Source organism: Medicago sativa, chromosome 5 (assembly GCF_051527215.1).
Source record: "Medicago sativa cultivar Bolivia chromosome 5, Bolivia_mono, whole genome shotgun sequence".
NCBI classification, from domain to species: domain Eukaryota; kingdom Viridiplantae; phylum Streptophyta; class Magnoliopsida; order Fabales; family Fabaceae; genus Medicago; species Medicago sativa.
This window is the reverse complement of record NC_140753.1, coordinates 4,295,090-4,367,178: the sequence shown is the minus strand read 5'-3', so window position 1 is coordinate 4,367,178 and position 72,089 is coordinate 4,295,090. Positions and strand designations below refer to the sequence as shown.

Here is a 72,089-nt window from a genome sequence, read left to right as displayed (position 1 = left end):
GGGACGAAGATACTTAAATATTAACATTTGCACTGTTTTTGGACATAAAAATACGCTCTCACATTTTCAAAAACATGAATGCCATGCAACATTTTGATTATGAATGCAAGACAAACAAACTGGAGCCTACAAAGCATGTTATATCACTGGGGATCTAGGTAGACATTGACAGGGTAGACAGACCAGGGGGCAAAGAGAGGTACAAGCTGTTCTTTGGATCGAACTCGCCACTTGACCAAGTAATACAAACAAAATGTGGGTACAAGCTGTTCTTTGGATCGAACTAGCCACCTGACCAAGTAATACAAACAAGGGATGGGTACAAGCTGTTCTTTGGATCAAACTTGCTACTTGACCGGAGATAGAAGTACAAGACAGGTACAAGCTGTTCTTTGGATCGAACTTGCTGCTTGATTGAAAACACAAACAGATAGACAGGTACAAACTGTTCTTTGGATCGAACTTGCCGTTTGACCTGGAGACATAGACAAAAGGCAGATACAAGCTGTTCTTTGGATCGAACTTGCTACTTGATCAATATCACAACATGCAGGTAGGTGCAAACTGTTCTTTGGATCGAACTTGATGTTTGACCGAAAGCATAGGCATATAAGCAGGTACAAGCTGTTCTTTGGATCGAACTAGCCACTTGACCAATAACAAGACATATAGCAAGATACAAATTGGAAGTTTTGATTTAACAAGATACAAGTTGAGGGTAAGTTGATATTGACTTGAAGAGATAGACATGACCATTATTGTTGGCCCAAGAGCAATTTGAGAGTGAATTAACATTGACAGAGACATTGAACTAAATTGAAAGTTGACATTGGAATAGACATTGAAAGTTGAGAATAGTCAGAGACACAAACATAGACATAGACATGGAATTAAATTGAGAGTTTAACAGAGACATAGACATAGGCATAGACATAGCCATAGACGCAGACATTCAGACATTGAATTGAGAATTGAAATTGAATTGTTTTAGAAGTTGAGATGGAATTAAGTTGAATTGAGATTGGAAAATGCAACATGTATGTATGGTGTAACAACATTATCAAATGCGTTAGCACATAGAATGCATGATTATGCATGTATGAATGCTTGGAAATGCATGATTGGTTTGTAGTTTGGCAGAGAAGTTTCACAGAGACAGACAAGACATTGGAATATTGGGCACGTAGTGGCTCGTGCTATAACATATACACATGGAAATCCTCATTGGAGAGACCGTCGTTGAGAGACGTGTCGAAACCATGGCTGAGGGAAAGATCTCACATTATATACAAAGCTTGTAGAGGAGGGAACCTTGGAAAATTCCTTGATACAGGTCGCCGTTGCTAGGCGTGTCAGTGCTGGGTAAACTTTGGATGTTCGCATCTGTGGTCAATGCTTTTCATATCATTTTTATTCTTTTATTTGTCATTCTTTCATTTTTCAATCCCATTTTTGCCTGAACCGCCCTTTCAGGTTTTCGATTCACCGGGAATAAATTCTTTTCATTGCCCCATTTTTGCCTGGATTGCCTTCATAGGTTGTCAATCAGCGGGGTGCTCATTTTTGCCTAAGCCGCCCTTCCGGGTTTTCGACTTAGCGAGCTTTTCATTTGCATCTTTCATTTTTCATTTTCATCATTTATTCTGTTTTTTCATTCTTGTCATTGACCACAGATCATCCTGGGGAGTAACCTGTTCGTAACATGTATTGAAATAGACATTGATATACATTTATTCATGCATGATTCACTCGAATGTACCCTCTTGCTCAGGTTTGCTTTCAAAATAGACAGAAAAAGGTTTTTCAATTTTCAAAGATGTTTGTTTCAGACATTGATATTATCAAATGGAAAGAAAATATTTTGTATATAATGTAACACCCCGTTTTCCCAACTTGAAAATATTAATACACCAAATAACATATATATTTCCACATAAAATAACAAATATATTTCTGCACCAACTAACATATATATTTCTACACAAAATAACAAATATATTTCTACACCAAATAACATATATATTATGGTAGTAAATACCAACATATAACATAACAAAATATCACTCAACAAAATATATTAACTAAATTATAAAAAGACATCTAATCTCAATAAATCATATATCCCTCATATAAATCATATAAATACATAAATATATTCTAAAACTAAGTAAAATAATTAAATAAAAAGGAGGGCGTTACATATAACATTGAAAGTAGAAAGAAAATAGAATTTCAAACAAAAACACAGGCTCAAATTGATGTAGAAGAGTGAAAGTCAGCCAAGGGCATAACTCCACGGATTTACAAAGCTTGGAAAATGGTAATTTTATTGATTGGTGATACATTGAGCACGATGACCACTACATTTCATAGAAATTTTGAATTCACAAGTACAAAAGCTTCTGATGAAGACGATCATTGACAGCTGCAGATGCCCCAAGGGATGATGGTGTTTTGCCAGATATAGTTACTTGTCTTTCATTATCAATCTCATTTTTGCATGAATCGCCCTTTCGGGTTTTCGGCCCATCGAGACCCTCGTTTTTGCCTGAGTTGCGTACAATCTCAGCGAGCTTTTTCATATTCATTTTTTGTCCCTAACTTTTGCCTGGATCGCCCTTTCGGGTTTTCGATCCACCGGGAAGCGCATTTTTGCCTAGGTCGCCCTTTCGGATTTTCGACCTACCACGATGTTATTTCCTTTTTAGACAAAGTATTTCTTGACTATATCGGCATTAACAGGATTTGGGAGTTCAACACCGTCCATGTGTGTAAGAATCAAAGCACCACCAGAGAAGGCCTTCTTGACAACATAATGACCTTCGTAGTTAGGTGTCCACTTACCCCTTGGGTCGGGCTGCTGGCTTATCCTTCTTTTCAATACAAGTTCGCCTTCCTTGAATTCTCGAGGTCGGACTTTCTTGTCAAAAGCATTCTTCATTCGCACTTGATACAATTGTCCATGAGCCATAGCATCCATGCGTTTCTCTTCAATCAAATTCAACTGATCGTACCGACTCTGACACCATTCAGCCTCAGTTAATTTCGCTTCCATGATCACTCGAAGAGATGGAATCTCCACTTCCAGAGGGATAACTGCTTCCATACCATACACCAGAGAGAAAGGAGTTGCCCCGGTTGAACTGCGCACTATAGTGCGGTAACCGTGCAAGGCAAAAGGTAGCATCTCATGCCAGTCTTTGTAGGTAGTGACCATCTTCTGAACAATCTTCTTGATATTCTTATTGGCGGCCTCAACTGCACCATTCATCTGAGGTCTGTAAGGAGAAGAGTTGTGATGTTCAATCTTGAATTCTTCACATAAAGCTTGCATCATGTTATTGTTCAGATTAGAGCCATTGTCAGTGATAATCTTGCTGGGAACACCATATCGGCAGATGATGTTATTCTTGATAAACTTGACAACCACCTGCTTGGTCACATTTGCATAGGAAGCAGCCTTGACACACTTGGTGAAGTAGTCAATTGCCACCAGAATGAAACGATGCCCATTGGAAGCTTTCGGTTCAATTCTTACGATCATGTCGATGCCCCATATAGAGAAAGGCCATGGGGAAGAGATAGCATTGAGAGAATGTGGAGGCACATGAATTTTATCAGCATAGATTTGGTATTTGTGGCATTTCTTGGCATGTCTGTAGCAGTCACGTTCCATAGTCATCCAATAATAGCCGGCTCTTAATAGTTTTCTTGACATGGTATGGCCCGTGGCATGGGTCCCAAAAGTACCGTCATGTACATCATGCATCAATTTCTCAGCTTCTTGTTCATCAACACATCTCAACAAGACCATGTCATAGTTCCTCTTGTATAGGATTTCTCCGTCCAGAAAGAATTTACTAGCCCATCTCCTTAGGGTCTTTTTATCCCTATTGGAGGCACCAGGTGGATATTCACAATTCTGCAAGAATTGTTTGATGTTGTAATACCAAGGCTTTTCATCATTTTCATCAGCCTGACTATGCACTTTTTCAATAGTAAACACATGAGCGGGTCTGTCAAGACACTGCACCTTGATTACGGGCACGTCATTCCAGTTATTCACATGAAACATGGAAGACAAAGTAGCAAGAGCATCAGCCATTTGGTTTTCATCCGAGGGATCTGGTGCAGCTCAACCTTTGTAAAGTACGTCAACAGTCGTCTCGCATAGTCACGGTAAGGGATCAACTTTTCATGATGAGTTTCCCATTCACCCTTTATCTGATTAATAACAAGTGCAGAATCCCCATAGATGTCAAGGTGCTTAATTCTTAGGTCAATTGCTTCTTCAATGCCCAAGATGCATGCTTCATATTCAGCCATGTTATTTGTGCATTCAAAAGTTATTCGAGCAGTAAAAGGAATGTGGTGCCCCTGCGGAGTCACAATGATGGCCCCAATCCCTTTACCATAAGCATTGACAGCACCATCAAAGACTAATCCCCACTTGCTATTGGGATTTGGCCCTTCATGGATCAGTGGATCCTCACAGTCCTTTGCTTTTAGATACATGATCTCTTCATCAGGGAACTCAAACTCAATCGGCTGGTAATCATCAAGAGGTTGACAAGCAAGATGCTCAGCAAGGACACTTCCTTTGATTGCTTTTTGAGCTTTATACACAATATCGTATTCGGACAACAACATTTGCCAACGTGTAATCTTCCCAGTAACAGCAGGCTTTTCAAAGATGTACTTGATTGGATCCATTCGGGATATCAACCAAGTTGTATGATTCACCATATAATGACGCAGGCATTTGGCAGCCCAAGCTAAAGCACAACAAGTCTTTTCAAGCATTGTATACCGAGTTTCACAGTCGGTGAATTTCTTGCTCAGATAGTAGATGGCATGTTCTTTCTTGCCAGTCTCGTCTTGTTGACCGAGGACACAACCCATGGATTCATCTAATACTGACAGAAACATAATCAAAGGCCTTCCTTCCACTGGTGGGACAAGGATAGGTGGTTCCAACAAGTATTCTTTAATGCTATCGAAAGCTTCCTGGCATTCATCATTCCATACAACAGGCTGATTCTTTCTGAGCAATTTGAAAATTGGTCCACAAGTAGCAGTCATGTGTGTTATAAATCTTGAAATGTAATTCAGGCGTCCGAGGGAACCTCTGACCTGCTTTTCAGTTTGAGGAGCTGGCATCTCTCGGATGGCTCGGACTTTGTCGGGATCAACTTCAATGCCTCTTTGGCTGACAATGAAGCCTAGCAGCTTTCCAGATCTTACACCAAATGTACATTTGTTGGGATTCAGCCGTAGTTTGTACTTTCTCAATCTTTCGAACATCTTTTTCAAGTACACGACATGCTGCTCTTCATCACTTGATTTCACAATCATGTCATCAACATATACTTCAATTTCTTTGTGAATCATATCATGAAACAGAGTGGTCATACCCCTTTGATAGGTAGCACCAGCATTTATCAAGCCGAAAGGCATCACTTTATAACAGAATGTTCCCCATGGAGTGATGAAGGATGTCTTTTCTCTATCTTCAGGTGACATCCGTATCTGGTTATAGCCGGAGAAACCATCCATGAATGAGAACACTTTAGACTGAGCGGTACTATCAACAAGCACATCAATATGAGGCAATGGGAAGTTGTCTTTTGGACTGGCTTTATTCAAGTCTCTGTAATCAACACACATTCAAACTTTCCCATCTTTCTTTGGCACTGGGACGATGTTGGCAATCCACTCAGGATATTCAGCCGTCATGAGGAAACCCACATCAATTTGCTTTTGCACCTCAGCCTTGATCTTAAGAGCCATGTCTGGACGAGACCTCCTCAATTTCTGCTTGACAGGAGGACATTCAGGTCTTGTCGGTATCCGATGTTCCACAATCTTGGGATCTAGACCCGTCATATCTTCATAGGACCATGCAAAGACATCTGGATAATCATGGAGAAGACGAATAATCTTCTTTTTTACTTCTGGTTCAAGTGCAGCGCCAATCTTGATCTCTCGCTTGTTCTCTTTAGTACCCAGGTTGATAAGCTCAATCTCTTCCTGGTGAGGCTGAATGGCTCTTCTATTTTGCTCAAGCAGTCGAGTGATCTCATACGGTATCTCTTCATTATCTTCCTCATCTTCAGCTTCATATACAGGGAATTCAAAATTTGGAGGAAACGTAGGGTTACTGTGCTCAACGGGTTTATTATGGTTCAATCTGCATAATATGATTGGGATGATTTTAGAAAAGGTTTTTTCATGCAGATGTTTGAAATTAATAAGAAAATAAAGACGTTTTGGTTTTTTCTGGCATTACCATTATTTCCAAGAAAAAGGCACTAAAAAGTAAAAAACAAAGAGTCACGGAAAAAACGACAATTCTTATTAATAACGGCAATGCCGAAACAAACATGCCCGTACAAAGACGTCACTTTCGCCTTGGGCAGAGAGAAAGGATTGTTATTTTGAAAACAAAAAACATGAGCAACAAGACACATTACACGGAAGCATGCATGACTAAAGGAATGTCAACGGCCTCCCAATTTCTCACAATGCCTCCTGGTACAACAAACGCAGGCACATAACTACTTTCAGCAGCATATATAGCATTGATAAACCCAGCACTGTAGAAGGTTCCTGTTGAAATGCCCGAGGTTGGGGAGAACCCAAGGCCCTCTTTGCGCTTATTCTCCAAAATCTGTATCACTTTGCCCCAGCCAGCAGATTGCCCTTCTTGAACATCCCTCTGGGCGTCTTTCAATGAGGACATAGTAGCACTAGCTCTTCGAGGCTCCGCACCTTCAATAGTCAATCCCTGAAATGACGTCCCTTCAGCGGACCCTGCTTCAACACAAGAGAAAGATGACACTTGGCTAACCAGATACGCTTCTTCACCATGCACAGTGACAAGCTTACCATTCCTCACAAACTTGAGCTTTTGATGCAGAGTGGAAGTTACTGCCCCAGCGTCGTGAATCCACGGCCTTCCAAGGAGGCAACTATAAGAAGCATTGATGTCCATGACATGGAAAGTGATCTGGAACGTCTCAGGACCAATGGTGATTGGCAGATCTACCTCACCAAGGACATCCTTACGAGATCCGTCAAAAGCCTTAACCAAGTAACTGCTTCCCCTTAGGGAAATTCCATGATGGCTCAACTGTCTCAGTGTAGACTCAGGCATCACATTCAAGGATGATCCAGTGTCCACCAACACATTGGATATCATATCAGACTTACAGTGCACCGAGATATGTAAAGCTAAGTTGTGGTGTTTTCCTGCTTCGGGGAGTTCATCATCACCAAACCACAAGTTATTACAAGCAATAATGTTACCCACGATTCCATCGAATTGATCCACGGAAACTTCATGATCAACATAAGCTTGTTCCAGTACTTTCATCAACACTTTCCTGTGAGCTTCCGAGCTCAGGAGCAAAGACAAGATGGATATTTTTGATGGAGTTTGCAGTGGCTGGTCCACAATCTTATAATCGCTCCTTTTGATGAGCCTCAGGATCTCGTCCAGATTGGACTCTTCAATGGATTGGCCCGATGGGCTGGCATTTTTGTCAACAGGAGGAGCAACTGGCAGAGTTATTGTGGTAGCAGGTGTAACAACCTTCTTCTGGAACAAGGGTGGACGGACCCTTCCACTTCTCAGAGTTGTAGTTTCTTCGGCAATGTTACTAATCGTAGCTGGGGATACCAAAGGCACTTCCACCCCATTCTCAATCATAGTTGCACCATACTTGTAAGGGATGGCTTTAGTAGAGGCATAAGATATTGGGCCTGGTAGTCTGATCACCAATGGTTCGACCTTCCTAGTATGAGGCACATTCTTGACAGGGGAATCATGAAACACTGGCACAATCATACAAACGTCGCTGACAATCAAGTGTTTGTTATCCATTAAGCTCTGTATTTCACCCTGCACAGTACAACAGCCCATAGGATTCTGAAGACATTCTGAACAAGAAGCATGATCATGACTAAACAAAGAAGCTTTGCAGAGTTTGACGTGTAGCGGGACCAAAGGAGTGACGACATTACGGACATCTAAGGCGGGGGCTACCCAAGACATTTCCACCTCATCAAAAGCATTGACTCTTTCAAAAGCCTCAATCATGTTAACAACCCCATGATCTGGAAGTGGGTTATCAAGGACGTGCGGGACATTGTTTTCAAAAGTCAACCATCCCCTGTCCATTAGATCCTTTACAACATACTTCAGAGCATAGCATCCTTCAACATCATGGCCTTGAGCGCCCTGATGGAATTCACATTTGAGATCTTGTCGGAACCTAGGAGGCAATGGAGTAGGCAGAGGTTTGCCTGGTCTGGTGACGCAATGTCCTTTAGCAAGCAAAGTTGGGAGTAGATCAGCATACCGCATTGGTATCGGTGGAAAATAGGTTCTGGGCCGAGGGCCCTATTGCTGTGGCTGTTGCTGTTGAGCAGGAGGCTGTTGTTGTACCTGCTGGGAAATGGCATTAATGGGTGCTGGTGGTTGACCCGGTGGCAGAGGATATTGCTGGTAGAATGGTGCGAAGAAAGGATGTTGAGAGTACTGCATGTATTGATAAGGTAAAGGCAACTGAGCAGCATTAGGAGCAACAGCAGCTGTAGACTGGTTACCGGATACCATCCCTACTTCAGATTCCTTCTTCTTTTGATGGCCGTTACCGTACTTCTTCGGTGCACTAGCTGAGGATTCACCCTTTTCGAGAACAATGATGTAACACCCATACCAGACGTATCTAGAAAGTCTAGCATGTGCGTTAGTTTAGTACCGGATACATTAAAAATTTACTACATAAAAACTTCGAATGAATATCGTATACAACAAATGCGTTCGTACAATAAGATATTATAACTCGACTTTTCTAAAATATAATAAAGACATCCTTGAATATCCATATCCTGCTGCAGCTGGTACGAACGAACACTTGCTGAAACATCCATCCGGCTACTAGCTTGCTAATCCATCTTGATATCTGAAATAAATAAGGATTGGGATGAGACATAATGTCTCAGTGAGTTCCACCTAACCCTAAGCTATAGGCAACCACGGGGGAAACATACGGTCACCACGTGTCTACAATACAACCTGCCGGTTGATTATACGTGTGTGGGTACTTGCTTTCTTAGACGGCGGTGCTTGCTAGGGCCATCTTAATATTCTTAACTTGTTATAGGCTTCTCTTCTTATACGTGCCATGGCGGTTAAGGGGATCTAAAACCGCATTGCCAAGATACGATCTCCGCATCAAGGCCTTCACTTGCTAAAATCATGACACGACTCTAACCGGACGATTAGGGGAAACCTAAGATCGTCGATGATATAACTCTCTTAACTTGCTTACTTACTTACTTGGATAAGTTGTAATAATAAACTTTCTTAATCTTGCCACAAAAGTGACTCTTTCTAGCTTGCTAGCTTTTGACTTTCTACTTCTATATTCTTTCTAGTTCTTGACAGTCTATGCCAAGGCTCTATGACATAACACGCATAAATGTATGATGAATATGCATAGTTAGCTTCATTGATTATGTTAGCGTGTAACAAACAACTTATCTGAGTTCATTTTACGGAGAGCCCCGGGTGGAGTAACCCCGGAAGCTAATCCCTTACTACCGGTGAAGTGCTTAGCAAGAGCGCACCGGACTCCCTTAGTGAACGTGCGGGTCCCTTACGGCTTACCCCATTCCCCTTGGAGAACCTTTTGTACCCAACCTTGGAAGGAATACAAAAGACACGACATCTTAACTTAGTGAAATGCGGCTCCCTTGCGGCTTAACCATTCCCCTTGGGGAACCCCTTGAATCCAACCTTGGAAGGATTACAAAAGACATAAAACTCTTTCTTCTTATAAGTCTTAGTCTTATGCATGAAAATTAAGTTGAACATGCTAACTCTTTTACCTCGGATCCCTAGACGATCCCACTACAGGTAACTATATGCTTGCTTAACTTACTTTGTGAATGGATATAAAATCGATTCACATCTTGCCATACTCGTATGGCACTTGCTTCTATGCGAAGATAATACTCTCATTACCTCGCGTCTATCAAGCATATTAATAATGAAAAGCATTCTATTCTTTCTAACTATTCTATTTCTCGATACTATACCGAGGCTCTAGTTCTTCCCTTTCCTTAAGATTTATCTTGCTACCCGATTCAAACATCGTACTCTCGTTTACCATGCCTTAACATACTTGTCAATTACTTGTTTCATTTATAAGAAAGTCTCCTTTTAAAACTTGAACAATTAGGATCTTGGTTTGAGGGGTTTATTTCTCTTAAAAAGACTGCACAAGAAAAACCGCTCGTGAAACGCCGAAACGACCTGAGGCGAACGAAACAATGGGTTCCCCCACTGTGTAGCTCGCCTAGGCGAGTAAAATCACTGGGGAGGCGAGCTCTTACTCGCCATGGTGAGTTGGGGGCGAGCAGGACCCCCTGTTCGGCCCTTTAGCTCGCCTCGCGAGCCATTTGCTCGCCGTGGCGAGCTGTGACAGTCCTGCAACTTTAAAATTGATATTTTGGACTCAAAAACTTCAAACCAAGCATCTCCAAGTGCTATGTGACCCTTAGGATCATTAGAAACCTATAAAGACAGTCCCAGAACAAGTATGCACAAGTATAGCAAGCATGGTAAGAAAAGGGGCAACTATCTTATACTTTAAAACCCTAAATTACTTATTATCTTTGCAAGATAAATACTCAATCCCAAAGGGTGGGAAACTAACTAAGGAACTCACCTAATCAACTCTTGAAGTATCACCAAGTTCCTAGCTCAAGCATGCCAAAAACCCTAGCTCTTGGTCTCTTTTGCTTTCTTCTCATTTTCTTGTATTCCATGACATCTTGCTCCTTGCTTAGTCATGAAGAAACCACACTTGAATCAACAATGAAACCATAGCATAACAAACCCTAGCCTCATGAAATTCTTTCTTTAAGGAGGAGTGGTAAAATCATCTCAAACCAACTTCATATTGCTTCCTTGTTCTTGTTTAAACCATAACATATACAAGCCCAAGCTTCCAACATCATCTTCACTCAAACCATCCAAACCCTAGTTTCTTGAATCCATTCTTGAGAGGAGAGAAAGTGAAATCAAACAAAACCCAAACTTCTTTAAGCTTAATAGATCATAAAGGAACAAAGTCTAGAAGCTTACCATGGAGGGAAGAAGATTTTGCAAGATTTGGTGGAGAGGAGAGGAAGGGCGATGGAAGAAGAAGAAAAGGAGAGAAAGAAGACTTGGTCAACTATTGGAAAGAGAAAGGGAAAAGTTTATGAAGATATTTTGTCCCAAAATCATTTAAATACTCCCTTGACGTGCAATTACCAAAATACCCTTGACTTAAGCGTGTTATATACGCCTCTGATACTTTTCCCGTGTTATGCTGACATGTCATAAAATATTTGCTATTAATCCACTTTCCATAAATTATTTCCTCTGGCACGATTAACGGGTAATATACCGATACCGACAGCGGGATATTACATTCTACCCCCCTTAAAAAAAAATTTAATTTTAAAAAAAGAGTAAATTACACTCTCATTTCCTTAAAAAAGATTGAATTACACTTTTCTCTCCTCTTATGATAAAATATATGTTTTCCTCCCATCTTATTCAAAGCATATTAAAAAACATTTCACTCATCTCCTATGAGAAAAGCTTGAATTACATTCTCATCCTCTTAATGTTAAAATTTACACTTTACTCCCTTAGTTTTTTTATTCTAATAATCTAACAAAAAAAAATAATCTAACACACTTCAAAGAAAAATAGTATTGCAGGTTCATTTTAATATAATCAAAATTTAAATACATATTTTTCGCTATTTTTTATTCTCAATTTCATTAACATTGAGAAGAAATGCATTAGTTTTACGTAACAATAATTATATGTTATGCAGAAGAAATGCATATGCATCTCTCACAATATAATTAAGAAGAGCAATGCTATTTATCAAGAAAGATTTTATCAAGAAATTGTCTCGAAATTAATGTTAGCCAATAAAATCTTAATCTGGCCGGAAATCATGGGGTGGTGGGTGTTATATATTTTTTTTTTATGAAACTTTAATAAATAAGATTAAAATCTAAGGGTGATTATTCTGCCATGTCATTCTTGAATTCATCAAGAAAATCCATTCTTGATATCTAGCATTTTCCAATTAAGAAAGTACAGATTTTATGATGTGCCCTTTTATCGCTCCTATAGTGCCTTAATTGCCCGCCTAATTTATTGAATATATTGCACATATTAGGCTAATTAACCAACCATCAATGTAACCAAAAAAAAAAGGCACAATATCTGTCAAGCGCTGTACTTTTATTGTTGCTACTAAATGTATGTCTGTGCAACGTGGGTTTAAATATAGGAAAATGTTAACTTGTGTTATAAGAGCACAAGCTAAAAAAGCAAAAATAAAAATAAAAATTTAGAAATTGTGTATTTTTAATTTGAAAGCTTTAAGTTTTATCTTTTTAACTTGTATATTTATTGATTAATTTTTTTATCTTTTTAATTTGTGCCTTAAGGACATAAATTAACCTTAAATATAAATGGGTGTTAGGCATATTTATGATCCCTACATCTCAAAGTATTTTCATACTTCTTAGGATTCCGGAGATCGTATAAACAAAAATTCACTTTTAAACAAAAGAAATGATGTATTGTCGATGTTATATATAAACAAAAGAAAAACCACTTTTAAAATTCATGGAATAAATTATGTATGTCATTTATATTAAAGACTACATACATTATTTATTTAATAAATTTTAAATTTTAAAAAAAAAATTGTTTATAATAGTAACCGGAGATTGTATATATTTTTTATTATTTATACTATATATAAAGAAAATATATGATTTTGAACAAGTTTTTTCACTTCCAATTATACACTTAAACAAATTTACCTATAATAATGTTATAATGTTAATATCATTAAAAAAATAAGTATAAATTGTTACAATATTAAAGTGCAAAATATCTATATCTATAATTTTAATCAAAATTATATCATTTTAATCAAAATTTCATAAAAACTATTGTTTCTAATTTATATGCATAAGTACAATAAAAGGAGTGGATTGCTCGTCAGGACGCTAGTTATAATTATTACTCCTTCCGTTTCATAATGACTGTCACTTTAGGCAAAAAAAATTTGTTTCAAAATGAATGTCACTTTACATTTTCAATACAACTTTAATTTTTTCTCTCCCAATTTTACCCTCAATAAATACTCAAACTTTTCTCTCGCACAATTTTCAATGCAACTTTTCTCTCAAAAAAAAAATTCAATGCAACTTTAAGTTTGTCTTTTTCTTGGGCATTTTAGTAAAAGTGTTGTGTGCAATTGGCTAAAACGACACTCATTTTGAAACAGCGGGAGTATTATTATAATAGTAAAAACAAATCCATATATTAAAAGAAGTGTATCGCTTTCTTGAGGAAATCCTCGGGTAAAATTAAAGCTTCTAAAATATGATATTGTCATCGAATAAACTTGTATTTATATAGTTTAAGAATTAAATTGAAGAGTGAATGATTTTTTTTTTTTGACAAGATGAAGAGAAAGTGACTATAGTTAAAGATCAAATTGATGGTTTATTATTCTACTATTTTTTTAATATATAATGCTTTATCTTTTAGAAGGGCCGAAGGGAACAAAGCCTCCAAATTTTAGGCCGCTGCATTTATTACAGGAATTCTGCTCTTTACCCAAATGATTTTGCTCATGTCCAAAGTAAAAGACCTTAATGCCCATACGCATGTTAAGTTACGCTAGTGCAAATATTAACGTATGTTAACTCACGTTACGCAGGTTAACATGTGTTAGTGTTATTTGTAGAAAAACATTGCGCATGTTAACATGCGTTTGTGTTATTTGTAAAAAAAATTACGCATGTTAACATGCGTTAGTGTAATGTGGTGCGTGAGTTAACTCACGTTGCCATTAGCACTAGCGTGAGTTAACTCACGTTCATAGCAGAAACAGAAACTGCATTAAATGCATGCAGTAACAGAACAGATTTGTGATAAGTCTAGAAAGACCCGTAGTCACGCCACATTCATAACTTAACCAAATTATGTCAGTTTAAGAAGTTTATCGGATAATACGACATAATTGATCTAAATTACTTAAAAACATCGTTTTTGTCACAATCACGTAATCACATATAAACGATCCAAACAGTCCAAATTTCATAAATTCGCCGGTAATGACCCGCAATAATTTAAACACTTAATGACACGTAAACGATCCAAAATAATTCATTTCATATATTTATATAATACTAGTTACATATTGGCCATAAATATCAAAATTACACAATAGGCCACCAAAAAATATGTCGGGGTGTAATACCACCGAAAAATAGGACGAACACCCACCGATCCAAAAGTGTCATAACCTATCTAACTAGACTAGTGATAGTGCATAATCTTCATCTTCATCCATGACTTCGTTCTCTTGCTTTGGCTTTTCCGGAGTGTCCAAAGTAATAGGATTGTGCTCATTTGTTGGTTTCTTTGGCGGCTTCGGCTCCTTAGACATGAGCTCATCGAAGGCGGCATTTCTATCCAAAAACTGAAAAAGCCATTCCTCTGCTTCACCAATCTTGTGAGTCATCCACTCCTTAGGAGGAGGTGGTAGCGGACAATTTTCTTTCAACTTTACATGAAGAAAGTGGTCGGGAATCAAGCAAAGGCACATTATGTTGGAATGTGGATTAAGTGGTGGAGCACTCCGGATTGGAAAATATGTCTCACATGAACCACCCAATTCGGGCAAAGTCAATAGAACAACCGCTCTATTGTAGCAACTAGCAATAATGTGACCCATATCCGGAGTGGTCAACCACTTCTCTGGAGGCGCAATACCACTTCTACTTGTTGGAGGGTGTAATCCATCCAAGATAAGTTTGTAACGGCTCTCGGTAGCATATATTGGCAAGTAGTCACTCTTGTGAGTTTTCAACTCATTAATAAGTGCATGACGAACCAAAACATGATCATCCTCATGAAATCCCATGTGCCTAGCTACGACCCGGAAACCACAATTATCATCCCCTCTAACATTCACAATGTCTTCAACGTAAGGTCTCATGAGATTTGGAATTTGTGACATGTATGGTATTTGCAAATAAGGTTGTTTTTTTTGAAGTAGGAGTTGAAGTTTGTGAGCGGGAGCAAGTGCCAAGACGAGAACCTTTAGTCTTATGAGACTTACTCTTGCCATGTGTGCATTGACTATCGGGATTTTGAGCATCAATAGTCTCCCACCTAGAGGGAATTCGACCGGTGGATCTCGTTTTCGGTGTAGACTTCACCCTTTTAGGTGCCCCCCCTTGGTGGCCACTTTTCTCGGAGGTGGCTTTAACATTGTTTCCTCCGGAAATCCTAGTTCACGCAACTTGTATTTGATGAAGAGTTTCATCTTGTAAGGGGACCTCTTGATACATTCTTGAATGGCGTCCCATTCCTCCGTAACGGAAAAATTGGCATCAACCTCTTCTCCAATTACACTTAACCATCGCCAATGAGGGTGTATTTCATCCAAAAGAATAGGCAATTTTTTCTTTCTCTTCTCGGCAAGAATACAAGCACAAGGCAACCCGAACGTTGCCATTTGCACACAACCACAATCTTCTTTAGCAAAGCCGAATCTCCTAGAGCGTTCATATTCTTCATCGATGAAACCCAAAGCGGCCTTAGAGACATACCCCTCCAACTCGGAGAATAACTTGTTTTTTTTTTTGTATTTGTGCACCATGACGGTTTTGCTCCTCCCAAAACTCCCATGTATCTCACCGAATTGGTTTTTCAACATTTTGTCTATTTCATCCCAACATGTTGCCAAATCTCCCACACTACTCCTCAAGTATCTTTTCAATTGTGCATGAGCCGATTCAATAATGTTGGTGCTCCTACACCCTAGATGCAAGTATGTATTCGTCCATGCCCTCACAAAATGCTTCTTCAGGGGCAAAACGGTTTCCTTAAGATATTTAACATACAATGGAAACGGTCCGCATACCTCATCTTTGAATGTCAACCATGCAATTGCAAATGAATCCTCCGTATGAGAGTTAACCACATCTCTCCAAGCACTCACTATTTTCTTAACAAGCTCACATTGCTTGTCATCATCCGCTTCCTTTGCTTCTTTGGCAATAACTTTTCCTTTTCCTTTCGAAGGGTTGGCATTGACTTTACAATCCGTGATGCACCTAGATCTTACATTCTTCTCAATATGAAAATAGCAAAGTACATGGTCCGTTTTAGGGAGAACTTCGGCAACGGCTTTCATCAAAGCTGGGTCCCTATCCGTGACAATCACCTTAGGCATGTTGTGTTTTGATGTCAAAAGACCAACCAACATCTCAAGTGTCCATATGAAGTTATTCTCTCTTTCAAAGGAAAGAAAGGCAAACGCAACCGAATAGGTCAATTTGGTAGAGGTGACACCAACAATCTCAAATAATGGCATTCGGTATGTATTGCTTTTGTAGGTCGAGTCCATGACCAAAACGGTGGGAAAAGTGTTGAGCATATCAATTGAATCCGGATGAGCAAAGAATAAATCTTCAAGAGTGGTTTCCTCGCTATTTGCTCCTGTGAAATAGACATACCGATGCTTCTCCAACTTTGTAATCAAGTATTGCAACTCGGTCTTGTCCTCTCTTTGCCCCTTGCGCCATCTAGTTAGTGCATTATACACTTGCTTGATGACTGTCAAACTTTCTTTGTTTTTTTCCTTCAAATCCGTGAGAATATTCCTAGGCTTTGCCAAGCTCATTGTCATGTCGATAACTCTTTGCTTCTCATCCCCTTTTAGTCGACCCACAAGAAGGTGGCCGGATAACTTTGGCGCCAAGTCATGGTTGTGAACTCCACAAAGCATTGCAATCCACCATTCTTGTGTTTTTTTTTCAAAGAAGCATTTCAACCTAAACGGACAATTGCAATTCCTTGAACACGTGCCTTCAAGCTTCGGTTTCTTCCTCGTCTTAGGTGGCTTGTATTCACCACTCCTCTCACATTGCATCGTCATGTATGGCGCTATTGTACTAGATTTATCTATAGAAATAGTAAATCCCGCCCTAGCCGCTTGTCGACGAACCCAACCAAGCAATTCTTCTCGATCTTTCCATCTCTCGTTTGTTGTAAAAAAATGAACCGGTGTTTTCTTCAATAACACGAACACCGGTAGGTACCGGTTTAGGCTTCTCTTCAAAGTTACCGGTAGGTACCGGGTTTGCTTGATTGTGAAGTATGTGAGCTTCAACTTGAAAAGGAATTTTCACTTTAAACTTCACATCATTGGTTGGTTTGACTACGCCGGAAGCTTCACCGGAAGCTTTGTTTTTGCCCGGTTTGGGCTCAATGCCATCCTCCGCCACATGTTCAACCATGCCACTCAATGTCTACTCAATAAAAAAATAAAGAAAAAATAAATAAATGACTTGTGCGGCAAGCAAAACAAGTAAAAAAAAGTGGCGCAAAATTTCAAAAGTTGGGCAACGGACTGGGCAACACACTAGCGTGAGTTAACTCGCGCTAGTGGTATCTTCCTACGCAAGTTAACTTACGCAAAACTCACACCTAGCGTGAGTTAACTCACGCTCAGCCCTAGCACCTACTGAACAAAATGACGTGACAGGTAAAAAAACCAGGAAAATAGGATGAGTTTTGGTGATACATTACCTGTTCTTTGATGCTTGATGAGCGTAGAAACTTACTTCCTGACGATTTGCAATGATTTGGAGTAAAGATTATGACCCAAAAATTCACACTTTTTGGGTTTTTGGAGGTGGAGGGAAAGAAAAAATGGTGTTTTGTGCTTGCCTGCTGAGTTTTGAACGAAACATAGTACTTAGTGTGAGTTAACTCACACTACGCAAGTTAAGTTGCGTAGAGGCAGTTTGGTATTTTATTTTGGGAATGAGCGAAAAGATTTGGGTAAAGAGCAGAATTCTTATTACAGCTCTAATAGTAGTATATGTATACACTTCTATCCATGTCCAAGTAAAGATGTACTCCTATAACAAGCAATACCATATTCTATACAGCTAGAACAAGCACATCTTGTTAGCTTTTTCTTCGTTAGGAAGTTTGTATTTTGGGATTGCAAGATCATAATCTATAGCCATTATTTTTGTTCATTTTTATCTGCACCATGCCAATTATTGTGGGACATCATTATAATCAAGGGCAGGATTAAAATGGGGATGAAAATTTATGGATAATTATTAGACAATTTCTCAATTTGCACCTCTAAAATGCTGGAGAGTTTCTTTCAAAAAAAATGCGGGAGAGTTTATTGGAAGCACATTTTCAATAGTGTATTTCGTCTGAAAATACACTGCAAGAAATATATCTTTGTAGTGAATTTTGATATATTTAAGCTTTAAGTGGTGCGGATTGAGAAACTGTCTTACTTTTATTAATAAAATTGTAATGAAAAATTGTTCGTAAAATTTTTCGGTCCAATCACACATTCATCCATCCTAAAAGTTGAGTACCATCAACTACAGATGAAAAAAGAAAATTTTTTATTTCAATCAACTTACTTCTCACGCGCCCTACGTTAATGTCTTTTTACTCCTTTTCAACTTCTATATTTTGAAGTATTGTAATGATATTTGGATTATATAATTCAAAAATACAAAAGAACTTCTATTTTGTCACTAAATATGTCTATAAGCAAGTGTCATGACAGTTCGACAAATGGAAGTTGAATCCAAACTCCCTTTAGACCAATATTTAACACAATGGTATTCCTAATAATGTTGATATATTTCGGATTAACAAAATTGAATTGGTATATTATGGTTTCGGCATACAAAATCTAAAATGCATCAGCACAAAGGTAACACATATACTTTACATTTTGCCTATTTGCCACATATCTATTAACAACACACTTCAAAATATACATTACCAACACACATAACTAATACAACACATCATAATATTATACCTTCCAAACTAATCAAATATCCAAATCATAGCAAAATCGAAAATGAAATATCAAAAAGAAATGCATGACCGAATATCCAAAACATACGAAATGATATATCATGTTGAGTAGAACGACCCACCTCATGTATTCCAGTGCCTCGTCCATCCCATCCTCCTCTTGCACCTCATGCATCCTCTTTTCGGGGCTCATACACTAGCTCTGCTAGCTCAGGCTCAGGGACATGGTCAAGCTTTGACATTTGAGACGGTACAGATTTGTCACGTCTGGCCTTACTCACCCACCCAGAAAAGAAAAAAAATAAACCGCCAAATATTTGAGCAAATGTGAAGTAACCTTTTGTTTAGTAGTGGGAGAGATTTCAAACTCGGTGGATTCTAGCACTTGACTTTAAAGATGGCACAATGTAGCAAAGTTTGGATTTTGGAAGGTTGGACAAGGCCACCTTATATGTTAGCATATTTTGGATTATATAATTTGTGCGGTGTTTTTTGTTTCGGATATGTAATCTGAAAAGGGATAAAATGGAAAATGTGGATGGCGCGCGAGAAGCATCGAGGGTGGGAAAGAAAATCACATAAAAAGAATTATATAGATTTTTTTTTTGAGGGAATAAAAAAGAATTATATAGATGTAAAGTGCTTCTATAATAATTTGTAATGGTATTTTAATAAATTAAATTCTACCCTCTCAGTCTCAAAATAATAGACATTTAAGGTTTGTGCACTCTGTCAAAAAAAAAAATTTAAGGTTTGTGCACAATTTTTAACGAAATGATTAATTGCGATGATTTCAATGATAAAATTAATACTCCCTCCGGTCACATTTATAAGCAAAAATTAACTATTTAGGTACATTGGATAATTAATGTATCTAGCTATAAATGTGACCAGATACATTAGTAATTCAATGAACCTAAAAAGTTGAGTTTTGCTTATAAATGTGACCGGAGGGAGTATCATTTACTAAAATACTCTTATCAATTATGTTAGTGGAGTTGTTAAAGTTGAATGAAATTCAATAAATAGGGGTATAATAATAGAAAATAATAATAAATGTTGCATTGATATTATAAAGTGACAATTATTTTGAGATAGAGAAAAAATGTTAAAGAGACGATTATTTTGAGACGGAGTGAGTATCATATTTGGCTGCCTAGATTTTTTTTTTCTTATGCAGTCACTCATTCATAGGAACATTCTCACCTAGATTTATATGTCCCAAAAAAAATTTTGAAACGACTTATAATTTAAGACGGAGGAAGTATTACCCAATGTTCAATATCATACACCAATAAGCATACAATCGTATTATGTTGTATTATTTTCATTTGTACTATCTCGATCTCTAATTAATAATTAATACTAATTATTGTGGTCTATAGTTGATGTAGCCTGCATCTGCATGCTATCTCGACCTCTAATTAACATTGTTGTGGAGAGATGGAGGCGGTTACTTGTAAGGCACTAACGCTCAATTCAGCCCAGCAAAGCAAATATTGTGCAAGTCATTTGATACATAAGGTAGTGTGCAACTCCTTGTTATTTATTTTTTTCTCCAAGTAGTTTGTGGTTAAAAATTTATTTTTAAAGTGAATAAATAGGTGTTTAGAGTTCAAAGTTCAAACCTCAACTCATGCATGTATATAGAGGATGTATCCTTTTAATAATATAATTAAATTATTAATTAGAAAAATCAAATCTCATTAAAATAGAAACAATATTAGACACTCTTAAAAGAGTTTATTTTAAATATTACTTTACAAATAGTTTCTTTAAAGGATTATTTTACAAATAGTTAATCATAATATGTGTCAAAATTGATAAAATAGTAAAAGCAAACAGACACTCATAAACATACAAAAAAGTGAGAGGTAAACCAGTGGCAATATGGCACACTACAAATTAAGAGTCAAAATCCTCTCCATTTATTAGTGTCTCTATTAGTGTCTCTATAGTTAATAGTGATGGGACTCACTTAGTGGTAGGACACACATGTTAAGATCCTCTCCACACTACATACTTTTTTTGTATCTATATCTCACCAAATGGCACTATCCATTTACTTTTAGCAAATTGAGAGTATTAGATAGTTGATAGTTGACTGACTAAATGTGTGCACTGTAAGAATATCATTTGTTAACTTTTTTCCGGTGAAAAAGACTTTTGATGCATTTACTCCCTCCGTCTCACAATATTAGTCGTTTAAAATTTATACACGAATATTAAGAAAATGATTAATTGTGTTGATTTCAATGTTAAAATTAGTAGCATTTACTAAAATATCCTCATTAATTGTAGTTAGTGAAATAGTTAAGTTGGATGAAATTCAATAAATAAGGGTATTGTTGTAAAGTGACAATTATTTTGAAAAAAAAGAAAAAATGCTAAAGAGACAAGAATTGTGAGAAGGAGGGAGAGTATTAGTTATTCAAAAAGTACTGCTAAAAGCATTCAACAAATTTCATTAAAATATAAAATAACCTTTGATTAATGTGAAACTACAAAAATATGATTTATATGCTACCAAATTTCAATCAAATAAAAAAATTTTAAAAACTCATTGGACAACTTTGGTGTCAAAAACTTCAGCAGGGTTTAAGAATAACCAACACATAGTTTCAAATAAATGTAACCAAAATAGGTTGCTAAAACTGGGTAGGATACACGATTATTACATTTAAGTTTAACTACGATATATTCATAAATACATTTGGTCTGGGGGGTAAATCTTTGCAGTTTGCAAGCTTCCCGTTGCTACTTCCACTAGTTCTTTCTTTGCCTCACATAATCAGAGGCAAAAAAATATTAGTGAAAGTAGCAAAAAGAAGCTCTTAAGATTTAGCACCCATTCCATCTTTATGATAAAAAAGGAAAGTTAATTGTTACAACAAAACAAAAAAAAAGTACAGTCATTTCCTTCAACTTGTATACTCCCTCCAATGCCTCACATCCTTTGTTTCAAAAGGTACTGCTGCACAATTTTCATCTTGATTCGCTGCACTGGCACTATCAGAGGAGCTAAATTCATCTAGCTACATTTCAGTTGGCTACTACTAATTCTAACTAGATAATACACAACAGAATAAGGGTCCAGGTTATGCACCTCCAAGCAGGAGTAATGCCAATTACAAACTCCAAACACACAAATGACAACAGTGTCTCTCTACCGTTGATTTGGGACAACCTTTAAAAATCAAAGGTAGAAAAACAACGTCGTTTTTTGTAACTCTAGAGCTGTGGCACTACTAATCAATTACCCTTCCACCTGTATGTTACAATGATTTATTCCGAGAAAAGATGACCTCATAATAGTTTGTGACTTCATCGTATCAGATGCTAGTCACTTCCACATCATTATTTCCCGGCCAATTTTTAGCTTCCATGTCATCATTTCCTGACCATTTCTTAGCTTCCTTGTCATAACTTTGCGACCATTTTTTAGCTTCCTTGTCATAACTTCCCGACCATTTTTTAGCTTCCATATCACCATTTCCCGACCATCTATTCCTTTGGATCTTTGACTTTTTCGGATCAATAATATCAAGAGCACCAAGAATGCATTTGCGGTATGAAAAATCTTCAACAGACCCGTCCTTTCGTATTATAAAAAAGCAACGGCTGTCTGTAAACTCAGGATGCCATCCAACCTGTGGGTAAACATGAAAAAATGCATGGGCAACCACAAGCATGAAGGGAACTTTATAACACGGAGCATTTAACTGGTAAAGACATTGGTGGAAAACAACCAAAATGCAAACAAGCACCTCTTTCCTAGAGCTATTTGGATAAACTGAAAAACAAGACTGCTAAAAAAGTACTTGCAAAATATACTAATCCTATGTTTGAGTGAGAAGAGGAAGGGAGGATGATCCATCACCTTGTTTGGGAAGGATAAACCCCCAATTTGGGTGGGGGGATGGGGGAGGGGCATATTACCGGGGTTTTCAGAAGACCACAAGCCTGTTCTTCCCTTCCACTGCCAGAGTTTTTTAAATAATTTTGAACTGCGTCTCAATTTCTTCAGAAGTTCCCATTTAACTTTTCCATAAATATCGTTATGTTTATAAGGATTTTTTTCATAGGAAACATACACTAATACCCATTTTAACTTAGAAGCTCCAATAAACTAGAAGCTAATCCCAATTGGGCCATAATCCTAATACAGAGGCCAGTTGCATTTGAAAGTTAAAAATATTCTTTACTATAGCTTCCATATCATTGAAACGGTTTATACCACAAATGATTCTATGGAATGCAAGTTTTCCTTGTAGGAAAGTTAATAGCCATCTACAGTTTTTCAGTTTACAGATTTTATACAAGTGTGGGAAAAATTTCTGACCCATCAATTTAAGGTCACCAACACTTGAATATTTCTCTTCATTCTTATTTTCACATAAAATGGCTGCGTAATGTTCATTTTGCTTTCATTATAATATTTGGCAGCTTTAACCTAGTTTTGAAGTTAAACAAATACGAGTTTTGGAATGAAGAACAAATAAGCATAAACATTTGATAATCTTTTAAACAAGATTATCCGATGATAATGTACTAAGATGTTAACAAAAAACTTGAAAAATTCCTCGATGCATAAAATGCTATCATCAGCCCATGTACCAGTGTAGTTTATCTTATAATGGCACCAAATCTAATTGCCACACAAGAGGAAAGGAAGAATAATGTATTCCAAGGAAATTTTCTTTAAGCAGAGATAATAATTTTCTTCAGTGAAAATATAGAAAAATTTCCCAATTTTGATGTCAGGCGTTACAATTTACTACTCATTGCCAATACTTAAACACGCTAGCATGAAGAAATGAAACAAAAATAATAATTGAGCACATGTATAAACCACTTTCATGCAAGCACACATACCTTTATGTCTTGTGGTCCAGAGCCAAACTTCTCATCTCTACGAGGATGAAAATGCAAAACCTTCATTATTGTTAACTTGTCCGTCTCACTTAGTGTCTGATCAATCTGATACCTACAAAGACAACATCCAAAGTTGAAAATTATTCTGTAAAGCAGAGATCACAGATTAAGCTAAGGGAACCAACCTAGACAACCAAATAAAACCATGTCCAAAAAAATATATATACCTCAAATTTAGTAGCAATAAACAGAAAACAAGCAGCTATTAAAAACCAAGGAAACCCCGCTACGAAGCTTTCAAACTACAGGGGGTTATTTATATATTTGAAATAATAGGACAAATCACTACATAAATGCAGTATATAATATAAATGCATCCTATATATTGTAATGTCAATATCAATAAATAGATACAATGCTACATGCCATCAAATGCACAGACAGCCTTATCAACCCATAGAAAAGATATATGTTATCTTACTTGTTCAGTATGACCCTTGCATCAAAAGTAAGCCTCTGAATATCATTTGCAGTCATGAAATTTCTTAAAACACTTTTCCACTGCTTAGGCTCTTTTGGGGTGTAACCCCCATTTTTAGACCTAAAATCTGAACTGCATTTTCCAGATGAATATTTGCGAGATTGAAGGGTATTAATCTCTTGGTCCATCTGGTTAAAACTGGTTTCTAGCAGGCCATACACATCTACAGACTTATCAATCTCCTCTACCTGTTAAAAACAACCATGGTAGAATTTAAATTAATTAATTGATAATTAAAATTGGAGAAGGAAGTGGTACAATAAGAAGTTTAACTGGAAGTTCATATTATTCATTATATATGGCTATATTTGGAAAGGGAAATGAACAATAAGAAAGCCTGCGGTAAGTGCCAGGATGCTGCTTTTCATTTAGAACAGTTGACAAAAATTTACAACAGAAAATTGCCATGACTTGTATGCTCTAAAGCATGGGTACTCCAAACATGGAGAAGTACTGGTACCGGGTATGCACCCATAGCAGGTACGCGTACGGTACTTGTAACTTACGTACTGAACCATACCATTTTTACTTAGTTGTTTCGCCGTAGTTGGTGCGGCAAAAACGTACGGGCGGTGGAAAAATAACCAAAATTATTTTGCTTTTTTATTGTATTTCAATTCTCTCTCTTGCTTTTGATGAAAATGGTAGAGGGGGTGCACAAAAAAAGTAAAACTCTTTAGCAACATGATGATAGAAGTGTGTTAAACACATGATCAAAATACGAATAACACTACTATTTTTTATTATAATTGATTTTTTTCTAAGCATGTCTTTACAACAAAAATGGTACTTGAAATTTTTTCTTTTTTGATGTTTTATATCAACGTACCCGTACCGTCATTTTTTAAAATTTGCCGTATTATGTACCGGGTGCCGTACCCGTACCTATGCATCATAACTTTGATGTCATTGAAATCAATTTTCAATTAAATTTTTCAAAAATAAGAAAAAAATTAATGTTTTGGGACAATGAAATTTAATTATACATTAAAACCTTCGCACAGCTGCTCAGCACATTCTAGGGGTTTTTGAAAATGAAGACATATGAATGATCAATCAAAAGGTCATTGGAAGCTAAAAGTTTAATATTTTAATAGATAAGAAAATTCATAACTTCACCTTCTCTGAGTATATGATATCAAACTGTCCACCTGTCCCCATGGGCAGACAGTTTCCCCAAGCCAATGCATCTAGATTGCCCTGGAGATTATCCACAACTCCAGACTTCGCAGCTTTTAAAAAGGAACTACCAGGATTCTGCGATATGATTCCACAATTTCAGCATGAATTTTAGAGGTTATCATAAATTATAATCCCATTACATAAAAAAAAAAAAAAAAATATGAAGCATTTGTTTGGAATATAAATGCAAAAACTGACAGAAAAGCATGCTTGCACGAAGGGTGATGAAACGGATGCATGTTTTCTTTGCCGCGCCATTCCTTTAGCATTTAATCCCACAAACTCTCCACTAGCTGAAAGACTGTTGGCAACAAGACGCAGATGCTTAGGAAGAATTGACTTGCCAGTATCAGAAGTTGCAGATGACAAATTCTACATGTAAAAATCATATTCTAGCAAATTAAATACACATCTCCATAACGTTCAGATCGGAACATAATACAAAGGAGGGAAATTTATTTAATCATACATGGAAATAATGCTGCCACCCTGCATCGATTCCAAAGGCTGAGCAGAAATGGTGAATATTATCAGGATGACTTCGTGTCCAGTCAATCAACGGCATTATTCTGTGACAGTGATTTATCAGCCTACCCCAGAATGTACCATTGTCATTGCCGCTGGACATAGTAACCCTCAGGTATAGTTCACCAGAAGAACCATTATAAGATTTCGTTACTTTTGGCAGATCCTTCCAGAGAATGTCAACCTTCTTGATCTCCAAAAATCCTAAAGGAAATTTAGGAAATTCATGATAGTACTAAGTATTAGCATTTTTTACTTCACTATAAATAACAAGCGATAAGTATTCATGTATGTATCAAACCAGATTCATGTATATATCAAACCAGATGTAGTGGAGTTGTGATAAAAACTGAATATTATAATCTGATCATTTAGTGACCTAGTCCCATGACCAGGACGAACCTGGCTTATTTATACAACTACGCTTCAACTCCATGACCCAAAAAGAAAAGAGGAAAAAAACACATTTTTAGCTCCACCAAGATTTCAAAATAGCCAATTAAGCAAGAGTTTATTGAATTGAAGTTGGAAACATCAAATAGATATGATGATACAGAAAAGCTCAACCGTCATTATGTAGCGTAAACAAAATTTGAACTAGAACAACAGTTAAAGAAATGTCCTGGAAATAGATTCTCTAAAAGGCTCATTTAATCATTTTAACCTCCAGGTGATATTCTGATTATATTACTACAGACCTTTTATAGCTGTTTGCAGAAGGAAAGGTATCAGACTCTTGCGAACAGAGTCCAGTTGTACAGAATTCTTAGAGTCTTCGACAACGGCAACAGTGATGCAATCTTCACCATCTTTTTCATTACAAACAGAGGTTTCTCCACCTTCATTAGCCTTGTAATCTACACACCATTTCCTGCTATTTCATTGACTTGGTTAGTAGCCATGGTAAAAGCTCCAAGCAGGAATGAGAATTTAAGCAGAAAAACTTAGATAATAGAAACTGTTAAAATCATAATCATTTTGATAAAAGAAGAAACTCATTAAGACAAAGAGAATATAAATTAAACGTGGTTAGAAGGAAAAGGGCTCCCTTCTTAACTTGAAAATAAAACATAAAGAAACATAAACAACAACAAATTTGAAAAATATCAATGAAACAAAAGTTATCCAATCCAATCCCTCAACATATCAGCAAGGGATTACACTCCCTATCATCGCTTTCATATGGCATGATTTACATTTCAGTAGGTACTGGGTCATGGATGTGTGTGCACGCGTAACTACTGAATATATGATTCTTTATTTGTTATATACAGCAAGAACACAGTATTCCTCTTGTTGAGAAGTGACCGGTCCCAATTTCAGCAATTGTGGCAATAGTAACTTCAATGCTAAAAGATAAACAAAGATTCCTTCAGAATCAACTACAATAAGAATAATAGCTTTGGTTATTCTTCTATGTTCTTCTATGACCATATAGAATTATAACTTCATAAAGTTCACAAAATTCATTGAATATCGGCAAAAAATCATTTTTCATGAAGAGTCACAAAATTATAGTTTAGTCAATCACCCATGTCCTCTATTCTTGATCAAAATTGAAACTCAAAACTACCTTGACACTTAGAGCATGTTTGGCCCTCCTTATTTTCTACTTCTCTTCCACTTCTACAGAGAAGTAGGGCCAAACACAATTTTAATACAGCTCTTTATAAAAAATAAAAAAATAAAAAGTATCTCATTTGTAATGAAGAAAACCAAATAGAAGTGACTTTCAAAATAAGATGTTGAAATCAACTTCAAACCAACTTACATGGCACTTTGCAGAATGCTTCACCATTCGATTTCCTCAGGGGACATTTTTTCTTTTATTCTACTTTATTGTGTATCTCATTACACAATTCCCACTAAACCTTTTATTTATTTTATAGGAGTTCCCACCAAACCTGCCATACCCTAATTCTATGTATTTATAAAAAAAAAAAAAATTGGCGCTTACATATTTATACTATTTTATTTTGTATGTAAATTTGGGTTTGGATTTAGACAATAATATCAGTGTTTGACAGTACATTTTTTATAATAAAGATGTAGAGATCAAACAATATTGACAGGGCCGTCCCCGACAAAAATCAGGTCTGTTCAGAATTTAGTTTTTTTATAAAAAAAAATGGCTTTTATTTGATTTATGATAATTTATAATAAAATCTCAAAGCTCTTTAAGAATTAATTACCAAACAGATTTTAACCTAAAAATACTAATATTTAACCTAAAAATACTAATAAAGTTGAAAAAAAACGACAAATAGCAAACAACTTTTAACTTCTAAGTTCTAATTTTTAACTTTATCCTAAAAGTAACTTTAAAACCTCAAAAAAATAGGGCCAAACACACTCTTATAAAAGATTTATTCCATACAACATGTATCTGGTCTATAAAACAATACTGAATGTAAAAAGTTAACCCGCAATTGATATTGAAAATTATTAGACTAAAATATCCAAATTCCTCTGTAGTGGCCTTGTTGTAATTGAAATTTTGAGTGCGTAATTGCATTAAACTAAATCATAGTTTTAGATTATCCAGTACTTGTCTACCCTAATTTCTGATTTTCAACCTTTCTCTTCCATTCTATTATTTGAGAAGGTTCTTTTAGTTCTGTATCAAATTTTACCAAAGCAAGAGGACTTCAGTTTTACTTAAGGGAGGGCGGTACCAAAATAATTAAAAGTCCCAAAGTTTTCATGAAATGTAGAAAGGAAGACAAGTTACTGAATCATGATATAATGTAAGGAAAACAGAGGAAGAATATGCCTAGATGTAATCTAAATAACATTCAATGCTGAGAATACAAAGCAAAGCAAATATAGAACTCTGGGATAAGAGACAGTGGGAAGAATCAGAAATTTATAAAGCAACAATGTTTTTAAAGTCATTATGAACAGTGAATATCTCAATCAGTGACAAAAGACAACGCTTGAAGTACCAGAATGGAAGAAACTTACTTGCTTGATATTTTCAAACTGGGAAGAATGACTTTTGACTCTCTTCTGAAGGAGTCATATTGCTGGTAAAGAGAGTCAATGATAGAATGCACTTCTAATTTTCTTCTTGTTACATTTTCCTTGTCTAAATGAAAATGGCAAACCCAAGGACTGTATTTGACTTGACTGCAATGCTGTGGGGTGAATATTATCATGACAGTAGAAACAATGTTTGAGAACATATATCTTTCCAAATAATTCTTAACTTCTAGTGCTGCATACTCAAACCCATTTCTTTGTTTACCAATTTTCTCAGACAAAAATAAAGACACGGTCTGATCACCACCTTTTTTCCTTGAACCACACTCTAGAACATTTTTTAAGTTCAGCAAAGGTGATGCTTCAAGTAGACTAATAGGTTGACTCAAAGCACTGTATGCAGCCTCAGAAACCGCACAGGCAGAAAGCGCTCCGACTGGCTCGCCACCTATAATATCCTCTCGAAAATAGCTATCACAAGATGAATCCTCTTCGGCATCATAAGAAAACTGTATAAGTTGATTGCCATATAAGTTTCTCACTGTTCCATCATATGCATCATACATATCACGCATGAAGAACATAAGTCTACGGGTCAATGTCCCAGGAAGGTCTGCGTTGTCACTGAAAGAGCTATCACGGTTTGTCACTGAATGAACAAAACATTCAAGTGGATTCAACCCAGTAAGAAAAGAGCTCTCAACCACAGCATGAGCAATGTAAGACTGGTTTGGTTCAAGAGTATCTGAAGACATCTCCACTGAATGAAGCCCCTTTTGACTGTTCCAACCAGCACATGAAAGTTCACGGGGAATTCTGTATGACAAGCGAACCAGAGAATGTTGCAGTCCAAGGCACATGGAATGTTGCACTAATTTCAGTAAATTACCCTTGCTTCCAGCCTTAAACATAGCAAGGAAAGAATTGTCCTTGCACGCATGCTTATCAGCTAAACTCTGAATATTGCGAAAAACATGTCTAAAAGCATCGACCGACGCTTGACTTAGAGCAGCAGATATTTGCCTTTCATGATTCAGACGATCCACATCAACAGTCACAAAATTTTCATTCTCTTCTGGACTTGCTGAAAGAAAATCAGAGTAATGATCTACCAATAACTGGTTGAAATCACAAGCCTGTTCTGCTACTCGTAAGCCATAGGAGATTTCCTCCATCATGTTTTTCCGCGCATAGGAATCAGAAGAAAGGTACAGATCTGAGAGGGAAACACTAAACCCTGTCATAGACAACCACTCACAAAGAGCTTTCTGTGCACCATGCAATACGTCCAAAGTCTTCCCTTGAAAATGTTCCACAAGACTTTGGAAAACATTGTTCTCTGAATCACGTAACCACCCAGAAGCCTCGGAACAAGATATCAGCTCCCCGTCTTTAACAAAAACATCATTTGAAGGAAAGGCATAGTCAAATTTAGAAGGCAAAAGCATGCTGAACAATTGTTTGCCACTCCAAAACGGGGTATTACTTGAAGGAGCTTTAAAAATTGCAGGAGATGTTAATTCTTTATCACAGAGCATTTCAAGCTGCTGCACTTGGTAAATATTAAAACCTACACCATCTTCCAACAGCAAATGTGCAGCAGTTAAACTATCCTGGGAAAGTGAAAGCAAATTTCCACCACTTTGCCCATTAATCAGTTGCCTGTCCAAAGCAACCAGCTCATTAAGCTCCACTCTTGCACCAACAGATTGTGGAATATACCCGTGAAGGCAGTCACCATCAAAATCCCCACGCAGAGGTGAACAGCAGATTGGGTTAATAGATACTACAGAAGATATTGGAAGAACCCTAACTGTGAGAGCAATCATCGAGTGTTGGTGTATGGAAGGAGGCCTATTTATCAACACTTTGTCCCCATCAACAAGAGGCCGATAAAATATGTCTCCTATCTGCAAATCTTGTTTTTTATACAAAACTACTGGATTACCATTTCTGCGAACATTTATCTGCCCCTTCTCTAACAAACGCAGCTCACAACAATAAAGCAAATTTTGCCTATTCTGCCGATTGACATACTCAGAAACCTGCAAAGCTTCTGCAATTTGACAGGGTATACCAATTTCACTAAGCTCAAGGTCTGGATCACCAACAACCACAGTACGGAACGTACTGTCGTTGCGTTTTCCAAGAACGACATCTTTCATCCATCTTAAACCAGACGAATTGCAAGCATTTTCTCCAACTTTTCTTTGTTGCAACTCAGTAAAAATATTAACTGGCGTTCTGTCAGGATTTATCTGCATTTTAAAGGTAAAACCATAAGCAAAAAGTGTAATTTTGACTAAGTGGGAAAAACAAAGGATGAAGCAACAGAGAAACTTGCCTTGGAAAATCTCAGGCAATCCAAAACACGAGAACTTAACTCATTTGCTGTACCCCTGAAATCAACCAATTTCTTGCAAGCCCTGGTCCTATTATCCTATAAGTATTTAACCGGACAGAATACCATATTAAAAATTGGAACTCGAGTGACGGCTTATAAATATTAAGGACTACTAGAAAGAGGAAGAATACACTTACGAAACTCAATGGATATCCCCCTGAAAGTCGATGAGGGACTTCTGTCACACGATGACAATTCGGCGCCACCAAGAAGCAACTGAGACCAACCAAATCCATGCTTGGAATAAACTTTTCAATGAAGTTCGGATCAACACCACTCAATAAATTCTCAACCTGAATATCAAAAAGGAAATATAAAATTTACATTAGTCAAGCACCAGAAAAAAAGAATGACCACAGAAGTAAAATGAGTCGACAAATTAGAATATCATAAGATTCAGGACCTTGAAAAGGGGAATTTTCTTCTATTGAAAGAAATGGACTGTTTATTTCAGCAAGTCATTCCCAGTCAATCCATAAAACATCAATAGGTACTCTCCAAGGTATGGTGGATCACAATAAAGTAATAAATACAGACCAAGTAACTAAAGTCTAACTAACAAGTTGGAATCCTACTTTTTCAATCAGTAATGAATAAATTTGTTTCGGACCATTTCAAGATTAGATATATAATAGTACCATCCCTGTCTCATTTGTAGCAGGCGTAAAAATCATCAATAAAGTAATAAATACAGACCAAGTAACTAAAGTCTAACTAACAAGTTGGAATCCTACTTTTTCAATCAGTAATGAATAAATTTGTTTCGGACCATTTTAAGATTAGATAAATAATAGTACCATCCCTGTCTCATTTGTAGCAGGCGTAAAAATCATCACATGAATGTTTTTGGACTTCTCAAATTTGCATATGATAAACAATTTGTATACATTAAATGTACGCTAATTTAGGCTTTTGAAGCAACGTCTTCATTAGAGGTGCTAACAAGCAGTTGAGCTGAACACAGCACATAACTCCATTCGTTATCAATTATATTATCAAGGAGCATACATACCAGTACCCTTCTAGCAAAGAATGAATTTTAATATAGTGCAAATTCATAGTACCAAAGGATAATGATACAAAAGTACAACATGAATGTAAAAGTATTACCTGAACGGGTGATAAAACCTTTCTATTTACATGATTTTCTTCTTGTTGAACATCTCCAAGGATAAAGTCCCAATAATCGGCAGGTAATCCTCGCCCCAAATTTCTTTTCTTATTTAAAGATATATCATTTACTTCAACAATGATTGCAGTTCTCCTGAAGAAATCATTGGATGAAACTCTGAATTTCATGGCAGGATAACGACCCATACCATTTCCCTATTTTGATGCATAAGCTGTCTTAGAGGGGCAGAAAATAATATAAAAAAAAAAAAAAGAGGGGAAGTAAATAAATTTATTTCAGAGTGAATCAAGGAAGATCGTAAAATAAACTTACACAGCAATATTTGCAACCTTTGGGCTGATTATTGTATCCAAGGAGTGATTTAGCACGCTGTAAGCATGAAATAGAACCTTAACAATAGGAAGCAGATAACTAGAAAAATTGCAAATCCAAACGGACAACCTACATAAAAGTAACATGCAAACAAACATCCGTAGAAAATTCAAAATTATAGGCTTATTTTTTTGGACAGTTGGGAGCAAAGACTACAGGTACCATTGTACTTAAGCATGCATACTTCTTCAGTGGATGTCTTATTGTACTTGAGAATCTCATATAACTTAAAACTTGGGAAATATTTTGGAAAGATAAATAAAACCCTGATAAGTCGCCATATAATTTAAGCATCTCAAGATAGAATGGAAAATTGATTATATGAAATTCTATGCAAAATGACATGGTCTAAAACCAGGTCTGTGTTATAACAAAACCAGATAAACTGTTTGAATGTTGTAGAAGTAAAAGATACCAGACCTTAACACGTAATTCTTGTCGAATAGATTTACATGCAGGGCAAATCTTTTGCAAGATTTCTGCAATCTCTGCCATGAAGTATGGATGTAAAATGGTAAAAGGAAATTTGATAGCTCCAAAATGACCTGAAATAATCGACTAATTGATCAACATCTAGTAGATTTCAAAAATCATACCACGAATCTCTAAACCAATTTTCCATATAATATGTTCATCCACACCTTCACAGGACTTTCTATCTTTTGAACCACATGTTGTGCACCCATAAGAAGAATTTGGAAGTCCCAGATCAGAACAAGTGACTTGTCCAGGTGCATTTATCTCCAAGGCTGAGATCTTCTCCTGCAGGCGTAAAACTAAATAACATAAATATGAGATTAATAAGTTACATGTCAATCAAAATGATTTATGATCGATAATCCATTCCACAAAATAGGCTTGTCTCCCTTTATAGGTTAAAGGTAACCAATCCACCCAAACAAGAATGTATTTTCAACCCACCCTCCACTGTGTTTCCATCTTACATGCAAGTACATGCAATTGAACTAATTCCACTGCTAAACTAACAGTAATCTGATACACACAATAACTGCAGAGTTGATATACTTCTATCATAACCCATATATATATATATATATATATATATATATATATATATATATAAACAAGAATACACTTAACTATATCTTCTCCAGTTAAAACCTCAAACTTTATCGCTTTTATGAGAGCAGATGGCACTTTGTGCACTGTAGCCAGGTCTTCATCATCCATGGAATTCGGTAAACTTGCACTTCGCAGGAAACTGAAAGCAGCCTATTCATTTTCAAAATATTAATACAAGTGTTGACAAAATGATCTCAAAGAACAAGTGAGTAAAACTATGCGCCCAAAGCTGAACATGTGTGTTTGCTAGCTAAATCTAGGTTGCATGGATACGGATATGAAACATATGCGAGTATGACAGATTTTCTAAAAACTAATGACTGGATGCAGGACATATTATATATACTCGTTAAAAATAAATGAACAGTCAAATCAAATATTTAAAACTGTTATCAATCTCTGATTGCGCGGCGCGGCGAACCCTAAAAAGTTGGAGCAGACACTATTTGGCGCCCAGACAGTAATACATTTAATATGTATAGTATAGGCTCACAAGTCTCCATTCAATATATATATATATATATATATATATATATATATATATATATATATATATATATATATTCCTTGCTTATTTAAATTAATTGATTTTAAAACAGTAAAAAACTTAAAAAATAAAGTGGAAACAGAAAAGACGGAATATTAACTGATCCTGTTAGGTTAGGTCGAAAGGGGACAATCTGTCTCCCCCTCCCATGTTGCTCAAAACTGAAAATAAGCTTGTCGGAACTTATCTTCCGACAGAGTAAAAAAAAGGGTCCGGTGGGTAAAGGGGATTCGGAGCAACACGGGCGGCTTATCAAAGAGGCAAATAATCAACGTCCCAACCCTAGTTTTCTCTTCTCCCATAAGGGGCTGCCACTTTTGACAAAAGCACCATGCAATCAATCTTCACAGTTTTTCTTTCATTTCTTCTCCTTCTTCGGAGAGAGAAGACTGCACACAGATATGCAAGATGGGAGAGGCAGAAAATCGTGAGTCGGAAAATTGCTGTAGATAGTTGTACCAACTGCTTAGACACGCGTCAACTCCGATCCAATCGACAACGGTGCCCACGATCCTAACCTCTCCCACTGCATCACTCGTCTGCGCCACTCCAATTTGGCTGGGAGCGCTGACCTCAATACTTCCTGCGCTGACTTCAATATTTACCACGCAGCTACTGCGGCTGCTCCAGCCGCATTTAACAACATAAATTTAAAACAAAAGGAAAATATTTTCCTTATAATATTCAAACTCAACGTCATCAATGAAATTCGGCAAGTTACGTCAAAAGTCAAAAATACAAAGTAGCAACTGTTTTGTTAATAGCAAACTGAGCAAATCAGTAAACATCTTAAATGGTTGACTAACAAAAGAAATCAAGAAATAAAATAATATGCCAAAGATGAACAAAATTATTGATAGAAAAGACTTCTAGAAACAGATACTATCGAGAATGAATCCGCTCATGTCTCATATGTGATTTTCACATGACACGATAATGAGTAATCGCCTACCATTAAAAATGAGAGAGACAAACATATTATTTAAATTTATAAAATGTTTCTCTCTCATTTATAATGGTGAGAGATTATACATTACCTCTCATATGAAAATCACACATAAGAGGATCCATTCACGATGTTTCATAATAATACCTTCGAAAGCTTGGCCGCAGTGATAAGCTGCGTCCAAGGTTCGTCCTACAAATGACCTAACCGTAAAACTTTGTGCCTGAAAAATCTAATTTCACGCCCAAAAGATTTCAGTTAAACCTGCAAAAAAAAGTACTATATAAATTAACACCATGTGATAACTGATAAGGTCATAGATTATAGTACTAATCTCGTACAGGGGTAACATCGTCATAATAATAAAGTTCTCAGCAAGAAAAAAATATACAAATATCATATCGTACAGTACTGATTTTCATAATCTTAGTTAATAAATATCATTAAACATGATTAATTAGCAAAATAATGTAAAAAAATATATAATAAACGAAGAGTGAAAAGATCAAGCACATTGCGATGAAAACGATTCTCGAAGAGAAGAAAAGTACGATGATATAGCATGCAAGTAAAAAAAGATGAAGTACATTGCGATAATGATTCAAACTAGGTTATGATCAAAGTCACGGCTAAGTCAAAATAATCGATTAAGAAATTTGAAGAAACAAAAAAGAAAAAAGCATGATGATAGAAAAGCGATTATGAAAAGAGATAGAGATAGAGAAAGTAATTACTGAGTTGAATGAATGCGGAGACTTAGGTTGAAAGTTGAAAGTGAGTTATGGAATAAGCGATTTTGGGAAGAAATGAAGAAGAAGGAGTTAAGTGTTCGAGTTAGCGTTAGCGTTGAGTGAAGTAAGACGCCGTCACTTTCGAACTTTAGAGAGAGAGAGTGTGTGTGTGAAGTTGCGGAGACCGATGTGAGAGAGAAAAGGGTGGGTTTGCTTTTTGGTTATGGTCTCTAGGTTGGTGATTCAATCATACCCTTCTCTTTGTATTTTATTTACGGAAATGACCTCACCTTGCTCTAAAAGGTATAGTACTGTATTGCTGGTTTTGAAGTAATCAGCGACTGGCATGTAAGTGTTGTACATATCTTTTTATTTTAATGAATGCAGGTCAGTCACGTGCATTTATTATTTTTGGTGATGAATATATTTAATCAACAACAAAAATGTTAACTTGTGTTTTTTATTTCGATGAGGATTTCAATGGGAATCTAGCCTATACGGTGTTTCGACGAAGAAGGAGGAGCAGGAGGAGGATATTCTCTGAACGTATTTGGAGGATATTTTTGAAACTGGCGAAGGAGGAGCAATGAAAAGGAAGGAGATCGTGAAGATGAAGGTAAGGAGAATGGTCATAGATGGTTTTTCTATAATGAAAAATTGTTGAACGTATTTGGAGATGTTGTGGTTCAACCCATGCAACGTAATTGCATGGTCGCAGAAGAAAAATTTATTGAGTGTCGACTCTACACTGCATCGAGCAGATTTAGCGTTTCGTTTTGCTAATGATGAATGAAACAAATGGTATATACTCCTTGTTTATGATGAATTGAACAAATGGTTGCTAACTATTTTCGTATAAGGAAAAAACGTTGAATATATTTTGAGATGTTACGTTCAACTCATGCAACGTAGTTGTACGTTCTCAGAAGAAAAAAAATCTATCAACTCTGCACCACATAAAGCATGTATGGCAATTCACCTTGTTGATGCTGAATGGAACAAATTGTATACACCTTGAAAAATGACTTTGTCAGTCAAGGTGATGGGAAAGAAAAATCTGCTGTGAGTTTCGACTCTACACCGCATCGAGTAGGTTTGACGATTCGTCTTGCTGATGTTGAATTGAACAAATAGTATACACCTTGTAGATGATGAATGGAAAAAATGGTCACAAATTATTTTTCTATAAGGAAAAATTGTTGAATATATTTTATGATGTAGTAGTTTAACTCCTGCAGTGTGGTTGCATGTTCTCAGAAGAAAAATCTATTGTGAGCATCAACTCTACACCACATAAAGGAGGTTTGGCAATCCGCCTTGTTGATAATAATGAATGAACAAATGGTATACACCTTCTTGATGATGAATGGAACAAATGAACACATACTATTTTCCTACACGGAAAAACTATTTAATATATTTTGAGATGTACAAGTTCAACTCATGCATCGCAGTTGCATGGTTGCAGAAGAAAAATCTATTGTGAGTGTCGACTCTACACCATATCGAGCAAGTTTGACAATTCACCTCGTTGTTGATGAATGAAACAAGGAAAATGCTACTTCTCAAGAAAAATAGCTTCAAGAATTTTTCAAGAAATAGTTGGCAAATTTTAATTGGATGATTTATTTGTCCACTTCCTATTTTTCAGCCACACCTCCTTGAATTGTGACAAATAGTGTATTGTGATTGGCTATTCTTTATTCTTGAAGAATTCTTGATGTTATTTTTCTAGAGATATAGCATTGCTCATGAAACAAATGATACACACCTTGAAAAATGATTTTGTCGGTCAAGGTGATGGGAAAAAAGATATAGTTTTAAATTTGTCGAGAATTATATTAAACACAAATGAAAAGAAAATGGTGGCGTAATTGTTCTCGTGCAACTTAGTGACATATAAGATTATGAACGTACTCTTTTTTAGGGGCATTGGCCATTGGGTCGTTGTTGATCATTATATCATTGTCCAAAGACGATCACCCATGTTCCTCTAATAGCTTGAAGTTTCGAAAGTTATGGCAGTTTTGATTCGCATCCCTCGCCTTACTTTTTTTTTTTTTGGTGAACATCCCTCGCCTTACTTTATAATTGTATAATGTTATCTTTTTGAATCGGACCATGTTGAAAATTAATAGGCCAACCCTGATTCATTCTTAAGGTAAGTATGCTCGTATATGTGTCAAAATTGACCTTTAAAACCCTTTAGTTCCTTTCATCATGGTTAGAGGCTACAAGTTTATTTTGGGGTACGAGGGTTTCCACTCTATATATGCTTTCATTGTGGAAAAAAAACAAATCAAGAACTAAAACACATCAGGAGGAAAAAAAACCCAAAAAATTTCACACATACAAGGAAATAAAAATTATACAACAAGACACCATTAAAAAGTCAATTTTTTGGACCTAAAATTCAATAAAAAATCGATACATAAGTTTTTTTTTTTAAAAAAAACATGTTGAAACCTGAAAGCGATAATCCAACGTAAATAGAAAGACGATCTCGTCCTTAAACAAATGAAGTACATGCAAAATAAGAGAGGAGGAAGTTCGTTTTGTGATATTCATTGTAAGAGTTTTAACATACAACATTTGCATGGGTATTGAGAGTTAGGAGAGACAAAATTGAAGTGAATCTTAATTCTACCATGAAGTGAATCAGTGGGACATTCGAACTCTAACACCTAAAAATAAGATATTGCATATCACGCCCAAAACATATAAAATAATAATGCGGAGGATAAATTTGGCCACTGAATGTTGGTAAAAAATGAAAACTTCGAAATAAAATTACGGCGTAACAATACAAAACTACAAAGTTGTGCGACTTGTCAACTTGATACGGACAAAATAGAAACAAATCTACATGAAGCATAACAAGGTAGTCGTACTACAAAGAAGCTAATTTCTAAGAGATTTATCACGCCTAAAATTCAACAACAAACCAATACATGTCTTAAAACCTGAAGTGAGAAATCCAACGTAGAAGGGAAGACGATTACATGCAAAATGAAGTAGAGGAGGAAGCTCGCTATGATCAATGCCATGAAAATTTCAAGATCAATTTTAACTTACCGTAAAAGCTTCGAATTATAGTTTTGGATAAAATCAATTCTCGAAATTAAAATTTATTTTCATTTAAGTAGACCAGACCAATCAACGTGCAAAAGAATAACTTGTGTTTGAAAATATATAATCCACGATTAGAAAGTTTCAACTCAGAATTATATTTCTAACTCTAATTAGAAGTCACGATACTCACAAACAAGCTAACCCTCCATTTTTGTTAATCTTAATATATGTGTTTAGAGCACCTCCATCGGAGGTTCCTTGATCAAGCTTGCCACCATTCTTTCTAAAGTTTGCACTTGGAGTTCGCCAATATAGAATAATGGTCTTTGATGAAGTAATGGTCACCAACAAAAAAAATCACATTTGTGAAACACATAAAATGTAAGTAAGTTAAAGTTGTAGATTGATCATGATTTATTAGGAGTTGTACCACTAGAGAGAAATAAAGGAGTTATTTTAAAGTGATCTGACATTATATAGACTCCACTTAATACATTAATGATGTCTTGCATTATTGGAGATACTCTTTGAGACATTTGTCAATGACGATTGAAGCCAATATGTAAAGAGTGTATCGGCTAAAGAGATAATAATGTTTGCTTGATGGCTGATTGAGAAGTGAATAATTGAAGTGATAAAAAAATTGAGTGTTCTTTCATAAGAAAAAGGGGAAATTACATTGACCTCCCCTGAGATATAGTAAAATGGCACCCACACCCCCTCTAGTTTTCAATTCACACTTACCTCCCTTGTTAATAAACACCGTTAGACATCAGTTAGATGGAGAGAGAGACGGAAAAAACATATTCTAGTTGAAACTGCTTTACTTTCCGTTTGTTTCGACAAATAAAATTTATACCTAAAATCTGAAATAGTCTTGGCTTTCTTCCATGATTTCCGAGCATTAAAATTTGGAACAACTCTGAAATTTTGGACGCCACTGTTCCATTCTCATGATCTATGTTATGTATTTGAAACATTATCCAATTTGATACATAATGTACCAGTAATTCATGATTAAATTCGATAAATATATGTAATAGAAATTGTTGACTAAATTTGTAATAAAATGCACTTTTGTGTGTTTTTAATTCTTAGCTCTCGCACTGATACAAGTGGTTTTGAGATTATCTTGATATTTATCTTCAAACCCATATTTTTAATTAGGTCGAAATTTGGGGAAACTTACCACTCTTGCAAAGGAAGATGTCAATGGTGTGGAAGAACCCCAATTAAAAGAGATTTTGTAGTTATTATTTTTGAGAAAAAGAGATTCTCTAATTCCTTCAAGAGACAGACGTTAAGCAAAGGGGTGGAATGTGTCACTAATCAAACAATTAAGGGTAGTTAATGTTCAATTTAAAACTAGAGGGGGTGTTTGTGCTATTTCATTAAACCTCAAGGGAGGTAAATGTAACAATTAAGGGTAGTTAATGTTCAGTCTTCTTATCCAGGCATTCACATATCAATATCACTAAAATATACCAATATTAGCCTTTTATTTTTTAGGGAATACTAATATCAGCCTTTTATCTTAAAAAAAAAAACTTTTAAAAGAGTACTAATAGTACCGATTTTGTTTGGGAGTTTGAAGGGGAGGGAAATGAAAGGCTTTGGGGAGACAAAAATATATAGGAAAATTGAGAAATCTTTCACATTTTTTGAAATTGTATTTCTTTTAGAGAGTGATAAATAAATACTTATGGTTAATATATTTTTAATTTTAAAAAATTATAACAACATGTATTAAATTTGAAGAATTTATATAAACTCTCTCAAACCCCCCAAAACCCTCGTTCAATACAATTTTTTAATCCCCAAATAAGGAGGATTTTGTATTATGAAGAAAAGTTAACCCTCAAAGCATTTCATTCCCATTTTCTTCTATTTTTTCCACTTCTCATTCCTTTCTTCCCAAGTCTTTCCCTCCAAACTCGTAAACAAAGCAAAAAAAAAAATAGATAATGAAAAATGAAGAAGATACGTTCGTGTCTAGCATATTGAAAATTTAAAATAAATGAAAAGTTTTAGAGAAATTAAAAAATAATACTCCTTTCAAAACTTCTTTTTTGACAAGACTACATTTTTTTTAAAGACAAGACTCCATTTAAAACTTGATTAGTACTAATAACACACTTTTTAACCTTCCTTAAAAAAACACTTTTTAACCTACATTTTTCCATATACTCTTTTATTGATTGAAGTTTACATTGACCCCAACAAATTCTATGTATACCATATAAAAAAACGGAGAAAATGCATTTCATATCTACAATATTGGAAATTAAAACAATTAAAATAAAAGTTTTGGCGAACTATAAAATGATAAAGTACTAAAATATGAGATTATATGAATTGAGATCACGTGAAGTCGTGAACAACCAATTCTAAAGTACCACAGCACATTTCGCATGTCACATCATTACGAAAAAAATAACCATTAAGATTCTAAAGTACCATCTATTTTTCAACCCAAATCTACTTTTGTTTCATGCTTCTTTCTCGCTTGGTATTACTCCGTTTTATTTTAAATGAACTGATTTAAAAAAAAGAATTATGTTATTTGAACAACTATTTTATAGATAATTTATGGGATAATTATAATTTATAAATAAAATATGTATTGACATAAAAATCAAAACAATAAAGTGGAAAAGTAAAAATATAATGTTAGTAAGAAAGAGAAAGTTGTCACAAAAATTGTTAAAAAATAGTTGTACAAATATCATATCTCTTAACAAATGTGTATTATTCGTATAATATATTTTGATTATATTTATTTACTATATACAAAGACAAATATAACTTATAAGATGTTAGATTTGTCTAGACAAATATTTTTAAAATATTAATTTTCCATAATTTTTATCCTCTAGTTCAAGGGCAATTGTTAATTAATAAGCGAAAATTGAAAATTCCATCCTCTACTTGTTATAACACATTTAAATATTAAAAAATAATTATTCTTTTTTCGTAGAAGAAAAAAAATTACTCCAAATAAATAAATTTATCAATTGTTTTTTCTTTAAATTGTCAATAAATATTTAAAAATACTCACTCTGTTCCTTTTTAATTATCACATTTTGACTTTTTACACAAACCAAGACAACAAATATTTTTACTACTTTTGATACAACAATTTATCTTTTTCCTATAATAACCTTAATCATTTAATACTTCATTTCATACATTTCTCTCTCTGCAATAAATATATAGGGGTAATATAGGTAAAACCACATTTAATGATACTTTGAACTTTGAAAACGACAGTTAATTAGAAACAAAAAATTTATGCAAAAGTGACAATTATAAAGGAACGGAGGGAGTATTTGTTAGCATGGTGATCCATTGATATATACAATGATCAGTACTCGTGAGTTTAGCTCAGTTGGTAGGATAACGCATAATATATGCAAGGTTTGATGTTCAAACCACGGCCACCACCAAAAAAATATACAAGGATCATGTTGTTTGTGATTTATCCATGTAACCGTGGCAAAAATTAAAAGAAAAAAAGAGAAATAAACTAAGAAAATATAGTTTTTCTTAAAAAGAAAACGATGTAAATTGTATCATTTTATTTGGTTTAGAAACAAATCAAAATTAAAATACTGTTAGGGTGTGTTTGTTTCAAGTTTACCAAATTCATTCCTAGGAATAATATTCCTTGGAACATAAAGATGGGAATTTTATTCCAAGGTATTTAGAAAAAAGATGTTTGTTTAACACTATAATATTCCTGGGAACCATAAAAATAGGAAATATAATAGGAAATTACTCATGAATTTATTCCCATCTCCATGGGAACTTTATTCCCACCCTTTTCTTTGAGAACGTTTTATACCCGGGAATAAAATTTAGTAAACTTGTAACAAACATAGGCATATGTATTCCTATCGTTTTATTCCCAGAAATCTACAAATATAACTTGAAACAAACGCACCCTTAGGGTAACCGTGTAAATTAAACTTTCATAATTCAACAAGATAAGTGAAGTCCTCTATGGGAAAAAAAGTGTTTGAAATTCTTAATTTCAATTGCCATTTCAAACTTCCAAATTGGAGATTACGATCCTTTGATATATTTTTTTAATCCTTTTTTTACAATAGGAAATCTTTTTATAATCTATTTAGTTCCCAAATCTTGATTGTTACTTTATTTTTCAATTTATTTTGTCTTTAACAACTTTTAACCAACATCATCATCACCCTATCATCAACACCAACACCACCCAGATTCATCATCAACACCATTTTAAGTTTCAATTAAATAATTAATAATGTTCTTTATATAACCTAAATCTAATTATTGAAAAAAAACATAAATTCATAATTCCCTATTCATCACCATCGATATCTTTTTTCTTTATGAAACATCATATGATATTAAACACTCAATGCACACACGAGGTAAGCAACAGGAAGATAAATGAAGAAACACAGACAGAAAAGGAGAGAAAGAAGATGTAAAGAAGAAGGAAAAAGAGTGAAACATGAGTAAAGTGCGTGGCTAAGAGAAAATGGAATGAGGGGCTGTTGAATTTCTGAAAAATGAGATTCAGATTAATTGATTTTTAATTGATTAATTCTAGGGTAATGGAATGGGCCAACATAGAAGAAGAAATTTTTTTAATTGATCTTACATATTTCAATTTCTAAATAAAATAAATAATATGGTTGATTTTCATTTGGCTGTACGGTGGTTTTGATGGTGTTGCACTGTTGCTGGTGGTGGGTTGATGGGGATGAAGGAGAGAGATGATGATGAAAGATAGTGACAATAAAATCTAGTGTAGAGGGTGTATGATAAGATTATGTTCATTTCTTGATCTAATGAATAAAATTAACTTTTTCATGGTGGGAAAGGATTGACCTTTTTCATGTTAAATGCCACCATAATCCCTTTTAATATCATCTATTTTGTAAAATTAAATACAACAAAGGTATAAAAGCAAAAAAAACCTTTAAATCATAAAAATTGCAATTAAAAAAAGTACAAAAGATAAATCAGAGTTCACTGGATAATAGTAGAAGGTAAAAATGTATTTAGTGTGTGTTTGGTTCTTTTTTGGTAGCGTTATTTTTTTGTTTGGTAGTGTGTGTTTGGTTCTATTTGAGTAAAGTTGATTTTGAGTGAGTTAATTTGAAAATAAAATATTTTGTGTTTGAATATATTTATATAAAAGTGAGTTGAATTATAAATATATGTGTAAAAATTAATTTTAAAAACAAAACTACAAATTCTATTTTTAAGTAAAATTAATTCTTAAATTAACTCTAATCAAAAACAGCTAAATATATCGAAAACAGTTCTATATCTCGAGAATCAAATATGATCCATTTAAAAGTGAGATCAAACATACGAGTCAATATCCTCTCCATTTATTAGTCTCTTCGTTTCTTCCATTTGGAGAGATAGAGACACAGAAAAGTTTGAAAATAATAATAGCAGTGGGACCAACTTAATGGTAGGACCTACTATATACTCATTCCGTCTCATATTAAGTGACACAGTTGACCTTATTACACACATCAATACACAATTTTGATTTTAAATAACTTTATTAATCTATTAGAAAAAATTATAAAAATTTGATATTTTAAAAATATTCATCGAGTCGAATCTAACAACATCTTATATGATATTATTTATTTTTATATATTAATAGAAAAATATGGTCAAAGTAAGTTAGGTCAATATTGTACATTTTCAAATGAATCATCTATTGTAGGACGAATGAAAATCTCTTACGAAATAACAATATCCATTTACTTTTAGCAAATGAATGAAGAGGATCTTAACTTCAAACATACACTCAACCTTAAAATTAATTTTCTCCAAAATCAATTTTTTTATCCCAAAACTAAATATACATTCAACGTTGTTATGAGCCTTTTAAATACGATGCTCCCTGACTTGATGTCATTGTTGCAAGAGGAAAATGACCGGTACCAGAACCTATCTGCACTGAAATTTTTGTCTTGAAGCTCTTTTTCAGTTTTTCTGCACACACCTCTGATTTAATGAGCCATTTGCACATGCTAAGGAAATAGTAGATCTTTCTCCATATCAATAATTTTCAGTTGGAAGAAGTCATGCCCATTTGCTTTTGACACTGATTGATATCTCAAACACAGTTTCTGACATAGGCTTGCTCACTAAATCTAGAAATAAACATTTGAGTGATGTAAAGGAATGATGGCCACTTCTAGTTCTCATCTCCCATACCTTCAGTTCTCACTCCATATATTTTTCTCTTGCTGACATATACGATATTATAACTTATTGTATGTTGCCAAAATAACTTTTTTTTTACTAAAATAAGATTTTTTTTATTTATAAACATGGAGGTGTATTTTACTATTTTACAATTCAGGCTAGAGCGTTTAATCAGCCTGGAATTGGTTAAGCAGGTGCATTTTGGAAAACAAATTTTAATTCCTCAAATCGTAAAATAAACAATTTTTTATTTTCGTTGAAAAGAACAATGTAATATTTTAAAAGGTTGATACAACCTAAATGGTAAAAAATTGCAAAAATATGCGATACGATAAGACGCAAATTAGAATCCGTAAATCTCCACTTCTTTGCACAAGAGTATATATTAAATTTATTTAGCATTACAATATTAAAGAAGATTTCACACTTGTCAAGATGCATTTAAAAGATGATTCAAGGAAAATACATAGGTCCTTCATTTACTTTGACGGCCTAAAGAATATTTTTTGTAGAGACTAAATTAACCGACATTTTCAATTTAAGCAACAAAATCAATGCCTCGTAACATGATTTTAAAAAGTTCCAATGTATATTCACCATGGTTTTCACCATAATTTTGATGTTTTTTAAAGACACTAGATTGTCCAATTCACTCAAAATTTGCCTTGCTTACAGCATGGAAAAAGTAGAACTATTGGTCCAAGGCATAGGCAGTGCATTCATCACATTCACACCTAAGCAACATTTGCATTGATCTACGGGATTATAGATGGTACATAAGTAACAGCCTCTAAATAGGGGGTCAAACAAAGCAAAAATGACACTTTTTAAAGAAAAAATCGAATTTTGTGAAAGGGCGAAAATTGAAGGTGTATGTAGTATTCGGTAACTTTTGATTGCCCAGGTTGGCACAATAATCATAACTCTCGTTCACATACTCTCAAGATGCTGGAGCATATTCTTGAATAGTTGAAGCCAGTTTATTTCGATCATCTTCTGTTTTCATCCGGATCAAAAATGTACGTGCAACAACAATATCATCTCCACCACCATCGGCATTACCCTACAGAAATTCTCAAGTTTCACATATGTTTTCCATTGGCTATTCAATCATATAACATGCGGTAAAACTACTCAGAAAAACAAAGATACTAATATTGGACCGTTATTAAATACTATAATATATTCTGTTATCTTTCTCTTGAAGGGGAAAACCAATAGAAAAGCTAAAAATATCAATCAGCTCACGAAAAAAAGGATGCTTTTAGCTTTTTTAAGAGACTAAACTTTGGTAACATTTCAGGACAATTATTGCAAAAAATTTCATTGTTTCCTATGCAACACTTTGAAAACAGAAATAAAATAAAATAAAACAATAATAAAAGTGTTTGGATCTGCTGTGTGTTTTCTGAAATCGCAAGTTGACGCGAAAGCTACATATTGTACTTCTTTGTTTTCGGCTTTTCGTGGTGGATGACATTGGGACGTGGAAAAGTGAAGCCAGACACGGATCCAAACATGCCAACAGAATATTTTTGTACTTAAAAGGAAAATATAAACCGAAAAGGATCCTGATTTAACATGGAATAACCATCAATGAAAAACACAAATAGTTATGCAATGTGACAGGGCTGCTTCATTGACATTAAAGGATCCACATTCCCTGGAGTCAAGAAATCTTGAATAAGCCACAATGTTGCATCTTGGGCCGTTTGATCAATGACTGAACAGCTCACCTTTCAACTTGTTAAATTGGATTCAAAATATGTAGTTGAAACATGAGTTGTCAGATGATCTTTGATTAGACAGTCCGAGATGCGTGAATGCAAAAAATTCAGGATTTTACAACTACTATGACTACCTACAAGCACTGTAGTCTGCAACCTAGTCTAAACATGTCAATTTTCCTTTCAACTCTCTAAACGATCCAGGCATTAATTTTCGATAGTGGTTTTTCTAAGTTTCCCTATATGATGAAACTTTTTTTCAGTATATGCATCAAGGTATTCAGCTAAATGTGCAAGTTTTCACTTTCTTACCGCAGTATGAAATATCGCAACGAGAGAGTTCTTCTGTGGATTTGTCTTGATTCCAGGATACAACAAGGCATTGAGAAGAATTTTCCCTACCTGCCATCGGTAAATGTAAACAGAAACTGAAAAAATAAGTGAAAATCTCAATGCAAAAGCTAGAAAGCCTAGGAATTACATTCAGGTCAATTCCCTGAAGAGATACCAGTAATAGTATGTAAGAACTGAGAACGTATAAACAAACCTCATTTCGAACAACAATTGTAGGTTTAGACTCTTTGGTAGCCTTGGCGACCCCTTCTTTGCATTTAATGGACAGATTTCCCATTCCTCTATCTTTCCATACATCTTTATCTGTTGGGTCACTTGACTGAAGATACCAAGGGAACAAAATCAAGCTGAATTGAAACAAGAGCTGAAAAATAAATATGATGCCCTAATAATTAAGAAACAAACCTTCACGTAAAGCTTGCACTTCACTTCATGCACAACTGATACACCTTTCTCTTCCGACTTCTTCACTGATGGGCTACTGGGCTTCTCCTCATTTTCTGAGACCAAATAAACATCATGTTATCAACGTGAAACCTTGTGTACATAATTTGGTAATGTCATAAACAAGGCAAGCAAAGTCATTGATGGATAGCAAGATGTTAAGCTACAGTACAAGGTCACAATGAAAATCAATCATTCAGTAATGAGCTGGCCCGATTACATTCAAATGTTATAATAGTCAGACAAGCTTTTCAACAATAAAAAACCTCAAACAATGTTCTAGCATTTATCTCAAAAGTTAAAAATAGCAGCGAATAGGAAAACATTTTATAAAAACTACATAGTAGACTCTCTTATCTTCAAATTTGAAACAATCGTAATATCTGAGACTCAGCAATCAGCTTGGCATTGAAAAAGGGCAACAAGGCAATATAAAGCAACAATCAACTTGGCATAACAGCCAAAATAATTAGCCACTGAATAGTTTTTAGGGGGATACAAACTTTAAAAAACATGATAGTTTTTAGGGGGATACAAACTTTAAAAAACATGATATATTCGTGTTCTGGTCACTCAGAACCACTATTTTCTTCAATAAAGAATATTTTGACAAATTGTTCCTTTTGGGTAAAGTTAAATAAATACAACTCATGGGTGAAGGCCAGAACATCTGCTTAATAACAAACCCAATCCAGCAGTATCATAAGAAAAAAATTGAAAAAGAAATGCAGGAAGGAAAGAAAAAACATGTATTCCAGCGTCAAAGCGCTTCAAGAACGAGTTAACAGGTTATGATGGAAAGATCTGTATTTGGGTACCCAATTGATAGGGATAAATAATTGTATGCTAGGGTTCACCATCTGTTTTCTACTCGGCCATTTTAACACTCTTTTCTCCTGTTCAATCCCCACTTAGTGGGAAAAGGCTTGGTCGTGGTTGTTGTTGTTGTTGTTTCTCCCGTTAAATAGAAGTTTCTACCACTATTTAGAGGGGCAGAGGAGATTCCATGTTATGTCACAAAAGCTGCAGATTAAAAATTATGCTCTTTTCAACAAATGGTAACTTTCATCATAAGCATACAACTACGTATTTTGAATCAGATTTAACAAGTTGAAAGGTGAGCTGCTCAATCATTGTTTCAACCACGTATTTTGAATCCGATTTAACAAGTTAAAACATGAAGGAACAAAGGTTAATATACACATTCCTACAACAGCATGAAGGACCAGCAAGAGGATAGGGCTGAACTTTCACTGATCAAAAGTTAATGACATGCCAATGATAAGAGCAAGAGGTAAAAACATTGTATTCTCACCAGCATCCGCATCATCTGAAGCGTTGTGATTGGAGTTGGAGGGGGCTGAACTTTGATTTCCTAAAGCAAAATACAGAAATTTAGTAGCCAATCATAAAAGTGTCATTGGGAGGTGTCGCTCCCTCCTTTTCACAAAAAACAAATCATCAAAGTGACGTGACTTTATGCCTAAGTTCAAGGTATAGCACTAAACTGGATAAAATAAATGGCAAAATAGATTATTAAGTATGTAACTATAAGTTTGCCAACCTTTATTGCTATTATTTTACAAATTTGTATCTATACGCAATATGAAGTTCTAGACATGACATGCGGTCATGGTCATCCCTAAAGGACACCTGACACATCATAATCTCAGCATGACATAACTTCATAGCTCTAATTCATTAATAGACTCCAAAGCCAGCTTAACATAACTTCAACAGAAATCTCAACTATCGAAGATGGGTATCTGTCATCTAAACTTCAACAAAAAAAAAATTCACCAATTGATAAATATTCACAGACATAGTTTACATGTTGAATGGTGTGCATGGGGTACCACAAATGTGACCCATTTTAGAGTTACTTCAACAATTGAGAAGAAAACATATTGGGTGTATTTTAAAAAAGTCAGAAGAGACCTACCACCAAACGTAAAAAGGTTTTGATTTTGATTTTGACTGTTCGAAAATATTCCAGGGCTCCATGGACTAGCAAAACTTGTAGTAGTAGTAGTAGTAGTAGTAGTACTAACAGGAGGAGATCCAGATTTTTCTCCAAAATTTTTATTTTCTTTGATTGTTACTTCCGGCAAAAACTTTTTCCCAGCAAAAGAAGCACCTGCACCAGCACCGGCACTGGGCGTAGAATTTTCTGCCTTGGTGGCATTTGCTTTGAGCCAGTTGACAACATCACTAAATTTTTCCTGAAACAATACACATTACATGGTCAATGTTTTTAACTCTGCAGACGCACACCATTATTATTTATTAAGCATGTTAAATAAAATGTTTTTAAGAAAGAATGGGTGTGCATGCTAATACTAGCTCAAAGCATTCATGTTGTAAGAAGCCAAGGGCAAGGAGTAGAGTAACAAGCAAAAATACTCTAGTATAGTTTAGCTGCGACACCCAATGCGTTGAAGAAAAAGGAGCTAGCTAAAGTGTTCATGTTACAAGAAGGATGCGCAAAAACAGAAAGCATTTATATTTGTCCTTGTAGAAATACACAGGCACCAATTCTAGGTAAAAACATATAGAAATGATATCAATATAAGTTTATAACCGTGAATGGTTAATTTTAAAGTCGGGAGGCATGTTTTAACATTTTAACATATGTAGGTGTGAGTGTATCTGATACTGATATAGTGTGCATACATATGCTTATTTCATTGCAGCATACACAGCCACAGATTACTAGATATGGAATCAGCTTCCTGCATATGGCACCTTCCATAACATATTACTTGGGTATATATAGTAACACCGAGTAAATTAGAATTATAAGTATACAAGTATACATATGCTTAGCGCATTAAACCATGTGAAGAATTACCATAATGCCTGTAGCGTGATCTAAGTAATCTCTGACACCATCTTCCCAAAGCTCATCAGGATGGTTCTTTAATTGTGTTTGAACCCAGCTGTGAGAAAGAAACACATCATAACAATAAGAGAGGTTGTGGAATAACAATAACCAACAGAACATTCATAACCATACAAATCCAAAGTCCTTTAACCTAGATTTTAACATATCAAGACATCATGTTCTGTGAAAAGTGATAACCACTAACGAATAAGCTAAAACAAAGAATAGAACAATGAATCAAGTCTAATTATCTAGACCAAACCCTTTTCTCATTGACAGGAAAATTGAAATGCAGAAATTAAGAAAAAGAAAACTTGTTGACGTTAAATAAAAGATGAACCTTGCAAACTGGGTATTTAAAGCTCTCACATGCTGCTGGGATGACTCTGCCCGTTTCATATCCAATGAGGGTGTTGCCATCATCAGTTGTTGGGATGGTTCAGCCCTATGGACATCAAAGAGAGATCCTTCCATTATTCTTTTATTCCGAAACTGCAACACATTAAAATGGAGGGATAATAAGCTTCCAAATAAAGATAACAGTACTGATTAAGTTCAAAGACAATTTAACATACAGAGTTATTGATATTAACCATTATGCCCGTCATAAAAAAAGACATTAACCATTAAGAGCAGGCTAGCAGCTTTAGGTAAACATATTAATTGCTGAATAAGAATGACAATTCTTTCTCATCCAACATAAAATCAAAACTTGAATACAGAAGGGAATGTCAAATACAATCCTTTAGCATTGCAAGTCCTCAACCTCTAGAAAAAATATTTCACTCAGCAAAAGATGTAAACACTTAAAAGCACAAATTGTGGGACTCCTTCAACATTGGAAGTAAGATAAGCATACAATGATAAAACTTAACAAACGACAAAAACATGTTTTGAACAGAAATTACCAGTTTCAATGCCCAACACTCTCCCACAATACTGAAACTAATGATTTGCGAGGATGCTTGTAAAAAAGGTTAATAATCAAAACACGTTTAAAATATACAAAGTTCCGAGTGTATGTTTAGTTCCACTTATGGAGGAATCAAAATTGATTCTAGAGGTGTAGAATTGATTTTGACATGTTTAGTTGCTTAAGAATAGAATTGATTCTAACATAAAGCTAGAAATTGTAGTTTTTAATTCCAGAATAGATTTTTATATTCAAAGTTATTGTTCAAACCACTTTTACATGAATGTATCCAAACATAAATAACTTTCCCTTCTACTCAATTTTACAAAATAAATTCCCTCAACAACAATTTTTGTCACTGCAGAACCAAACACAAATGTAGAATTGATTTTGACATGTTTGGAAGTTCGCGAGTAAAATTGAGTTTGCTAATATGCTTCAAAAATTGATTCTAACCTTAAGCTAAAGTTCGTAGCTTTTGGCTTCTACAATCAATTTTACCTTTGAACTTAATGTTGAATCCACGTATTCATAAATATATCAAACATAAATAATTTTACATTCAGCTCATTTTTAGTCAACATAATCAATTTTACAAAATCAATTTGTGACGGTGCGCAGAACCAAACATACACTACTTAATTGCAAACAAGTAGAACTTAAAACAAGCATTTTCAGAACTCACTTAAGCACATTTAATATTGCTAACAAAATATACATAATTAAAAAAAATATATATCTTTGAGTTCTATAGCAGCTGAAATATTCTCACAGAATAAAAAAACAAAGCTAAAGTAATGAAATAAAATTGAATAAAATTAAAATTAAGTAGCTGAAGCTTGAAAACGACGAACTTACTTGCGTTTCGTTGGTATCAGCACGGTTAGGTTCCGATACAGCCAAACGCTTTGAACCTCTCATCATCGACTTTTAAAATTAGGGTTTTGTTTTGTGACAATTATTAATGGATTCGCAGATGCAGAAAATTGAACTCGATAATAACCTGAAGGAGAGTATAAAAATTGAACAAAAAAGCTGAAAGCCCCTTTTTCTGAAAAATTAAATAAGAAGGGTACTTTACAAATTATGATTAAATAAAAATATAAATATTAGTATGGTTTTTATGCCATAATGATGTAATTAGATCCGTTGGATCGGGTGGGGAATATAATTTCAATTGGAACCGTTGGATGAAGACACGATTAGGGTTACACGGGCACCGTATGCTTCACATGGAGCACGTGCTGTACTGATTATTTGTCCACGTTGATCAAATAAGGGCCACATGTCTTGTCTAAGCCCAACGGCTAATTTATCGTACATCAACTTAACTTAAGAGTGATAATTACATTCTACACCCCCCAAAACTGACTATAATCATAAAAATTCAAGTTTTAATTTTAAATATAGAATAGTAGGAGAATTTCCTTGAATTAAACAAAAATTTGAGAGTTCATGTGGGAAAAACAATCCACATATAATATAAGAGAGAAGAGAACATTAGAGAAAGAAGTATTGGAAACATAATTGAGTTAGATCAGAAAGAAAATAGTTTTCACTATATTTGGTATTAGAAATTCTTAATAGTTGTAGGTCAAAACTTTGTAAGTTACATATAGAACTTATAGCAACCAAAATGAGACTTTAGTTATGCAACATTCTGACACATTTTTTTATTAAGGAAACTTAAACTTAGGATTAAGGAATGATGTTCGATTCAAGGCAAAAACAACTTTAATGCTCAAATGACACTTACAATAGATTTGCTTTTACTTCCATCTAAGCATAAAACTATTGAGTATTGATACAAATTAGGTATAACATCATCATACGATAAAGACCAAGATCCATTGCCACCCCCTAACATCCTAGCTAATATTTCCCTTGCACCACCCTCCTAACATCCAAGATAACATCACAAATAACTTACACAATATCTAACCTATCAAAATTAACAAAATATTCTATATGTTTTTATCTAAGATCAACTGTGTATAGAAAACTTGGGGCCTTCGCCAAATTTCTAAAGAGGTTTAATATTATATTATTTATCTTAGAATGTTTTTATCCAAGAGACGTGTATTCTCTTAATCTTCTAGCATTGATTATCTTAGATAGGATTTAAAAAATTTAAAGTAAAAATGTTAAAATTTTGGGATATATTTAATAGATAGGTAAAAACGTAAATAATAGTTTTTCCAATGGCGCAGAGAAAAGTTTTTCCAATGGTACAAAGAAAAGTAAACAATACTGTAGTACAATTTTGCAATTTCAATTGGTACACAATAACTTGATAATTGCACTACATGGAACATAAAAAATAAAGGAAAATTGTATCTGTCAATTATAAAGACATGATGAAACCCAGAAAATGCATAAAATTTGACGTCCATGGTTAACGCTTCATTCAATAATCATGTATATTTGTCAAAAAAAAAATAGACTAAGAATGAAATTTCGTTGAATGATTTGAATATTTTTCTAATAGATAAATGACTAATTTGACATAAAAAGGAAGTAAATTACTTAAACTTGACTCAATATTACGTGCATGCAACTTGTCATACACAAAATTTGATTCACTTTGCGGCCGTCTTTATAGTCCTCCAAATCTCTTAACTTCCTTTCAATGTGTCAACAATAGAAAATGTGAACTACTATTCTATGCATATACTACCGCTTCTTGGTGTAGCTCATATTCACAATATTATTTACTTAACTCGAGATAGTTTCAATCAGAGCTTATTGAATTTGCTTCATTTTTCTAGACTTTGAATCCCTCGTTTCAAAGTGATTTCTTAAAATAGACATCTCTTGAACGTTTTCAATGACTTGATCATCTTAAACTCAATCATTCATATATTGTACCACTTCATAAAAGATAGAAAAGATGCACGAATTATAAATGAAATTATATTGAATATGAATTAATGTATTGTACCACTTCATAAAAGATAGAAAATATGCACGAATTATAAATGAAATTATATTGAATATGAATTAATGTTACATCAAGGGGTTACAACTTACACATCACTAACAGACTATTAACTAATTAAATATCTCTAACTACTTTGTGTACTTTGAAATATTCATTTTCAATCTAACAATTTACCAATAAAAAATAAATAAATGTGACTTCATTTCAAAACTCAACTAAAAGATAGGTTTTACAAAATCAACCACATCCAAGAAGAGTATCAAATAGAAAAGCTCCATAGTGAAACCTGAGTATCAAATATCTCCATGTCACCCCAGTTATAACTACCATAATTTGTTGGGGAAGGAGGAGCAGAACGTAGAGGCTCATTGGCAATTCTTAGAAGCAAATCATGCATGCTTTCAAATTCCGACGACACCGCCGGAACTTGTTCCTCAATGAACATACTATCCTTCTTGTCCTCAACCGCAAACATTTTAGCAGCCTCCATGGCCGCCCTCCTTATCTCCGCCGCATCATTCGACTCCGGCAACGTCAACCGCCATGCAGAGTCAGCAAAATTAAGACAAGCTGATTTTCCTTTAAGAGCAAGTGCAGCAACATCATGTGCACGTGCAGCCATTTCAGGAGTTGGATATGTTCCAAGCCAAATCCTTGACTTATTGTTTTTGTTAACGTTATTGTTAGGAACTCTCATCTCACAAACCCATTTGTTATTGTTCCTTCTTCGTACTCCTCGATACACCGGATGTCTTGTCTCCTTAAACACCCTTCTCCCTGCTCTCTTCTTTGGCAAATTAGCTGATGCCAAAATCACTTCTGAGGAACTTGTACGGTTTGGTGAACTTGTTTCTGAAGAAGAAGTGTCTGAGTACTCACCAAAAGATGACATGAAGAAATCCATTATTTGAATTTAGCTTGGGATTTTATCTAGTACTGAGGAAGTGAATGTGTGTGTGGAGTTTATATAGATTATTGATGAGGTCTCATAAAGAACAGTACCACTTATGTGACACGTGAACGCGGGGACAGTTGGATTGGATTGTCTTTAACTGGGCCAGTCTAATGGAAGCTCATTGGCCACGGCTTTCACTATACTAAGTAAGCTAGTGCTACAATTGTTAATGTTTTTGAGACAAAATAGGTGATATGGCATGTATGAGTATGATGATAGCGACAAAGGTTGATTTTGATTTCATATATGACTCCTTATTGTTGACACCTTGACTTGGTTGTTTCCCACTACCCATTCAAGCTTATGGCAAATAGTAAGTACAGAGTTCTAAAACGTGTTTCATTATCTTTATTTGGTTACAACGAGTAATCATAGTTTGCCATGCCATGCAGCACAACTTTAATGTTGTTCTAAAAATAAATGGGTCATACTAAAAATATGTGATAAAGACACTTATTAAATATTATAAGTAGAATTAATTGATAAATTTTCTAGATCAAAAAATTGATAAATTTTATATAAAAAATTGGTTTTAAGAAATTTTAATGTATTGAATAAACCATTCTAACGTTCTCAAAATAATTTTTTTTCTTTGTTCTTTTCATAATTCTCGCATTTCGTCATCAATCTTACTTCTCGCCATCGATCTTATGCAAGGTCTTACAACTCGAGAGTTTACCTCATTCCATTTTATCTAAGTAAATTCGTACGAGTTTACCTAAAATTAAAATTATATAAAATTTATTATATACATAACATATGTAAGCTAATATAAGTATTGTAAATATGTCAATAGTGCAAAATATGACTTAATTATAAATGTAAAATATACCCAACTACCATAATAAAGTGTTATGATCAACTTAGAATCAAAATACAAAATTAACTCGTAAAATCACAAATTTTGTGTGCTATTTCGTTCATTATCGAATGTTTCAGAAGAAAGAACAAGACAAGAAAGTGTTAACCGTAAAGGCAAGTCAAGTACTATGGGCCAATGGGCTTAACAAAAGAATTGAATTTTAACAGAAAATGGGCCTAGAAAATGGACCAAAACCAAAAAAGTTTTTTTTAAGCGCTAACTCGTAAACTCGAAGATTTTACTTGAGTTTGCCGAGTTTACCATGTGTTAACTCACTCAAACTCGTTAAACATTCCGATTTCAACAAAATATGATTTTAACTCCGAGTTAACACAATTTTGACACCTAAAAACCTAAACTCGTCCGAGTTTACTACTTAACAATCGATTTATGGAACACTGAATCTCGTGTCCCATGGCGAAGAAGAGAGATCTTGGAGGAAGAGGTGAGTCTTTGAGGAAGGAGAGAGATGAAGATGAGCAGTAAGAAGAGGTAGCAAAGACAGAGGAAAGGAGAAAGTTGTGGAGGAGAGAAAGAGGTAGAGGGGAGAGGATGAATAGGGGTTGGATAAGAGAGGTATTATGAGATGGTTTTGTTTTATTTTATATTTTGTTTTAGTGAAAAAAATTGTCATATTGGCAGGGGTCAAAGGGGTGGAGAGATTTCAGAGGTGTCTATTAAACATTGGTCTATATTAATGATGTGATAGAGGAGAGAGATAAAATGAAAATTTAGATGTTGAATTATGTTTTTTTAAAGATGTTGAATTATGTTAGAAAATAGAGGGTGTGCAAATATAATTGTTGAACAATGTTCTTTGGGTATCTCGAAATAGTTTCAGTGAGAACATACATGATCTAATTTTATTAGAAAGAGGGCATGTGATGAAAATCAACATGTCGAGATAAAAGGGGGTGGGGGCATGTATTTGCAACCACTCTGACGTTCAATTCATATCGAGAGGTATAGAAAGGATAAAAGTTCATTTTATATGCATACATTTCGAGTCGTTGGACGATTGATGGGAGGCCATCACAAATGTAGCACCATCAATGTCGAACTTTGTCGTTGCAGTGTTACAGAATGAAGCGACCAACTACGTTGTTGAGGCAAAGATTAATGGGATGAATCCAATACTTTTGGAATTGGTCCAATAGCATGTTCGAGTCAATGTGTTTTTGAGACAAATATGATAGAAACTTCTAATTGTTGGGAGAGTCCAAAACATTACTCAAATTGCTCTTGGTTATTCTTAACCTTGAATCACTCATTTCAAATGACGATTTAAGTAGAGTTATACTTTCTTCAAAATGCATGTCTCTTGAACGTTTTTCAAACCATTCATATTGTACAACTCTTTTAACTCCTTGCGTTAGGAAACTTATCGAGAATGAAAGATGCACCGATTATAAGAAATTATATTGAATATGACAAAAAAAAAAAAAACAGGCTTACATCAGAGAGGGTAATTATATCACTTATATAATAGATGAGTAAGTTACTCTAATTAATTTAATATCTAGCAAACTATACGAACTAATTTTATCTTTGTGCTGTTTGAAAATATTTTTAATCCAACAAATAAAAAATACGTGTGAGACTGTGAGTTGTGACTTTGTTTCAAACCTAACTAAAAAAATAATGAAGTGTGTCAAATTGAGAAGTTCCACAAAGAAACTATCTGAGTGTCAAATATCTCCATATCATTGTAGTTACTACCATTGTAATTTGTAGGGGAAGGAGGATTAGAACGTAAAGGCTCATTAGCAATACTCAAAATCAAATCATGCATGTCTTCAAATTCTGATGACACCACCGGAACCTGTGCTTCTAGCACATTCTTGGAATCTTCCATGTCCATAAATACTCCATCTTCAACGGTAACACAACACTGCTTGTCTTCAACCGCAAACAACTGAGCAGCCTCCATCGCCGCTCTCCTTATCTCCACCGTATCATTAGACTCCGGCAACGTCAACCGCCATGCAGAGTCAGCAAAATTAAGACAAGCTGATTTTCCTTTAAGAGCAAGTGCAGCAACATCATGTGCACGTGCAGCCATTTCAGGAGTTGGATATGTTCCAAGCCAAATCCTTGACTTATTGTTTTTGTTAACGTTATTGTTAGGAGGAACTCTCATCTCACAAACCCACTTGTTATTGTTCCTTCTTCGTACTCCTCGATACACTGGATGCCTTGTCTCCTTAAACACTCTTCTCCCTGCTCTCTTCTTTGGTTGTGCAGATGCCAAAATCACTTCGGAGGAACTTGTACGGTTTGGTGAACTTGTTTCTGAAGAAGAAGAAGAATCTGAATAGTCGCCAAAAGATGAAAGGAAAATATTCATGAGAATCTAAGTTGGTTAATTATGTGATTGAATTGAATTGGCTTAGGAAGTGAGTAACTGAGTGAGTGTGTGTGGAGTTTATATATAGCTAATGGGTGAAGTGTAACAGAACAGGACCACGTATGTGACACGCGACTTGAACACGGGGACAGTTGGATTTTGATTGAGTCTAAGTGAGCCTGTGTAAAGAAACACAAGGGCCACGCCTTTCACTACTGCTAAGGTACTACAATTGTTTACTTTTATTTTATGGGACAGCATATACTATAGATGACATATGATAGGGACAAAGGTTGATTTGGATTTCATATGACTCCTTATTGTTGTTGACACCTTGACTTGGGTGTTTCCCACTACCCATTCAAGCTTATGGCAAGTTGGCAACTAGGAAAAAGAACTTCTATAAAACGTGCTTTATCCTTCTTATTTGGTTACCAATTGAAATATGAATAATCTTTGTTTGAAAATAAATTTCTCGTTTTTCATATGATCTTTCTCAGAATATTATACTGCATTTTTTTTTCTTCATATAGAAACATCTTTAATTAATTTACATTTTGTGCCTAAAATGTTTTTTTTATTAGTACACACAATTTCACTCAAACCATAAGAATATATTCTATTACGACATAGAATTGGTACGATAAGAAGAGTAACATAACCACGATGAGCAATGATATATCTCTAGAAAAATAACATCAAGAATTCTTCAAGAATAAAGAGCAGTCAATCACAATGCACTATTTGCCACAATCCAAGGAGGTATGACTGAAAAATAGGAAGTGAACAAATAAATCATGCAATTAAAACTTGCCAACTGTGTCTTGAAAAATTCTTGATGCTATTTTTCTAGATGAATAACATTTTCCAACCACGATTCTATTAATTAAGGGATTATTGAATCGGTGGCAATATAGGTGTCACAAGTGGTAAACGTTTGACTTTATAACCTCAAATATATGAGTCAAATTTCACTTGAGACAGTTGTAAATTAGTCATCAATATCACCGTTATTAATAATATTTTTCTCTATCTTTTTTTTTAATAAAAAAACTAGGTGGCAAGGGCGATGGAGTAAGAACCAATCACTTTATATATGAAATATATAGTACAAGTTATGTAACAAATTTAATTCAACACTTACTACCTCCAACTATTGTGGCCAAAGTGTCTATGTACTTTTGTGTTTGAAACCATCTTGGCAGCTGAGAATGATTTGAATGTATTGATATCGACTATCTTCAATTTTGGCTCATCATACATTCAGTTGCCTTTAACTTGGCTTAGCCTAAATTCAGTTGTAAGCTATTTTTCGGCCAACAACATTGAATATTTTTAGATGTGAACTTACTTAACGTAATTAACCATAACGTGACTTTAAGTACAAAACTTTTTTTGAATAATTTAAGTACAAAACTTGAATACTTTATGTATAAAGTTTTTTTTGAAGGAACTTATGTATAAAGTTTAGAACTACACTAAACATATACTATAGGTAAAACATATATAATAAATGTCCTACTATACGTATGCAGCTTGTTCTTACTAAGGTTGACTCACTATAATAGATGCCTCTAATCCTCCAAATATTTTCATGTAACTTCCTTTAGATATGTAGTATCAAAGGAAACGTGTGAACTATATTTTGCGTACTTGTTCTAGCCGCCAGAGTGTTCTTTGCTTATTATCTCGAAATAGTTTTAGCTAAAACTTCCTCAAATTGTTCTTGGTTTTTTTGGACCTTCAATCACACATTTCAAGTGATAATATGGACCATCTTTCCTCAAAATAAACGACTAACTTTTCAATAACTTAATCGTCTTACACTTAACCATTCATATTGGCAAAATCTGAGATGTGATGAACAAGACCGAACTCAAAGTAGAAGTCAACCATTTACGGGTCTGTTTGGTAAGACAGCTCAATGAGCTTATAGCTTATAGTTTATAAGCTCGTCTGACAAAAAAAACTCTGTTTGGTAATGCTTTTACACCATGAGCTTATAGCTTATTTCACGAGCTTATAAGCTATTTTTCAGAAGCTATTCCAAGTAGCTTTTAGCTTATAGCTTATCATTATTTTTTCCAATTTTACCCTTATTATTTAATCTAAAATCCTGTTTTACCTTTTATAATTTCAAGTAAAATATATATGTTTTTAATGCAGGCAAATTTAAGAGCTACTTTTTTTTTGGTTCCGTTAAATTCTTTGCCTTTTATATAAACTTGTCTCACGTCTAGTTTTAATTTTTTTAAAGACTCGCGTTTAGTTTTATTGTTTCGTCTTTTTTTTGTTTTGTTTACAAAGATGTAAATTTTTTATTGTTACGTCTAAACATTATAACATTATATTTTTTTTATATTTTATCATTATGTTTATTTTATTTTTTCTATAAAGTATACTGGAATGAAATAAACACCGAATATAAAATAAAGATATATTAACTATTATATAAAAGATATATTAAATAAATTTAAATTACCAAAATTTTAAATACTTTAATATTAATGGATGTTAATTTTATTATAAATTTAAAATGTCCTTTTATGTCATTTTATACTTATCAGCTAATTGAACCACTAATTTTACCAAACACTTTAAATAGTTTATCAGCTATAAGTCATCGGTCATCAGCTATCCGCTATTTTTACCAAACAGAGTCTAAAGGTTGTCAATCGACAACTGTGAGTCCACCGAAAAATGGAAGAATTCAACGATGAATGATATTTTGACAACCAATTTTCAACAACTTTTAGTGACAACCTTTTTTCTCTCTTTTTATTGGACAATAACAATTAGAGTATGAGAGAGAGTTGTCACAAAAGTTGTTAAAAAATGGATGTTCAAATATCATTTCTCGAATTCGACAAGCAACATATGTTCAACAAAATAAATTCGTCTTTGGCATAAAAAAATTATGTATTAATTTCGGCATTATATTTTGTCGAGGACTAAATTGTACTGTTAAAAAATTGTGAAAGACTAAATTAAATCTTTACACTTAAAATATCATAAACATTACTACTCTTCGAATTTCTAGTGTTACAAAACTTGATAGAGGTCATGAAAGATAGGAAAGATACAAATGAAACTTTCACAATTTGAGAAATGTAAAGTTGTATTGAATATGAGAAATGTAGTTTAACTCAAGAGATTACATCACTTACATATATAAAGATCAAGTGAGTAACTAACTAATAAGTAACCACTAACTAGTTATATCTCTTATCTAATAGGTGGTTCAAGTTTTATGTTCAATCCAACAAACTATGTTTATGTGCGACTTCAATATTATTTCAAACTGAACTAAAAAAAAAAGTAAGTTTTACAAAATCAATCGCATCCAAAAAGAGTGCAGTGTGCTTGGGTTTCAAGTAGAGAAGTTCCAGAGTGAAACTAATTGACTGTCAAATATCTCCATGCATGTCACCCCAGTTACTACCATAGTTTGTCGGGGAAGGAGGAGCTGAACGTAAAGGTTCATTGGCAATTCTTAGAAGCAAATCATGCATGTCTTCAAATTCCGACAACACCACCGGAACTTGTTCCTCAATGAAGATACTATCCTTCTTGTCCTCAACGGCAAACATTTTAGCAGCCTCCAGGGACGGATCCAGAAATATTGTTAAGTGGGGGCAAAATCATATACTAATTTTTTTTTTGATAAAATCATATACTATAATAGTTTACATTAAAAAATCTACTAATACATAAGTGATATTATTGACTTCATATTTTAAAACTATTGTTTATTTATCATTTTGAGTATTGTTGAATATATTTTTATATGTACGTCAACAATCAATTATTCAATAATATTATCTTTCATACTGTTGCATGTTAATTTCTTCACAAAAACAATTATTTAGTAATATTTTGTGGGGGCAAAACTTATTTTTAATGGTAAAAAGGTAAAATTACTTAACAAATTTGTGTAAAAGTAATAGAGTATGTGGGGTCAAGTGCCCCCAATTAAGCCTTCTTGTATCCGTGCCTGGCAGCCTCCATGGCCGCCCTCCTTATCTCCGCCTCATCATTCGACTCTGGCAACCTCAACCGCCATGCAGAATCAGCAAAATTAAGACAGACTGATTTCCCCTTAAGAGCAAGTGCAGCAACGTCATGTGCACGTGCAACCATTTCAAGAGTTGGATATGTTTCAAGCCAAATCCTTGACTTATTGTTTTTGTTAACCTTAATATTAGGAACTCTCATCTCACAAACCCACTTGTTATTGTTCCTACCAGGGGCGGATCCAGCCCTATGTGAGGGTGTGCACCTGCACACCCTGAATTTCCAGAAATTACACCAGTAATCTATGTCTGTATGCTTTTTGCACACCCTGAGATTTTTCTTTAGCATCCTGACCCAGAGACTGAGAGAAGAGAGTTCATTTGCAGTTACAGAGAAGAAAGCAAACTAAAATATAAAGAAATGGTTGTTGTGCAACGGCAGGAAAACGAGAACGGCATAGGCTGAAGAACAAGAAATGGGTGGCGGCCACTCAAAGTTCTACAAGCTTGCATTATTTAGAATTTTCTATAACCCATTTTGTCATGGGCTCTTTACTATATGGTCAAGTTAATCAGTGGCCCAATTTCGTTTAAAATGTTTAAGTTAATTTAGATTAGATAGGAGTAGACAATTGGTTTGACATATTTGGTCAAGTTAATTTAGATAGGAGACAATGGTTTTTATTGATATAAACAATGTTATATATATAATTATACAAACCTTATAAAAAAATAATATAACCTCAAAGGATAATGTTCTAATTTTACCAGAGACAGTTGTAAAATGTTCATGGGATAGGATCAAATGACACCATGGTGTCAAATTTAATTTGACACCAAATCATAACCATTAATTCAACTTTAATCCGACGACTATCATCAATTCATTAAATGCTCACATGCTTGATCAAATGATTCAAATTTTAATTTTAGAAACAATTTTTCTTTCTTTTCTTGAATTAATTATTTACAAAAAATTCTCTGATGGTATTATTATGGTTTCTTTACACTATTCACTGTTGTCCTTTTTTTTAGAAACATTTTTTATTTTTATTTTTCTTAGATGAACCCAAAAAAAAAAAAATTAGAAACGTTTTTTATTTTTATTTTTCCTAGATGAACCTAAAAAAAATTGATTGATAAAGAGCACCATGGATAATTATTGAACGATTGCACCAAAAAATTAAAAAGAACATATGCTATTAAGCGAAAGCAAAACACAAATGCTAGAACACCCAATGCAAGAATATTAGCAGCTTGAACTCAAGAATGACATCATCCAACAAATGAAAGAGTAGCCAATACAAAGATGATCGAACAAAGATTAGTAAAAAATAAAATCTCAACAAAAAAAAATAGTAGGGAGAGATCAAATGGCAATCATCTACCTATTGATGCAAAATATAATGAAAACGGTAATTAACCAAGAAAAGAAAGAATAAATTATTTCTAAAATTAAAATTTAGATCATTTGTTTAAGCATGTGAGCATTTAATGACTTGATAAGAGACGTCGGATTAAAGTGGATTAATGGTTAGGATTTGGTGTCAAATTTAATTTGACACCTTGGTGTCATTTGATCCTATCCCAATGTTCATTATTATTACTATTTTTTATAAAGTATTGTTTAGTGGCATCATTAAAATTTTTTTGCTAATAGTTACCATTACTAATAATAATTTTTCATTTCCTAATTTTATTTTTTAAAAGTTGATTTTATCGATTTTAAAATATAAATTGCGTAAAATTTAATTATAAAGTGTGTTTGCAATTTATATAGTTAGATTACATAAAAAAATTATGTTTGATATTGCAAAGAAAATAATAGTAAATTATTAAGGTGAGATAGTCTGCACCCCCTGGTCCAGGGTCCTGGATACGCCACTGGTTCCTACGTCATACTCCTCGGTACACAGGATGTCTTGTCTCCTTGAACACTCTTCTCCCTGCTCTCTTCTTTGGTCTAGCAGAAGCCAAAATGACTTCCGAGGAACTTGTACGGTTTGATGAACTTGTTTCTGATGAAGAAGTGTCTGAGTAATCACTAAATGATGACATGAAGAAATCCATTAGATAAATTAGGCATGGCAACAAAACTCATACTCGTGGTTACCCGCCCGAACCAAACCCATTTTGACGGGTTTTCCCCGTTTTGACTGGGTTTGGGTATGGGTATGGGTTTTCCCTGATTTCAAAACACAGGTACGAGACGGGTAACGGGTATATAGGTACCCACCCCGAACCCATACCCAAACCCGTCCCAAATGTAAAAAATTAGTTTATGTTGATATGTCATGTTATTTTGTTTGATAATTGTCATGTTAATTAAAACTACCATTGATATTTAAAGGATCAACTAAATCATTCCGTCTAACAAATGTTAAAGTGAATGTATTGTTAGATAATGTATTACAACGTTGCTATTGGGGATGCAAAAAAACTTCTATTTTTTATTAAAAAAATTATTCAATGCGGGGACGGGGATGGGGCTGGGATACCCGAACCCGCCGGGGACGGGGATGAGATTCAATTTCCAATCCCCGTTGGGTATGAGTAGGGTAACGGGTAAGTATTTAAGAATCGGGTATGGGGACGGGGAAGGTAAAACCCGTCCCCACCCCGCCCCATTGCCATGCCTAAGATAAATAGGTTGTTTTTTTGGTTGAATTGAATTAGCTGAGGAATTTGATCGGTAGCTAGCTACTCATGGAAGTGAGGTTGTGTGTGGAGTTTATATAGCTTACCGGTGAGATGGCATAGAACAGTACCATGTATGTGACACGCGAACGCAGGGACAGTTGGATTGGACTATCTTTAAGTGGGCCAATCTAATGGTCAATGGATACCCACTGGCCACGGCTTTTACTATACTCCCTCCGTCCCGGAATATCTGACTCATATTTACTAAAAAAAATGTCCCAAAATAACTGAGGCATTTCAATTTTCAATACAACTTTCATCATTCCCAATACAATATAACTCTAATTAATAATACTTTCATCATTCTCAATTCAATATATTTCACTTTCCTCTTTATTTATACATTTTTCTTAATCTGTGTGAAAAATCAAACTGGCTCAGATATTCCGAGACGGATGGAGTACTAAGGAAGCTATGATATCGACATCTATGATGATAGCGACAAGGTTGATTCTGACTTTATATGACTCCTTATTGTTGACACCTTGACTTGGTTGTTTCCCACTACCCATTCAAGCTTACTGACCACGTGCTTTATTATCTTTATTTGGTTACATCGAAGAATCATTATTTGCCATGCCATGCCATGCAGCACAACTCTAAGTCTCTAACGTTGTTCTAAACCTCTCCTTCTTATTGTAATATCTTATTCTAAAATAAATGCGCCATGTTATGGAGACATTCTTTTATGATTACAAGATCAAATCAAAAGTATTTGGACACATATAAAAAGATTATTCTTAAAATATTCAATTTTTTTTTATCAATTTCCTCTCTATTATTAAAAAAACTAGATCATCTACCCGTGCTGCCGCACGGGTCATAAATATAATAAAAAAATATACAAAGCAATAATCTTTCGCGTGAAAAATATCTAATATTTTTCACCCCGAACCCATACCCAAACCCGTCCCAAATGTAAAAAATTAGTTTATGTTGATATGTCATGTTATTTTGTTTGATAATTGTCATGTTAATTAAAACTACCATTGATATTTAAAGGATCAACTAAATCATTCCGTCTAACAAATGTTAAAGTGAATGTATTGTTAGATAATGTATTACAACGTTGCTATTGGGGATGCAAAAAAACTTCTATTTTTTATTAAAAAAATTATTCAATGCGGGGACGGGGATGGGGCTGGGATACCCGAACCCGCCGGGGACGGGGATGAGATTCAATTTCCAATCCCCGTTGGGTATGAGTAGGGTAACGGGTAAGTATTTAAGAATCGGGTATGGGGACGGGGAAGGTAAAACCCGTCCCCACCCCGCCCCATTGCCATGCCTAAGATAAATAGGTTGTTTTTTTGGTTGAATTGAATTAGCTGAGGAATTTGATCGGTAGCTAGCTACTCATGGAAGTGAGGTTGTGTGTGGAGTTTATATAGCTTACCGGTGAGATGGCATAGAACAGTACCATGTATGTGACACGCGAACGCAGGGACAGTTGGATTGGACTATCTTTAAGTGGGCCAATCTAATGGTCAATGGATACCCACTGGCCACGGCTTTTACTATACTCCCTCCGTCCCGGAATATCTGACTCATATTTACTAAAAAAAATGTCCCAAAATAACTGAGGCATTTCAATTTTCAATACAACTTTCATCATTCCCAATACAATATAACTCTAATTAATAATACTTTCATCATTCTCAATTCAATATATTTCACTTTCCTCTTTATTTATACATTTTTCTTAATCTGTGTGAAAAATCAAACTGGCTCAGATATTCCGAGACGGATGGAGTACTAAGGAAGCTATGATATCGACATCTATGATGATAGCGACAAGGTTGATTCTGACTTTATATGACTCCTTATTGTTGACACCTTGACTTGGTTGTTTCCCACTACCCATTCAAGCTTACTGACCACGTGCTTTATTATCTTTATTTGGTTACATCGAAGAATCATTATTTGCCATGCCATGCCATGCAGCACAACTCTAAGTCTCTAACGTTGTTCTAAACCTCTCCTTCTTATTGTAATATCTTATTCTAAAATAAATGCGCCATGTTATGGAGACATTCTTTTATGATTACAAGATCAAATCAAAAGTATTTGGACACATATAAAAAGATTATTCTTAAAATATTCAATTTTTTTTTATCAATTTCCTCTCTATTATTAAAAAAACTAGATCATCTACCCGTGCTGCCGCACGGGTCATAAATATAATAAAAAAATATACAAAGCAATAATCTTTCGCGTGAAAAATATCTAATAATAGGTACGTATGAAAGTCAAATATTATATGGTCACCTTACGTTGGATATTTACACGTTTTCAAAAACCTCTTTGTACGCTACATTTAACGTCATATTGATGCAATCACCATTTTCATGACCATTTTCAACATAATTCTTATGCCATCTCTTGACGTAACTCTTGAGATTGCAACATATAGCTGACCATGATATATCAGTCAGCTATATTGCTTCCCTCATTGTTCAATGACACATGAGAACGCGGCATTGTAGGATAATCTTTTTACATATTTTTATCATGTGCTTGCAGTAACTTTTCAATCGCAGCCAACGCATAACTTTTCGATTGATCTTCCTCTAGCACTAAATCTGCAATTAGGTAACTTTAAGTACTGCATAAGTAATTGAATTAATATATAGGTCAGCAACATTGTAAAAGATCAATTGGAAAAGTAACACATGAATTCTGTTTGCAAAAGGGTCGTCCACATTATTATATTTCAAAATGATGCCTAATATTTACAATGTTAATCAGGTATGTGGCTGAATCTATTACAAAATTCATTAACGATATTAGCAGCTTAATGTCATAATCATCCTTGCAATTGCCACCAAAAGTAAAACTTTGATTAAAATGCTGGTTTAGTGCTAACGGAAGGGACCAAGTTGACACAGTCCAAGTTGACACCAGAAGTAAATTTCTTTGTAGTCTTTTAGGTGAATTATTGATAAGAACTAACAGTTACTTTCAAAATAGAAGAGGAGAGAGTCATAGTTCAGAATCTAACATAAGAGATTGAGAATAATTTATGGACAGCATAATACTATTGATTATATATATATATATATATATATATATATATATATATATATATATATATATATATATATATATATATACCCGAAGGGCCATACAGGATATGATTATAAATTCAAGATCAAATTGAAGGTTACATCTTTTTAATTTACGTGATTTTTTTATTTAAGTTTATGTAGCACGATATGTGATCTTGTTCAATTAACTGTCTTAAATAATTGATGAGTTTGTTCAAATATTGGATGTACATACATATTACAGCTCTCTATTTTTTTAACCTTAAATATTGCAGTGAATCTAAATACAATATTGAACAAATTGTCATGCTTATGAATAAGAACACGTTTTCCCCCGTTTTGGTGCACCAATCCTCACGCCAACCCCTTCACGCACACGACGACTATCTTGAAAAGCATGTTCGGGCAACAAACGAAGGTGTTAGTGCATTTCCATAAATGTCCAGTATCATCGGTGAGAAAGAATTCCTTCATATCCTTTGAAAGGAATGATCATATGTGAAAATCTACATTTAAAATACCAAATATAATGGCTTTAGAATAATTTAAAGGTTCATCAAACAACTTAATAGTTAGAAGTAAGCTATATTTAAAAAAGAAAAAAAAAATAAAACACAGACGTACCAGAAAACCCGAAAGTACATCATCTTTAGTCAAAAACTTTGCAGTGCTGTATCGGAAGTAACCGACCTCATGTGAGTAAGGCAGAGAAGGAGTTTGAAATACAAACCCCTTTGACATTTGTTCCGGAAACATGTAACGGTTCAGTTTTATGCAGAATGGAGTGTCTGGAGATGGGTAGGTTATCTCTTCACAATAACGATCTTTTATCTAAATAACAAACTTGCATGGATGAACATTTATCAAAGTTACGGCAACACCGTGCTTCAGTCCATAGATTTAATTGAGATAACCTGGCATATCAATGGACAAACATTCCAAAATCAAAATTACGTCACCGTAGCATAACAAATATAGCACATTTAAAACTGAGCATTTTATTCAAAGACATGATTTCAATAATGTAACTTTATCTGAGCAGCTTATTCAAAGACAGGATTTCAATATTGTACAAGGGGTTTAGCAGAATGGATTAGCAGCAACTAATTGTGATGCTATTCTGTCTTCTAACAATTGTTTTAAGTAAAAATGCATTTTTTTAAACAAAAAATAGATTCAGACCCAAAGTCATTCAGTATTCATATTTGGTTCAAATACAGAGTGAACACCCATTTAATTATGATGACAATTATATTCAGTTTTGAATTGTAGAACTGACATACTACTTTCCAACCTACCATGCTAAAGTGCCGCATTTTAAAAAATATAATGCACACCATCTGAAAAATACGCGTATTATTTCCTCCCAACTTAAGATATTAGGCACACCATTAATTTATCGAAAATAAGCTAACCATGTCTGTAATAAAAAAAGGCATAAAAGAGGCAAATAATATAAGACCAAACAGCAAACATGTTTATCATAAACCGCATATATTACATAGCTTAGGCCACGGCCAAATCAAACACTTCGTTAAAATAAAGGGAAAAATTCAAACGGCATCAAAAAACAACTGATAAAGCATTTCCAGAACGCCATAGGAGCATCAAGTTGGAGCAACATTCACAATTACAAAATAAAAATTAGACTAATCCACCACAAAAACTTAAAACTAACAGCTCTTTTCCAACCCCTAATTCCATCACCATAGCATCATATCCTAAGCGCGAATCACTTTGAAATGAAGAGTCTCATTTCTCCCGGCGTCCGGTGCACCAACCATGATACACAATCCTTGACAAAACCTTCGTGCTAGTGTCATTCCCTTCCAACCACCACCAATTTTGAAATGAGCATATAGGCGTGTTCAAAAAACAACTGTGCAAAACTATATGTTACCATAGTCGTCAACCAACTTCAAAGATTTAGTCCTCCTATCTAACGCCATCTCACAAAAACATGTGTAAGCAAGTTCCTGGAATTATACCAACATGTTATTAGGTGAAAACGTCCATATAAACATAAAAATTAGTCACAAACAGCGATCAATAAAATCTACACAATATAAATAACTTACCAACCAGCCAGAATCTATCTCTTCAGAAGTAAGTTTCTTCTCGTAGGAAAACTCGAAACACGTCTCATCATGTGTGAAAGGAGTTGGGGCGACATTGAAAGCATGGAAAGAAATAGCTTCTTTTTCAATCTCAAACTTAACAGGTGGGTTAAACTTTGGATTTGACTTCATTGAAGAGCTTGAACACCGAGGTTGGCCATCACAACAGGTTTGGTGTAACCTTATTCTGCATGAGGAAGAAGGTGAATAGTACGTGTATATATAGGCAGAAAGAGGTAAGCCATACAGCCACACTTTGTGGGGAATACACACACATTCAATTAGAGAAATGGGGTAATTTGAAATTCAAATTATTCTTGTGAGTTGTGCGAGACAGTATAGGGTTAAGTGAATTCACACTAAATAGGGTTAAAGAGGTTTGGTGCCATTCCAATTCTATCATTGGTAATACAGCCGCACACCATTAATTAAATGCAGTATTGGAGCCCACAATTAAGGAGATCTATGGCTAATAAGCACTGGCGCCATATGCTTGATGTTTTAGGTCCTTAAATGCTACTTGTGATATGTGCTCATCATCTTGATTGAAGATCAACGGCTGAAATTGGGTTTGCCAAAGTAAATTAAACCTAATTAGGTGGTCCCATAATTAATTAGTGTTTTGGCGCCTTTGAGATTAGGATTAGGGTTGTGCAATTAGGCTAACAATGTATGTTAGGATTAGATATAAGTAAGATATTTCTTTATGTGTGTGTGACCTAACACTATTTTTTTGATCTTGTGATCATATTAGAATTCCTCCTAAAATGTGTCTACTAAAATGTCGCATGATCATATTGTTAAAGATTTAAAAATAAAAATTCTTGATAAGTTTTATGTATATATATATATATTTTTTTTTTATATTTCAATGTATTGAATATATTGTTTTGACATTCGCAAGATAAATTGTTTTATTTTATCTTTATTCTTCCTATAAGGATTGGAGAATATATATATATATATATATATATATATATATATATATTTCTTCCGAATTGTGTAGACAAAATTAATTCAAAATTTAAATTTATTTTAAAATAATTAAATATTGAAAATAAAATGACATTATATGATTGAATTTTAGGTACCATATTTTATCTTTATTCTTCCTATAAGGATTGGAGAATAATATATATATATATATATATATATATATATATATATATATATATATATTTCTTCCGAATTGTGT

At 34.5% G+C, this 72,089-nt stretch overlaps 3 protein-coding genes, 2 long non-coding RNA genes and 4 pseudogenes across 8 annotated transcripts; all 9 read right to left on the bottom strand.

Annotated features, from left to right (window-relative positions):
* Nucleotides 1–14,417: 14,417 nt before the first annotated feature.
* LOC146919312 (uncharacterized) lies at nt 14,418–15,236 on the bottom strand. The gene has a single exon (XM_085710706.1). The coding sequence runs from the start codon at nt 15,234–15,236 to the stop codon at nt 14,418–14,420; it is 819 nt and encodes a 272-aa protein (XP_085566832.1).
* Nucleotides 15,237–15,314: 78 nt separating this feature from the next.
* Nucleotides 15,315–17,412, bottom strand: LOC146919311 (PKS-NRPS hybrid synthetase cheA-like; annotated as a pseudogene).
* Nucleotides 17,413–21,576: 4,164 nt separating this feature from the next.
* NRPD1A (nuclear RNA polymerase D1A) lies at nt 21,577–36,490 on the bottom strand. 2 transcript variants are annotated; one of them, XM_085712663.1, is made up of 17 exons: nt 36,303–36,490; nt 35,716–35,832; nt 34,094–34,225; nt 33,634–33,754; nt 33,413–33,537; nt 32,933–32,989; nt 32,599–32,814; nt 31,626–31,781; nt 31,429–31,524; nt 29,067–31,342; nt 26,801–26,973; nt 26,047–26,306; nt 25,776–25,949; nt 25,515–25,652; nt 24,336–24,583; nt 23,855–23,966; nt 21,577–22,629 (listed from the first exon to the last, which is right to left on the bottom strand). In XM_085712663.1, the coding sequence occupies exons 3-17, from the start codon at nt 34,181–34,183 to the stop codon at nt 22,312–22,314; spliced, it is 4,560 nt and encodes a 1,519-aa protein (XP_085568789.1). In that variant the 5' UTR covers nt 34,184–34,225; nt 35,716–35,832; nt 36,303–36,490; the 3' UTR covers nt 21,577–22,311. The 2 variants fall into 2 exon arrangements, with proteins under 2 accessions (XP_085568789.1, XP_085568790.1); XM_085712664.1 differs by having other exon boundaries at nt 34,094–34,214.
* A 9,667-nt stretch (nt 36,491–46,157) lies between these two features.
* Nucleotides 46,158–53,004, bottom strand: LOC146919309 (Pleckstrin homology (PH) domain superfamily protein). The gene is made up of 9 exons (XM_085712662.1): nt 52,771–53,004; nt 51,340–51,491; nt 50,967–51,054; nt 50,058–50,337; nt 49,431–49,490; nt 48,077–48,171; nt 47,865–47,990; nt 47,630–47,719; nt 46,158–46,653 (listed from the first exon to the last, which is right to left on the bottom strand). The coding sequence occupies exons 1-9, from the start codon at nt 52,834–52,836 to the stop codon at nt 46,531–46,533; spliced, it is 1,080 nt and encodes a 359-aa protein (XP_085568788.1). The 5' UTR covers nt 52,837–53,004; the 3' UTR covers nt 46,158–46,530.
* Nucleotides 53,005–54,876: 1,872 nt separating this feature from the next.
* On the bottom strand, nt 54,877–55,808 carry LOC146919308 (dehydration-responsive element-binding protein 1E pseudogene; annotated as a pseudogene). The gene has a single exon (XR_015011435.1). The product of XR_015011435.1 is annotated as a dehydration-responsive element-binding protein 1E pseudogene (transcript).
* Nucleotides 55,809–58,064: 2,256 nt separating this feature from the next.
* LOC146919307 (dehydration-responsive element-binding protein 1E pseudogene) lies at nt 58,065–59,446 on the bottom strand (annotated as a pseudogene). The gene has a single exon (XR_015011434.1). The product of XR_015011434.1 is annotated as a dehydration-responsive element-binding protein 1E pseudogene (transcript).
* A 2,817-nt stretch (nt 59,447–62,263) lies between these two features.
* LOC146919306 (dehydration-responsive element-binding protein 1E-like) lies at nt 62,264–65,100 on the bottom strand (annotated as a pseudogene).
* Nucleotides 65,101–68,900: 3,800 nt separating this feature from the next.
* On the bottom strand, nt 68,901–69,577 carry LOC146919305 (uncharacterized). Its single transcript, XR_015010664.1, has 2 exons — nt 69,402–69,577; nt 68,901–69,283 (listed from the first exon to the last, which is right to left on the bottom strand). It is a non-coding gene; the product is annotated as an uncharacterized LOC146919305 (long non-coding RNA).
* Nucleotides 69,578–70,233: 656 nt separating this feature from the next.
* Nucleotides 70,234–71,294, bottom strand: LOC146919304 (uncharacterized). Its single transcript, XR_015010663.1, has 2 exons — nt 70,856–71,294; nt 70,234–70,753 (listed from the first exon to the last, which is right to left on the bottom strand). It is a non-coding gene; the product is annotated as an uncharacterized LOC146919304 (long non-coding RNA).
* Nucleotides 71,295–72,089: the final 795 nt, after the last annotated feature.

Excerpts from the sequence above, each read along its gene's own strand:
- LOC146919312 (XM_085710706.1), bottom strand. The coding sequence starts at position 15,236 with ATGGCAAGAGTAAGTCTCATAAGACTAAAGGTTCTCGTCTTGGCACTT.
- NRPD1A (XM_085712663.1), bottom strand. The coding sequence starts at position 34,183 with ATGGATGATGAAGACCTGGCTACAGTGCACAAAGTGCCATCTGCTCTC. Across the intron at positions 26,307-26,800 it reads TCTGCAAACAGCTATAAAAG|GATTTTTGGAGATCAAGAAG; the intron begins GTCTGTAGTAAT and ends AATTTCCTTTAG. Across the intron at positions 25,653-25,775 it reads TCGTGCAAGCATGCTTTTCT|AATCCTGGTAGTTCCTTTTT; the intron begins GTCAGTTTTTGC and ends ATCATATCGCAG.
- LOC146919309 (XM_085712662.1), bottom strand. The coding sequence starts at position 52,836 with ATGATGAGAGGTTCAAAGCGTTTGGCTGTATCGGAACCTAACCGTGCT. Across the intron at positions 50,338-50,966 it reads ATCACGCTACAGGCATTATG|GAAAAATTTAGTGATGTTGT; the intron begins GTAATTCTTCAC and ends GTATTGTTTCAG. Across the intron at positions 47,720-47,864 it reads CAATTGTTGTTCGAAATGAG|GTAGGGAAAATTCTTCTCAA; the intron begins GTTTGTTTATAC and ends TACCGATGGCAG.